This window comes from Schistocerca nitens, chromosome 7 (assembly GCF_023898315.1).
Source record: "Schistocerca nitens isolate TAMUIC-IGC-003100 chromosome 7, iqSchNite1.1, whole genome shotgun sequence".
NCBI classification, from domain to species: domain Eukaryota; kingdom Metazoa; phylum Arthropoda; class Insecta; order Orthoptera; family Acrididae; genus Schistocerca; species Schistocerca nitens.
This window is the reverse complement of record NC_064620.1, coordinates 179,471,708-179,543,796: the sequence shown is the minus strand read 5'-3', so window position 1 is coordinate 179,543,796 and position 72,089 is coordinate 179,471,708.

Sequence of the window (72,089 nt, the reverse complement as noted above, 5' to 3'; positions counted from 1 at the left end):
ATTGCTTTTGATTGGTTGACGCAAGGAGAACTGACAACAGCGTTTCGGTTCTGTGGGACCGTTTGGCATCGCTTTCGAAATTCTTACAGAATAATGTTAGGGCCCTCTTTCGAAAACAAGTCGGTTCGGTGCATTCACGTACCGAACCGATCGGAAAAATGGCGGAAAGATACAGAATAAGGCTCCAGAAGGTAGCTGCCAGAGCGACCAAGCGTCGTCTTGCAGAAAGAGGCAGAACGAGCTGGACATCTGGCCAGTGAGAGAAGTTATGCTGTGGCTAGTGGCATGAGGAAGAATTAGGCGGCTGGCAGCATACTGTGATGACGAGCAAGCAATGGGGCAGCCTTCAGGCTGTCGAGTTGGGATTACAACACGAGGAACGCAGCACCAATGGCACAGATGAGTGCCTACAGAAGTGTTCCACTCGCCTTTGCTCCTGAAGCCTGCAGATTCCTGTAGTTCGAGTGCATGGGCATTTTCTGTCCCCTTGTGCTGTATGTATGTGCTTAAGATTAATGAAACCTCTACTTAACTGACAGTCCTCTACTTTGTCGAATGTTACACTAAATTAGCTGAATGTTCCATCTGGCAGTTCTTAACATTAAAAGATTATGTATCACTTATTTTATCTTACAGTTCTTGAAGGTTATATTTGCTGTTGGAGCTAGTAGCAGATGGCTTCTACTTTTTTTAAAATGTATCGAAACCTGAATTTTTACCTTCGACCGCATTTTATTTTATTATTATTTTTCCTGTTGGAGCTAGTAGCAGATGGCTTCTGCTTTTTTAAAAATGTATCGAAACCTGAATTTTTACCATCGACCGCATTTTATTTTATTATTATTTTTCCTGTTGGAGCTAGTAGCAGATGGCTTCTACTTTTTTAAAAATGTATCGAAACCTGAATTTTTACCTTCGACCGCATTTTATTTTATTATTATTTTCCCTGTTGGAGCTAGTAGCAGATGGCTTCTACTTTTTTAAAAATGTATCGAAACCTGAATTTTTACCTTCGACTGCATTTTATTTTATTATTTTTCTAATACCAGACATTTTTTCTGTGTAAAGGAATTGCGGCTATACTTCAAATTTGCTTTTGTAATAAAGCTGTGTTGTCTAGGTGGAGACATTGCACCCCCACAACTCGCAGGCCTTCTACCCCACCACCCCAAACTATCCGTCTCACACTGAACAAGAACCAGAGAACATAAAATATTTGGTAACGAGTTTATATTAGTTTTTAAATAGGAGTCTTTAACTACCGTACACAATCACTATTTTTATTATGTTAGAAAGCATTTACTCGCGGAAGGAAAATAAAATAAATACAGAATCCGTAGGTAGCTTCGCGTTCTACATGTTACAAGGTCGACAGTTCCAGCAGACACCAAAATCTACACATTGCAAGCAAGCTTACTGAGGTACCGTGTCGCTCGCTAGCAAATTGTAGCTTCGGATCTCGTCTGGCGCGCTTCCTATTCTCGGAACTTGGCTAAATAAATGCCTTGCAGTGTGGAAGAGAATACACAGATGAAAAGTATCAAGACATCTGTTATTTATACAGGTGTGTCCAGCGTTGCCTTTATCACGAACTACGCTCAGTACCCTGTCATGGAGATACATGTACATCGTGGTGGAATGGTGGACCGCTCCTCTTCGAAAGCTGAAACCAAAGGAACTAGTCATGAAATGCTGACATGAAGTCTGTAGAAACTGATAATGGTGAATTGTAAAAGGAAATTTGTGTGATCTAGAGGAACCTAGTGATGTTGGGCCCTGGAATCTGGAGCGAAACCGACCTTCTAACTCATTCCAAAGGTGTTCCATTTGGTTCAGATCGGGACTCTTGAAAGGTTTTAGGAGTGTTATTGTGCACACACCATTACCCCACTTTATGACAGGCTGCATTGCCATGTTGATATGCCCCGCTATAAAAAAAATGATTCAAATGGCTCTGAGCACTATGGGACTTAACTTCTGAGGTCATCAGTCGCCTAGAACTTAGAACTACTTAAACCTAACTAACCTAAGGACATCACACACATCCATGCCCGAGGCCGATTTCGAACCTGCGACCGTAGCGGTCGCGATGTTTCAGACTGTAGCGCCTAGAACCGCTGGGCCACCCGGCCGGCTGCCCAGTTATAGCTCAGAACTGTTCCTGTATTGTACGCAGTACACAATACTGTCAAATGCACTGTCCTGCCTCTAGTGTTTCCTTCATTACAATAAGGGAACACAAACTAACGACAAAAAAAATACCACCATACAGTTACACCAACTACTCCGTATTTTATTGTTGGCATTCCCGATGATGAAAGGTAAGGTTCTCGAGCCATTCACAAACATTGAGGCTTCCATCAGATTGCCACAACATATTGCGTAATTCATTATTCAAAACACACGTTTCCACTCATCCACTTGCCCCGGTCTCGCGGTTCTAGGCGCGCAGTCCGGAACCGTGCGACTGCTACGGTCGCAGGTTCGAATCCTGCCTCGGGCATGGATGTGTGTGATGTCCTTAGGTTAGTTAGGTTTAAGTAGTTCTAAGTTCTAGGGGACTGATGACCACAGCAGTTGAGTCCCATAGTGCTCAGAGCCATTTGAACCACTTGCCCCGTGTGTCGAAACGTTCCGCAAAGTTTTGATATTTTTGGAGTTTGTGTCTGTCTGAAGGAATCGCTGGCTGTGTAGAATCTCTTTACCAAAGACATTTTTAGCGCAAATGTGGTCCGACAGGTGGCATGGCTCGAGCAGCGAAGGAGCCTTTGAGTTAGCAGAGCACAAGGAAGGTGACGAGCGGGGTCCTGTACTAGGAGCGAACCGTGTATGTGCCGAAACGACTTGGCAGCACGTGGAGCATAGATCGGCTTACTTGTAGTTGCGAGCCGTTGTTTGGTAAGGTGCTGCCCTTTTGCGTCCAAGAGCGCTTGAGTTGTACAATAGTGATGTTGCCCGAAGGAGATCGCCGGTTAAAGAAACAGTTGGAGGTCAGTACAGCCGTCACTACACTGTCGCTGCGCCCTAGTTTCATTTACTCACTAGTACTGGATAACTCCAGGAGGAGCTGAGTAACTTCATTATTGAGTACTAGTCCCTTTGTGTGTTTTAGTTGTACGTCATGCAAAATTGTAATAGAGTCTGCCCTTGTGGAGCTCCATTAGTTCCACTATTTCGTTGTTGATTTGTTTTCAGTATTCATGTTGAAAGGTTGTCATTGAGTTGGTCCTGTGGGGGACATTATACAAGTGTGGAACCAGCGGTAACTGATTTGTGTTTTAGGTCTTATCATACCAATTTCATGATGTGTGTAACGTATTGCCAGGAAGTGTGCACAAGACTGATGTTTGAAATAAAATTAGACTGCAAGATTACAGCTCCATATATCGACTGATGTAGTAGCAAATGAGCTCTAATGATGCAGATTTGTTCTTGAATTAATTAATTAACATTTGTAAATGAACAGTTCACATCTCTTAATTTGGAGTTCATCTCAAGGAGTTTTGTACCTAAACTTGTTTTGAAATTGTTTGGTACTCCTGTACAGTAAATGAACTAATTTAGGTTGCAGCCCGAGAAAAACTGGTGTGTACAAAACTCGTGATAAGGGGATCCTGCTATAATTTGTTGCTGTGAATTTCAAGTGTTTTTGCTACATTGGATTTATTTGAATACTGTTTTTAGGTTTGAATTTCTGTCTATTTGTTATTATAAATTTGTTTAAGAGCTACTACATACATTTTTAAGATAGCATTGGGAAATTTAAGTTTTTTTTTATCACAAGTAGTTATCGAGATTGAATTAAAAGATTTCATTGATGTTATGATTGCTTTGGGCTCAAATTTGACACTAATGTACCACTGGTATTTACCCTCGATATTGGATCAGTATAAATATTATCAAATAAGGGTAAGCATTTAAATTGCTACCCTTTAAAAGAAGAAGAAAAAATAGGCAGAGCAATATGTTCTTTTTAAATAACTGTGGCAAGAATTTCTTGTAAACAAATTTGTTGTAGTGGATGTCTGAGTTGTTGTTAGCCCGGCACCTTATGACTTCTTAATGGCTCTTACCACATTTTATCTATGGAATTACGTCGTATTACTTGTTGAATTTACACCGTAGCGACGCCTTGACGACGCTATATCAATTAATAAATCCACATCCTCGCAAATCTATGATGTGGCATCGGCTTGAGTGATGGACTTTATAATTGAAGATATCCTATTATCTGCGTTTGAACACTCATTCGCAAACCGGGTGTAAGAACTACAGTTATCAAGTTCGCCTAAGTATATCAGTCTGTCGCGAACACGCGAAGCATATTTGATTAATTGCTTCAGATCAAGGGAGTTGTTGCGGTAACGAGTGGTGCAGTCGCTGTGGATTCGAAGTAAAGAAGACCGACAGACTTCGAACACCAGTGCTTCAATTTTAAACAAGGGCTGCTTACACATTCCGGCGTGCTGCTCCACCGGCACGCTGATATGAGTCTAAGGCAGATAGTGTCTGAAAGTAATCAACCAAGCGAGGAGTTTGTTTTTAATAGTTACAGATCGGAGGCATCGCGATCGACGGCCGGGGCAACCATCACTATCGAGCCGACACAAATAAAACGCCACATTATTGGTTGTTCCTTCCGGTTTTCTTTTCACAATACTAACAGTCGATGTGGACAGCTTTTAATTTAAATAACTGCAATGGATTTGTTACTTAGGAGACATCCAATGACTAACCCACTTCCGAAGTGACTGATCTGTGCTAACAGTCTGCTGTTGCTGTTGTTCTAAGGCAGGGCTTAACAACTGGCCGGTTTTGAGCGCGAGTACTCGCGTCTGCTCAGGCACGTGCTCGCGAGCAGGTGCAAGGTCGCGGAATAGGGAGGGAGGGGAGGGAGGGGAAATGCGCGCGCACGTTTGAATAGGGCCGCAGTGTGCCTATTGAATTCGCGCCGACTGTGTAACGTTTGAAGTACTACGATCAGCTCTTAACAGTCACTTCGCTGGTTAAGAATCATGTGAAGTCGCCGTTGTGTAACCCCAACCATGCTTTCGCAGTTCAACCCCCATTGGGAGGAATTGTATCTGTTTACTGAAAAAGATGGTGTTGCAAAATGTTTAGTATGTCACAAAACGCTGAATTCTTTTACGAAATTTAATTTGCAGCGACATTATATGTCATACCACGCGAAAGACTACGGACGTGGAAAATGTGATTGACCAGATCGTGCACAGGAAGTTATTAAACTTAAAAGGAAGCTATCCGAAGAAGATCTGGACGACGAAGAAAAATCAACTGAGGCAGCTCTCGGAGTGGGTTACAAAATTGCTTTGCTTTTACCAAAATCCCTGCGCCCCTTAACTGATGGCGATTTAATAAAAGAATGTTTGGTAGTTGCAGCGGAATATTTGTGTCCATCTCAAGTTGAACAGTTTAGGATTGTGCCATTATCTAACATGACCATTATTCGTCGCATACAGGACATGGCAGACGACGTCCAGAGCCAGCTTGCAAATATCTGTAAAGATTTTATGGCGCATTCTCTAGCTCTGGACGAAAGTGTTGATATCACTGGAACAGCGCAGCTTGCCACATTTATTAGGGGTGTTAATAGAGATCTTCAGTTGAGGGAGGAGCTCCTCGATGTAGTAGCCATGAAGAACACTACAACCGGAGGTGATATTTTAAGTAGTGTTGAAGAAAGTGTTGAAAATATAGGATTATCGTGGAATTCTTTAGTTTCAGTGTCTACAGATGGTAGAGGCATACACTAAGCTAATAAAATTATGTGGCACGTGTACATTCTCCTCTATTTGTTTCATTTGTGGCAGTGATAATTCGTGAGTGATATCCCTGCAGGTGGCCGCGGATTTACATTGACTGGCGGCAGCTGTTGTGTGCCCCACGTGACTCTCCCCACTCTCCGCTCTGGTCCGGTAGTGGGGGTAGCGTGCTCGCGCTGCTCCGTGCTCGCGCCTTGCTGCTCACAGCTTGCTCCGCGAGCACGTATGTTGTGAAGCCCTGTTCTAAGGGCTGTTTTATAGAGAAGTCACCATTTGTTGTGACATCTAGTGGTCAGTTATGCATTACATACGGGTTTGCGGATACTTCAGCTGAAATAATTTTAGGCGGCGGCACGTTCACTCTTCCGCTGTTCGTCCAGACTGCTCGCTTTCTGGCCATCGTAGCCGCGGCCACGCCCCGCCCGATAGCAGACAGCCGCACGCGTGCTGGGAATCGCGCGCCCCTGCTAACACTTCCGCGGAAGCAAAAATCCTCCTCCGGCTGCCCCCGGGGGCGCAAGTTGCGGCGCAGTTGCGGCCGGGCCGGCGCTGTGCGACGTGCCGCTCATAAATTCCGCCCCCGCCGCCCCCAGCGGGAACTAAGCTGCCCCCGCAGCTCGCAGCTCGCCGATAAACAACAATAAGCGGCGCTACCGAGCGGGAGCCAGCCGGCCGGCCGGTCACGTATAGCGCAGTGTGGGGACACGACTGGTCCTCCCTTTTTGTGCGACGGTCGGCTAGCAACTGTCCAGAGCTGCGAACACGTCACGGAGAACCAGATGGTTCTCCCTTGTGACAAAACGACACTTTAACGACGTAGATGGCGGAATAATCAAAATTATCTACCTCAAATTACTATAGCAGACACTATTATTATTTTAAGAAGGGAGAAATGGAGCTATCCCATAGGCATGGCTATAAGGCAATAACATTGTTTAAAAAAGGAAACCGTAATAACTGAGAGAACTATACGGTTTGACACAATTAAGAAAATGTTCCGGGCTATTATGCCGTGGTCGAATGAATTTCACCTTACAATTAAACAACAAAAGCGAGGCATCATAAAAACGTTCGCGTATAGAGCAAGGAAAATCTGCGAACAAGAGCAGCTTGACGCAGACTTAAAACATCTCACCAAGGCATTGCTCAAGAATGGTTATTCGTTCACTGAGGTGAAAACAGCGTTAAGACAACAGAGTAGAAATCATATCGATGCTCAAGCGCCTGTGAAATCGAGAGTTATCCTGCGTTTCATTAAGGACGTTACTGAATGGTCAGGAAAATTTTTCTAAAAGCGGAAAATTGTGGTAATCTGAAAACCAGCCCGGAAGATACAAGATCACCAAAAATAGGTCAAGGATGCTCTCCAAGAGATGGGAAAAGCAGGAATTTATGGTATTCCGGGTAGTTGCGGTGAGGTGTACGTGGGTAATACAAAAAGAACCCTCAAGAAATGACTATAAGAGCACAATGGCAATTGCAGAAGAGGAGAGACCGACAGATCAGCTGTTGCGGAACATGCTTTCTAGCCAGGAGGCCACCACTCTCATTTTGATAGGACTGAAGTACTACCAGCTTCAAGCGGATACCATTAAAGACTATACACAGAGGCTATATAGATTCTAAAACACCCTAGGAATTTCAGTAGGAAGGAGGAGTGCCTGAAATTGAATGACATCTGGGTTCCGGTGCTGAAGAAGGTGTGTACCAGTCTTCCACCATGGGTTGATAGCAACAGCGGACGATGAAGTCGATACCGGTCAATTGCGCTGGTGTATTAAAAACATGTGACGTCACGCCACTGCGCGGAAGCATGCGGAAGCGGAATCTTGCTGTAGTCAACAGCGAGCCAGGATGTGAATCTTACATTCAAAGAAGCTACGACCTCCCTTGAAAATGTTCTTCCCAGATGGAGACGAAACGTTGGATTATGACGTGAAATCCATTCGACCGCGGCATAATAGTCCTGAAGACTTTATTAACTACAACAATTCTGGCCGTGAAAGTTTACAACTATACCGGGAATTTCACTTCTAGAATTTATACAAGGGACTTGTTAGATCACGTTCTACATAGGAACCCGAGTCCGGAAACGGTTCGTTTCCATGTTAGAAGGAAACAATAGTAATCAATTGCGAGATAGCTGTTCCTTACGCAGTTATTCGGTAATGGTAGGCTACCGACATTCATGAATGGTACGATGACGCAATGTCACGATATGTCCTCTGTTTCCATCTGCCTTGTTTTCATGCTTCCTGGTGATGGGTAAATGACGTGCTGTTAAATTACGGCGAAGCTCGCCGTAGTAGAAGAGAATCTCAACGTCCATACGACAAGTACTTTCCAAATCGTGTGACTTCATTTCATCCCACATTTCCCAGAGTAGAATAACAGTTGCGAGAACGTGGGAAATTCATAACGGACAGAACGAATTGTGATGCTCCAAGAAGGGGGCGCAGCATCGTATTGTAAGAGGAAATGCTTCAAGTTGACGAGAACTCACAGACCAATATTCCATGTGACTTGTATGCATCTCACTTGTCTCTCTACCGTGTTCTACATAAATAGCAACTCCACTCAAATCACCCTTAGAAGGTACACCCCATGCCTTTTGTCATGTGTCAATTTCTGCACATGATTTATACAGTGTTGTGTAGATTTTCCTCAGTTTCCAAGGTGAATTTTGTTCGCCAACTAAGCGTATTTCAGCAGGAAAGCTCGAAATAGCCGCATTGGGGATCAAGAAAATACGAAAACGTATACAAGATGGTTTCAGCACACCTTTAACAACAATTTTTGGGGTAATAGGGTAAAATTCGTACTGAGCCACTCTGCATTGTTACCCTCCTCCTTGGAGGTAGATGTGACAACAATGCACTGATGACGTCACAACTCACACTCGTCTCCCTTCCCCTCCATTCCCATACTTTCCCCTCCCTCCGCCTTCCTCCTCCCACTAAGTTCGCAGGTACCTTACATGCTGTCATGTAGTAGTGATGTAGAGGATATAAAGGGAACACAGTAGCCTGCAGACCTCAGTCAGTGGAGAAATGGTGATGCAGCATCATGAAGCATCAACAGCAGCAGCAACGAGGTCATCCAGCGCCTCCCAGCAGAAGAGTAAGCACTCATTTCACATCTTTGCTACTACTATCACGTCTAATGGTTCTTCCTCTTCTTTATCGAGTTCCATTTCTTTGTTCAACTCCATGTGTTTGTCTTTGGATGCTTACTACTTCCTCTTCTTTGTTCATCAGCCTCTCATATGTCCATACTGGCAGCAGCAGCAGCCGGCAGGTTATTGGGACCTCCATTGACCTCAGGCGTACCAGAGATGCAGCACTGTGGGATCCAGCGGCGCACTTCACCAGCATATTGAAGCAGCAGTGAGCTGCTGCTATTATTCATCCCATTCATTGATTTGTGTAATGAAGGTATTCAGCCAGCTCCTGATCCCCAGAAGAAGAGTGCTGAAGCTCCTACTCCACATGGTGCTGACAAACACTGATGTGTAACATACACAGTGCCGCGCGGGATTAGCCGAGCGGTCTCAGGCGCTGCAGTCACGGACTGTGCGGTTGGTCCCGACGGAGATTCGAGTCTTTTGTGTCTGTGTTTGTCCTTAGGATAATTTAGGTTAAGTACTGTGTAAGCTTAGGGACTGATGAGCTCAGCAGTTAAGTCCTATAAGATTTCACACACATCCGAACATCTGAACATACACAGCATCCCAAAATATTCCAGACTTACTGCTAGGACAGAGTGTAGATGTGATGGATGAGACGCTGCCAGTTCCTCCCAGTGCTATAACGCTATTCACTTCAAGCTATAATTTAACAGCTAGCGCTTCAAAAAATTTAAATATTGTTGTAGAAGTATCACTGGGCAATAACTGGTGTCCTGTGTTAGAGACCGAAAATGCACTGAGAAGTGTTAAGATGCAGTTTACACAGTTAGAATGGGATGAACTGTGTAATGCATAACACTACATCAATCAACAGATGACCACTGAGTATAATCCAGCCCATTATCGCCCCAGAAATTTGCTTTGCTGGCCTAATGCTATCCATAACATCACTGTACAACGGTGCTACGCTCATGTTGAGATCAGGTGGTTGGTCATTTATTTATAGCATTTCACCATTACAGACTTGTTTGGTCTCCATTGTATTGGGAAGACTTAACAGACGGTTTCTTATGTTCAAACTGTGTATAAAGCTTAGTGCCCATGTCGATAATTTGGAACACTGCATCAACACCATGCAAAAAGAAGAAGTTAAAGGAATACTCATCACTTTATGGGAAATACATGCTGAATTCTGTGCTTACAAGAAAGGTTCATTTACCAAATTCTGTACAAGTGTGAAAATGAAGAAAGAACCAATTGATTTTGTTGCTGTTGTGCATCTGGTATATGAATATAGAATTAAAAATCTATATATACACGGTGTACCATAATTAGTGGAGTAAACGCATACAGTTGAAAGTACACGATTCTACAGTAAACAGTCTCACTAAACATAGGGTCGAAAATGCATACCTTAAGAGGTACGAGCAATTTTTCATCTTAGATACTGTGAAACAAATTTCTTCTACTGCAAGTTCGTTGTTTTCCATATTTTGGGAACTGCTAGTATGGACCAAAACAAGAAAAAACTCCAGTAAACATTTGCTCTAAAATACATCCCTTAAGAGATATGAGCACTTGTTCATCTTTGCTACTTTGAAACACAACTCTTCTAATGATCAAGTTCTCGTAAATTTTAAGATATGCGTTTTAAAGCACATGTTTGCTGGACTTTCTTTTTCTTATTTTGGTCCATACTACCACTTCACAAAATATGGAATGCAAAGGACTTGCAGCAGAAGAGATTTTTTTCACAATATCGAAGATGAAAAATTGCTCGTAGCTCTTAAGGTATGCATTTTCGCCCCTATGTTTACTGAGACATTTTTGCTTCCTAGTATCGTGTACTTTCAACTCTATGCGTTTACACCATTATTTATGATACAACCTGTATATACATGGAAATGAAGTCCCATTCTACTTGACAGAGCGTAGGGGAACGATGCGGGAGACCCGCACCGCCGTACTAGGCAAGGTCCTAATGGAGGTGGTTTGCCGTTGCCTTTCTCCGACCGTAATGGGGATGAATGATGTTGATGAAGACGACATAACAACAACAGACATCTCTGGGCAGGTGAAAATTCCTGACCCCGCCGGGAATCGAACCTGGGACCCCGTGCTCGGGAAGCCAGAACGCTACCACCTGCATTATAATGTTACAGCTACCAGTATTTTCAGTGCGATAACTAGAATACTGCAACAGCAGCAAGCTGTGTGAACCTCGTCAGCGTCTTCAGTCATTGCTAAACTGAATGACAGACGACATGACCTGGTGTACTTATAGCCTGTAGCTTATTTGCGGACACATATTTCCTATAAAAGTCAATTGCACACCGACACCTGATGTAGTTTCATGGCAGGGTTGGTGTAGCATCCATAACACAAGGAATTTGTTGTGAGTGACTAGTCCTGTAACGGTGCAGAAGAAGACCAGAAGAAATAGAAGAAGAATTGGACACTCCTCGCAATAATAATAGCCGGCCGAAGTGGCCGCGCGGTTCTGGCGCTGCAGTCTGGAACCGCGAGACCGCTACGGTCGCAGGTTCGAATCCTGCCTCGGGCATGGATGTGTGTGATGTCCTTAGGTTAGTTAGGTTTAACTAGTTCTAAGTTCTAGGGGACTAATGACCTCAGCAGTTGAGTCCCATAGTGCTCAGAGCCATTTGAACCATTTTTGAACCTCGCAATAATAAACGGGTGATAATTCTAAGCCCATCCACCTGTGCCAAGACAAATGTTTTCAAGTCATTGCTAACACTCCCGGATGGAGTCTGATTTGAGTATGTATGCATGTTTGCAAAAACACTGTTCCAAGTACAAACTGCTGCAAAAGATACTGCAAGGCGTTGATGGTGTAACATACACAACATTTAGTCAAAGTAGTGAAATCCTCCCATCAGAAAAAGTAAAGCCTAACACCATATTCGATGATGTTGCTACGGAAAACCAGGACATAATTCTGTTTTATTTCTGTTTTGGACCCAATACGGGTGTTAATGCATTTTATTTGAGTCGTATTCCAGAATCCCAAAACAGTTAGTAAGAATAACGCAAACCTCATTACTCAAGTAGAGTAATTTGGATGTAAAGCACGTTTACTAAGCCCATGTAGAGGCCAATATGTCACTCAACGAATTTGCAAAAATTGTGGACATTGCTGGAATCACAGACAGTATGGGTTTTTTATTATTGATAGAACAAAACTGAATGATACTAAGCATAGACATCACTTCCAGGTATACATCAAGCAATGGACAAGTGAAGTCGTGCACATTATTTTCAATTCTATCAAGCTTTACTTTCTTTTTAAGTCGGGTAATCCGAGAATTTAATACACTGATTTTCTTAGAAGCTGTAGAAAACACATCTGTAGGTCATTAGCTCCACGCTCGAGAGGTCGAAACTTTCCATTCGTGTATAGACGAATTCCCTGTCTACGTGCCACCATTCTCTTGGATGGAGTGCCTGAGTTACATGTCCACTGCTTGATATATGCTGAAGTTCCAGCCTCTTTCAGAGCTATGTATATGTATTTTTTCCCTGTCGCGTAAAAATGCTGGATTGGTATAAAAAGAATTTTATTGTTGGTCGTATCTCAAAACACAAGACAGCATCTGAGAAGTCATACCTCCCAAATTGGTAGAGTGAGATATTTATTTTCTGAATTGCAGAGAAAAATCACAGAATTTACGTCTTAGAGGATAGCTGTGGCACTGAAATTTCAGGATACTTTACACCGAGCAAATGCAGAAGAGCTCAGAACCATACACGTTTCTCATAGTGTGTGTTGTAAGACGTCGAGTGAAAAGAGCACAAGTTAAAGGGCTTGGTTTTCCTGCAACACAAAACTGACGATTTGGTCTATAACTGGGTGCACAGAGCACAACCAGCACAGTAGCGTAACATGCATTATAAGAGAGGTGATGGTTTTCTCAATAAACCTCCAATTGATTTGTACATTCTGGAGTATAGCTATTGTGTGAATTTCAACCAAGTTATAAACGCCACACGTCGTGCACTGAAGAAGAAGAAGAAGAACAGAAAGATGAAGAAGGAGAAGAAGAAGATAACGATGATGAAGAAGCCAAGACAGCGGTGTTTAAAAAACTGTACCCTGACAGGGATGTATGCAGACAAAAGTGCACTGGATCTTAAAGGGCCAATTAAACCACCGCATGTTGCAGTGATACCTACGACATCAGAAGGAATTAGGTCGGGGAAAAGCCTGGCCTGAGGAAACGGCTGCTAACAAATAAAAAATCTGCAAACGGTATGGAGACTATTTTTATTTGATTTTTAGGAATTATCTCCTTCCTCGTACCTGCCATCGTAGGCCTCTCACTGATTGGTTCTCTGGCTGGTGATGCTGCAGCTATTTCCAGAACAATCACCAAAACGCACAAAACACCCAGAAACAGCTAGAGGAAGCACGAAGATGTAACCGCATGATGGAAGCAGCAGCCATCATAAAAGAACTAGGTTTCTTCACAAATAAAAAAAGGCCCTTTAGCTATCCTACCGGATAGGCCGCTTACAAATACAGATCTGCTTAAGTTTGTTAGGCAAAAATTCAGCATTCCGAGGTCCCGTGGTGTGTTTATGGTGGGCACATTACAGCAGACTACGTGGAAATGTGGAACTGTGAAATTAGAAGTTGCTGGGGGACCAGGAAACCAATGGGTGGCGTATGTTAAAAAATTCAACTAATGTCTACTATTTCGATTCATTTGGAGACTTGAAGCTACCAGAAGAGTTACAACGGTATTTCACCGACAGAAGATGTATGTATTACAACTTTCATCACTACCAAGACTTCAATACCTACTGATGTAGGCTTCTGCACACTATATTCCTCCTAACGTTTACGAAGAAGCATGTATATAATAAGGGGCAGTAAACGTCCACCTGTCAGTTGAGGTCGTATACTTTGACTTTAAAAGAACGATCGTCAGTATTATGTGAGAATTAATTCCAACTAATTGATTTAAGCAGTGGAGAATGGAGTATTGGACAGATTGGACAGCAAAATACAACAGCATTCCAAAGATCACAGAGGCTAACAATAAACTTCATCCGGAAATTAATGGTAGAGAAGAAATTGTGGAAGTAGACACTGGTGCTTACGATACTGGCGATTTAAACGACGTTTTAAAACGATCTGGAAAAGTGTTGTGATAAGTGCAGTCCCTCAACAGGTATAGGAAGGGGAGGCTGGCAAAGATTATAGGTGACAGTGTAGGGGGTGGTGGTGGTGGTGGGATCACTCGTGGAAAAATTCCTGTAATAGTTGGTGTTAGAGATGCACCATTTTTAGATTGAAGTGAGCTGGTAGGTATACCTGCTTAAAGGACGTCCCTCTAACTAAGGGATCAGCTTCGGAGAACGTCATGTTTCCAAGTAGAGAAGGAATTAGTACATTTCATCAATACATAAAAGTTATTAGAGATAAAGCTAGTGAGCTGCTTATAGATGTTGACTCTAAAATTATTGGAATATCGGAGCACCATTTAAATAATTTGACAATTCAGAGGCTTCCTTTACCAGGACACAGATTAGCTGGCTGTTTTTCAAGGCGTTCCTTGGGGAGTGGGGGAGTTGCCATGTACGTAAAAAACAATATTCCATTTGAGTCCATAGACGTATAACGACACTGCACTGAACAGATATTTGAACGTTGTGCAAGGGCAGTTGAATTTTTTGTTTATAGGTTCCCTAATTCTGACTTCAGAGCATTTCTGCTAAGGCTACAGAGGGTTCTTGATTCACTTTATAGGAGGTACCAGAAGTTAGTTATATGTGGTGACTTCAATATTAATTTTGTATGTGACGGTGCAAGAGAAAGAATCTTGGTAGATCTCATAAATCTAACAGTAGCACAGCTACAGACCATATTTTTATTCATTCTTCATTACTAGATGGTGAATGGCCTTTCACACCATGATGCACGAATTTTAACACTAAAAGACTTTTGTGCTCAAGCAAATGTCACATATAATTACAAACTATGTAGGAATGTTAACCCAATGGCAATAGAGAGTTTTTTAAACCTTGTCAAGGAACAAGAGGGGCAGGATGTTTACAGTGCCGATAAAATAGATGACAATTATAATGCTTTCCTTCGCATATTTCTCATGCCCTTTGAGAGCTGCTTTCCATTAGAACGTTCTAAACGGGATACCTGCAGTAAAACGCAGCCTGGGTGGCTGTCTAGTGGGATAAGGACATCATGTAGAACAAAGTGTGAACTATATCATAATGTAAGAAGTAGTCACACTCAAACTACAGTAGCCCATTACAAACTGTACTGTAAAGTGCTTGAAAACGTTATTAGGAAGGCAAAGAGTATGTGGTACCCAAATACAATAGCTAATTCACACAATAAAATTAAAATCATCTGGTCAGTTGTGAGGGAAGAGTCTGGTCAGCAGCACAAAGTTGACAACATAAAGTTAGTTTGCAGTGAAAATATTTCTGTTACTGATAAATCAGATATATGTACAGTATTCAACTATCATTTTCTGAGCGTTGTTGGTGAATTAAATAAAAACTTAGTCTCTACAGGGAATCAAACAATTCTCTTGGCAAATGCCTTTCCAAGTTTGATGTCTGAGATACTCCTCTGTGATACAGACAAGGTGGAGGTTGAGTCAATAATTAAATCACAGAAGACTAAGGACTCTCATGGATATGATGGATTGCCTAGCAGAATAAGTACTGGGCTGCACATGTTAGCCTTGTATTTAGCCATATTTGTAATTTTTCCTTTGGGAACGGACAGTGTGCTGAACGATTAAAGTGCTCAGTAGTAAAGCCGCTTTATAAAAAGGGAGAAGGGGATAATGTAAACAATTTTAGACCTGTTTCTATTCCATCAGTGTTTGCTGAAGTTACTGGAAATTTGAAAATTTGTGGTAAGTTCTCATGGGACCAAACTGCTCCAAACTGCTCAGGTCATCGGTCCCTAGACTTACACACTACTTAATGTAACTTAAACTAACTTAGGCTAAGGACAACACACACACACACTCATGCCTGAGGGAGGACTCGAACCTCCGACGGGGGCAGCCATGTGAACCGTGGTGAGGCGCCCCTGACCGCACGGCTACCCCGCATGGTTAAAGTTATAGAAAAGGCTGCATATGTAAGGATAATTAATCATTTTATATCACACAATTTGCTATCATAAGTACAGATCGGCTTTAGAAGTCGTTTAACAAGTGAAAAAGCTATATCCTCTTTTCTCTGTGAGGTACTGGACGGTTTAAGAAAATGTTTCTAACGCTAGGCGTATTTTTTGATTTAACTAAGGCGTTTGATTGTGTTGATCTCAAAATATTGGTCCAGGAGTCAGACCATTACAGAATACGGGGAGTAGCTCACAATTGGTTCATCTCTTACTTTAGCAACAGACAGCAAAAGGTCATTATTCACAGTGTTGAGAATGGCTGTGATCTTGGTTCTGAATGAGTACAGTCAAATGGAGGGTGCCCCAAGGATCAGTGCTGGGGCCTCTCCTGTTCCGTATTTATATAAATGATATGCCCTCTAGTATTATGGGTAACTCTATACTATTTCTGTTTGCTGAAGACACTAGCTTGGCAGTAAACGATGTTGTGTGCAACACTGGCTGGGTTTCAAATAGTGCAGTTCATGACAAGTTCATGACTTGTAGAAAATAAACTAACGCTAAATCACAGTAAGACTCAGTTTTTGCGGTTTCTAACAGACAATTTAACCTCACCTGACGTTTTAATTTCACATAATGGGCATATTATTAGTGAAACTGAACCGTTCAAATTTCCAGTAGATAGTAAACTATTGTGGAAAGCCCACATTCAGGACCTAGATCAAAGACTTAATGCTGCCATTTTTACTATTCGAAAGGTATCTGAAGTAAATTATAGTTCGATTTGAAAGTTAGTCTACTTTGCTTATTTTCATTCACTTATGTCGTATGGTATTTTATTTTGGGACTATCTCTTCCCATTCTAAGAGGATATTTTTGGCTCGGAAATGAGTGGTTCGGGCAATAAGTGGTGTAAGTTCACGAACCTCTTGTCGACCCCTTTACACTAGCCTGGGAATTTTGACAACGGCTTCTCAATATATATATTCTTTACTGTCATTTCTTGTTAACAATATCAGCTTATTCCCAAGAATAAGCAGTTTTCACTTAGTTAATACTCGGCAGAAATCAAACCTGCATTTGGATCACACTTCCTTAAATCTTGTGCAAAAAGATGTGCAGTATACTGGTGCATCGATTTTCAATAAGCAACCACCAGAATTCATAAATCTTAGCAGTAATCCACGCGCTTTCAAATCGAAACTGAAGAGTTTCCTCATGGGTCACTCCTTCTATTCCATCGAGGAATTCCTTGAAAAATTAGGCTGATTCTTGTTGTATTGTTGATTGCGTGTACTTAAACTTGTGGTTTGATTTTTTTGGGTTCATAAACATTTAATTTTTATCTGTTATTACTTTTACATTGTAATTTCATCTACTGATACGTTCCATGACCTTGGAGATTTGCTACTTAATTTGGTCCTACAGAAACTGACGTGCAAATAAAAATAAATAAAATCAAAACACTTAAATTTGAAATAAACACAGCGAATGCATCGACGGACTTTAACCAGAAAGTTTCTGTAGGATAGCTAGTTGTTTTCACGAAAGGAGAGGCTTTGGAAAAGGTTCCTAATAAATTTTACATATATGACCAGTCAGTGCATATAGTTCCTGTCAGTACTGTCCATGTAGAATGTAACATTACAGCTAACTATTATCTCAACAGTTGATTGATCATACAATTTAAGTATTCCCCTAATCAGTTGGAATAGCGTATAAGATCGTTAAGATCCCTACCAACAGTGTATACCACTAGTAACATCTCAGACGTTGGCCTATTTAGAGCTACATATTGTGGACCAGGGTAAACAACTTGTTGACTTTCACAGTGAAGAAATTATTGTACGACTACATCTAAAGAGGAATCAGCACTAAGGTCCCATGTACAAAGACACAGAAGCAACGGTGACCTCCAACCAGCCAGGACCTGTCGGAGGAGGAAGCAATGACGACGACCTTCAATTTGCTGAAATCTGTGAGGGCCAGAAGCGGTGATCGCCGCTAACCAGTCGGGATTCGTAGAGCAGCCACCATCTTCCTAGAGTCCTCGTATTATCAACGAAGACAGTATGCACAACGCACAGCGAGGTACTTCCAAACACAACAGCAAGTTCATCATTCTTGGGTTTGAGAACAATAGAAGAGGTAATATAGCAAATGATTCCATCAGATTTTACAACTGTAGGTTAACTGATGCCAGAGTCTACCTGAACTCCGAATTCTACCCGTATGATAATTTACAGCTGCAATGAAACGAAAATGTATGTGAGCTTCCGTGCTTCTTACTATGAGGAGGGAGGATGCCTGCCAAGCCCACAAAAATTCAAGGAGCTGGTGTCAATCTTCGTAATAGATGCTCAAAACAGAACGAGATAATTAAATCTGGAGCTATAGATGTACGATTTCAATTTGAATCTTTGACAAATTTCCCAGAGTGCACTGCAGCGTGTGCTCTAGTTCTACACGACTGTGTGATTAGCTGCTGCCCACTCACTGGAGTCGTGCAACGAACTGTATGAATGAACATATGATGCGCCATGCACATAGCATTCAACAATGGTATCTGAAGGTATAAACATTATCGCAGTTGCTCAGGTTTTCTTTAATGATGACAGTGAGCAGTTCATAATTAAAGAAGCTGCATTCATAGCGTAAGCAGAAGATGCCAGTTTACTTGTAATACAGGCATTCTCACCAAACGTTGCATCATCGAGGTCTTTCACGTATGTGATGTATGCTAAAACACATAGGAGAGAAACTGATTAACACGTTTCTACCACGGAGTTCACTGGGAGGAGCCTGATATACCCTATAAATATATGGTGACGTCACTTCGATTATTCCATCACAAGGATAATTACTCTACCAAGCAAGCATTTTGGGTTACACTCGTCTGGTATGAGACGTTCCAGGGGATCGGACTGGAGTCTCTGGTCGCCGCATATCTTTGGTGAGTTGGCTTCCGGTGCGCCACAAGGCGAAAGAACGAGGAAGAAGACGGCTGCTGGGAGTTAGCTCTGTAGCTCTGGACTGTGCGTGAGTAGCGACCTCGGTGTCGGAGAGCAAGGCCGCTTGGTCGGTGGGTCCCACGGAAGAGATCTGTTGGGGACGGAACATCGTGGGCTTGGAGACCCTAGTGCGGAGGGCTGGTGTTATCCCGATGACGGTCATCGTGTGGTCATTCAAGGACTGCGAATTGATTTCTTGCTTCTGCCCTTGTATTCTGACGAAGAATTATGGCAAGTTTAGGGTACAAGGTGAAGATAAGAATTCTAAAAAGTGCATGTTGGTGGCGGGTATATCAGACTTGTCAATGGTGTAAGCTTTGATTCGGTACTGCAGTCTCCAGTTACAGCGCTGCTTGGAAGGAGAGTACCGATATCGGCGTTGTCATCTATTTTTAGCTGCCTTCAAGTAAATGACTGTTTTGGATCGAAGGTGGATCCAAGTGAAGGACCGAATCATTGTTTGTGATATGAAACCTAAGTCGGCCTCCAGCGTGTTAAACTCTGTTATCTACAGTTATAACGAGTAATTTGACATTCTGGTAGTGTCTACGGGTGAACATCGGACGTACTGTTACGTGTTTGTAGTAATGGAAAGATTGACTGGGGAGCGTTTCAGTCGGCCGCTTATGAATCGTGTTAAATGCAGTTCACTTCTTATGGTATTTTACTGTCCTACTTGTCGTGGCGAAATCGCCGAGAGTGTTTTCATAATTTGGCTTGGGACGTGATTCTGTGGTTTGCTGTGGCCCTCCCAAGAGATTTAAATCCAAAATATTTTGTTACTGCCTTGATAAGGTTGCCTTGCAACAGTTGTTGATTTTTCTCTTATCGGTATAGTCGAAGTGTTCGGTAGTACCGCATCTACTCCCTCGCCCATTTTAAGATTTGCGAGCCGCATCCATATCGATGTATAATCCCATATGCAATTTTTGTAAGTTGGTTGAACCTTGTTAACGTTTTTTAAAATCTTTCCCGTGCCACATGTGATCCTGAAGAACAGCACGTTGCACTACGGTGCACGACCACGACCAAATCATAAGACATGTATTATATACTATTTTTTTAAGATATTATTTTTTAACGGGTGTAACCAATGAGCTTAAGAGTTGATTTTTGTACAATTTTGATTTATTTTGAAAGGAAAAGATTTACATTCTTCCTTAATTATTTCTCATAATTATTCGGGACAGTGCGCACCATCGAAGACCGTTGTCGAGAAAATCAGAGGCACACTCGACTTAGGTACCCCAACAAGATGGCGGTCGCAGAGCATTGGTTGTTAGAAAATCACGACATGGACTATCAACACAGAAGGGTCATGGCACAGACATCTAAATACTGGGACACCGTCATTACAGAGACTATCGAAATTCGTACCAGGGACGGACTCATAAACCGAGATTGCAGCTATAAAGTCCAAAGAGATCCTGGTCGTATGTGAAGTATGTTAGTGGCAAGAAACAATCAATGCCTTCTCTGCGTGATAGCAATGGAGATACTATCGAAGACAGTGCTGCCAAAGCAGAGTTACTAAACACAGCCCTCCTACAGGCCTTCACAGAAGAAGACAAAGTAAATATTCCGGAATTCGAAAGGGGAGTAACGTAGAAGTAAATATTCTCGGAGTAGAGAAGCAACTTAAATCACTTCACAAAAGCAAGTCTTCCGGTTCAGACTGTATACCAATTATGTTCCTTTCGGAGTATGCTGATGCATTAGCTCCATACCTAACAATCATATAAAACCGTTCGCTCGACGATAGATCCGTACCCAAAGACTGGAAGGTTGCACAGGTCACACCAGTATTCAAGAAAGGTAGTATGAGTAATCCATTAAATTACAGGCCCATATCGTTAACGCCGATATGTAGCAGGATTTTAGAACATATATTGTGTTCGAACATTATGAATTACCTCGAAGAAAACGGTCTATTGACACACAGTCAACATGGGTTTAGAAAACATCGTTCTTGTGAAAGACAATTAGTTTTTTATTCGCGTGAAGTGTTGAGTGCTATTGACAAGGGATTTCAGATCGATTCCGTATTTCTGGATTTCCGGAAGGCTTTTGACACTGTACCACACAAGCGGCTCGTAGTGAAATTGCGTGCTTATGGAATATCGTCTCAGTTATGTGACAGGATTTGTGATTTCCTGTCAGAGAGGTCACAGTTCGTAGTAACTGACGGAAAGTCATCGAGTAAAAAGAAAGTGATTTCTGGCTTTCCCCAAGGTAGCGTTATAGGCCCTTTCCTGTTCCTTACCTATATAAACGGTTTGGAAGACAATCTGAGCAGCCGTCTTCGGTTGCTTGCAGATGACGCTGTCGTTTATCGACTAATAAAGTCATCAGAAGATCAAAAGAAACTGAAAAACGATTTAGAAAAGATATATGAGTGGTGCGAAAACTGGCAGTTGACCCTAAATAATGAAAAGTGTGAGGTCATCCACATGAGTGCTAAAAGGAACTCGTTAAACTTCGGTTACACGATAAATCAGTCTAATCTAAAAGCCGTAAATTCAACTTAATACCTAGGTATAACGATTACGAACAAATTAAATTGGAAGGAACGCACAGAAAATGTTGTGGGGAAGGCTAACCAAAGACTGTGTTTCATTGACAGGGCACTTAGAAAAAGTAACTGACCTACTAAGGAGACTGCCTACACTACGCTTGTCCGTCCCCTTTTAGAATACTGCTGCGCGGTGTGGGATTCTTAGCAGATAGGACTGACGGATTACATCGAAAAAGTTCAAAGAAAGGCTGCACGTTCTGTATTATCACGGAATATGGGAGAGAGTGACACAGAAATGATACAGGATTAGGGCTGGACATCATTTAAAAAAAGGCGTTATGGTTGCGACGGAATCTTGTCACTAAATTCCAATCACCAACTTTCTCCTCCGAATGCGAAAATACTTTGTTGAGAACGACCTACATAGGGAGGAACGATCACCACGATAAAATAAGGGAAATCAGAGCTCGTACGGAAAGATATAGGTGTTCATTCTTTCCGCGCGCTATACGAGATTGGAATAATAGAGAATTGTGAAGGTGGTTCGATGACCCCTCTGCCAGGCACTTAAATGGGATTTGTAGAGTATCCATGTAGATGCAGATGTACTTCTTCGAAATTTTTTTTCGCGTTATGCGATTACGCTCAGCCCGTTTACAAAGTATTTTTAGATGTGTAGACCAGTTTACAGGATTAGTTCAGTTATTATTTGGGCAATGTCCTCGCAATTTCGAGTGATTTTGTCGGCTAGGTCACCTATCAGTATCAACGTATACACACTCCATCGAAACAAGTTGGTCTGGGGGAGGGGCGAAAGTGTCGAGATGAATGTGGCGGAGTCTGGAGGCATCTGTAGGACAGCCGGCCGGAGTTGCCGAGCGGTCCTAGGCGCTACAGTCTGGAACCGCGCTGCTGCTACAGTCGCAGGTTCGAATCCTTCCTCGGGCATGGATGTGTGTGATGTCTTTAGTTTAGTTAAGTTTAAGTAGTTCTAAGTTCTAGGGGACTGATGACCTCAGAAGTTAAGTCCCATAGTGCTCAGAGCCATTTGATTTTTGAGCTGTAGGACAAACCAGCAGCAGGATAACACTCATAAGTAAATAAAGTAGATAATTAAAAGACACAACCTTACATCCTTTCTCCCCAGCACCTCAGCACAGAGTGAGTAATTTCCCAGCCAATCACAAGTGGGGGATAGGAAGTGGTTTGTGGGAGGGGGGGGGGTGAGGGAATGAAGGGGAAGTGGAGGAGGGGGATGGAGTGGAGGTGGTGATGTCATCAGTGCGACATTGCCACATCTACCCCCAGGGAGAGGAGATGGGTGCCACAATCTTGAATAAATTTCGCAACAATGCAATATGGCCCAGGACGAACTTTAGCCACTACTTCTGGGCAAGAATCTGTGATTGTCATGTGACTAGATCACACATCCTTTCTCCCCATCTAATGGGTGGCAGGTACTTGATATTCCTGCAAGTGCTGGCAAAGATTTTGGAAGATGTGCCATTGGTCATTCAGCCTTAATTGTGGACCCAGCAGGATAGCATGTCAATACATGTTGCAGTTCACGTCCAAAGCCATTTGAATGTAGTCTACAGAGGTAGATAGATCGGTCGAGGTGGACCACATGCTTGGCCATCAAGATCTCGAGATTTAACATGAAGAGTCTTCTTTACGAGTTGGAGAAAGATCTGGTTGCATGGATCATGGCTGCAGCAGAAGTGATTAGCCATAAAATACCAATGCTGGACACAGTTTATGTAAACTTACTGTGCATGTACATTGTATGCACCGAATCACGTGATCGTCATATCGAACAGCTATTGTTATATCACAGTAAATCGGAGTGAAATCTGTACATCTTGTTTTCTTCTAACATGGAAAGAAACAGTTTCTGGACAGGGTTCCTATGTAAAACTTGATATACCAAGTGCCCTCTACAATCTCTAGGAGTGTATAACTTGAGTTGTGAAACACTCTATGGAGAAATCAGCTTACTGACAAGTATATTTGTTGCATTCACGGGCTGGGCAAAAATATGCAAACATCAAAAACGTAACACATTACTATTTCTAAGAAAGTGTAGGAAAACCGTTGGCCTTCAAAACAGCTTCCATTCATTTTGGAGTGGATAAATACAGTGCATGGTACGACGTTGGCGATGGATGAAGATCATACACTCTTCTCGCCAAAGTACACCACAAAGTATTATGCAAATTGTTGTAGGTGGAGAGGTGAAAAAGGAAAGGAAGTAAAATGAACTGTAATAACAGCTGCATCGGAACTTTGTGCGGAATCGACGATGACGAGTCAAAAAGTGTGCGGAACTGGGACTCAAACCCCAGATGTCCTATTTACTAGGCGGTTGCGTTAAACACTGTACTATCTGGACACAGTGTTTATCGTGAAAGCAAGGACAGTCTCCGTACACTCCCTAGCCAATGACATTCCCACCCAGAGCCACCTATCCGCGATCCCCGTCCATGTCTTCCATACTTGCTAATTTTAAATTCATGCAAGAAGTCGAACGTGGTTGTGTATCCACACTGAAGGTTGCGGATTAGTCGCCCATCCAGACGAATCAATTATATGAATGCGTGGCATCTACTCTTTCGGACATACTCTGCTCTGATTGAAAAAAAAAGAAGAGGGGTCAGGTGGGTTGCTGCATAAGTGCAATGGAGATAGTTCCCCCATCTTTGATTTTTTTATTGGATAGTGTGTTACGAATAGACTGCAGAACAAGTAGCTGACCCATCAGGCAACAGCAGGGCATTCGTGAAATAAGCGTCAAAGAAGGTGCCTAGAGACACCAAAAGGTCCATTAGTATGGTAACATACTTTCAGCAGATAGCTGCCTGAACAAGCAATCGAGAATAGGGTATAATATTAGACAGACCACGACGATTAGCGGACTAAACTAAGAATTTAAAGAACAGTACAATTTTGGCACTGGCGAGATCCAAGAAAAAGTATATTAATATAAGCAAACCTTCTGGGTTGAAGTCCTGGTTCTGTTAATAATATAATAGTCAGAGACTAGTACAAGACGGCCTCAGAGATCCAATCAGGCTTCAAGGACCAAGTAAGATATCCCGCTTAGAAGATCCAAGGGTGCCAAACAGAAAATTTCGCAGCTCTCCGGCAGCGCACCCGGTATACTAATAGATCTGGCCAGGTCAATATCTAAATATCATTAAAAGTAATGTAAAGATGTTAGGCATCATCTGGCGAGAAGAAACGCCATTACGAGAGAAAGTTCCTACGGCGAAAATACCTCTGTTAACGGAGGTTTATTGAAACCAAAGAGTAAAAAAAAAAAAACATGGGAGAAACTTCACCACGGTAAAAATAGCTCCGTTACCGGAGGTATCTTAAAGCCAAACAGTAAAGAACTGTCACCACAATCGTGACACCCGGGGAACAAAACTAAATTACTTTTCAGGAAAGCAACATGCGGCGCTCAGCAAACACCGAAAGGGGCAGGCTCAAACAGTTTGAGCCGGCCGCTGTGGACGAGCGGTTCTAGGCGCTTCAGTCCGGAACCGCGCTGCTGCTACGGTCGAAGGTTCTAACCCTGTCTCGGGCATGGATGTGTGTGATGTCCTTAGATTAGTTAGGCTTAAGTAGTTCTAAGTCTAGAGGAATGATGACCTCAGATGATAAATCCCATAGTGCTTAGAGCCATTTGAACCATCAAACAGTTTCTACACTGGTGTCCAAAATTAAAACAACAAAACGCTACTTCCTCGTCTTGTGTCTAATCCACGATATAATAATACTGTCAACCAGATGATAATACTAATTGTCCACTTGATGTCCTTACGGTCGTGTTCTGCACGGAAGGTGGCATTCCTATCAACGGATAACCGTGGCAACAATGACGTCAGGACACCTATGAAACGAGTTAGTGTTTGCATGCTAGCCCCACACCCACAATCGCTGTGAACACAGTCACAGATGGTACAATACGGCACAGAGAAGATGCCTAACAAGCTCTCTGCTGTGGAGAGCCATAGAAAGGAAGGAAGCAGGACAGTCGCAAATTGATTTGGCCCGAGGCTTAATGTGTATCGTTTTGTTGTTTCTCCGATGTGGCGTTAGTTTATAGAGATGGAAACTGCATCCCGATGACCAGGGCCGGCCACGTGTGCCTTCTGAAGAGAGGACCTTTATTTGGCTGTAAGGGGACGACATTACGCCTTAGTACTGCACGTCAAGTGACATGTGAGCTCGCTGCATCCACTGGTCGTGTTGTATCGAGACAAACGGTGTATAGAATGATTCGGGAGAGTGGCCTTTGTCGGACACATGTTATATGTCTAGCTCTGACACGTCTTTCCGGAAGGGAACGTCTAGAGTGGAGTCATCAACATGCCATGCCAACTGGGCGGTCGAACATGGAGCCAATGTTGATTACTCAGATGAGTCCCGATTTAGTCTGAAGAGTGATTCTCGATGGAATCGCTTCTAGAGGGAACGTGAACCCAAACATCGCTGAAAGAGACCAATCAAGAGAGTGATCCCTAATGGTGTGAGTAGGGATTATATGTATCCCACGAACCCCTCTTGCTTAAACTGTACAGGTGAATCGGTGAAGTTTAACTGCTGTCGGGTATCGTGACGAGATCTTGGGACCTCATCAGCGGTTACTGCGAGGTGCTACGGGCCCAGACGCGGTATTGATGGACGATAATGCACGGTGTCACAGAACACGGGTGGTTGATGTTTTCTGGGAAACGGAAGATACTGCACGCATGGCGTAGCCTGCTCGCTTTCCCGATTTGAATCCCACAGAGCACGTCTGGGATGCGCTAGGGAGTCTGCTTGCATCACGTAAGCGTCCACCAACCACTCTCCTAGACTGCGAACAGCTCTGCAAAAGGAATGGACGTTAATGCCTCAATATGGAACTTATGACAGTAGCCACAGCTACCACCGTCGTTGCCAGGCCTGTACTGCTGCCCGAGGCGGTCACACCCCATACTGAGCAAATTAACGTTGTCGGAGTGTATGTGCAACTCCGATAAGTTGGAAAAAGTGAAGAACATTTTTGTCTACCGTTATGCATTGTGCAGTTGTTTTCGTTTTGTATTAATTACATTGTAGCTGCTTTACTATCACCTGTTCATATTGTTTTGTGGCAATACAGGGTGATTCAAAAAGAATACCACAACTTGAGGAATTGAAAACTCTGCAACGGCAAAAGGCAGAGCTAAGCACTATCTGTCGGCGAATTAAGGGAGCTATAAAGTTTCATTTAGTTGTACATTTGTTCGCTTGAGGCGCTGTTGACTAGGCGTCAGCGTCAGTTGATGCTAAGATGGCGACCTCTCAACAGAAAGCTTTTTGTGTTATTGAGTACGGCAGAAGTGAATCGACGACAGTTGTTCAGCGTGCATTTTGAACGAAGTATGGTGTTAAACCTCCTGATAGGTGGTGTATTAAACGTTGGTACAAACAGTTTACAGAGAATGGGTGTTTGTGCAAAGGGAAAAGTTCTGGACGGCCGAGAACGAGTGATGAAAATGTAGCACGCATCCAGCAAGCATTTGTTCGCAGCCCAGGAAAATCGACTCGCAGAGCTAGCAGAGAGCTCCAAATTCCACAATCAACTGTATGGAGAGTCCTATGAAAAAGGTTAGTTATGAAACCTTATCGTCTGAAATTGGTTCAATCACTGTCTGCAGCTGATAAGATTAAAAGAATCGATTTCTGTGATTTTATCCTTGCTCAAATGGAAACAGATGAATCTTTCGTTTCAAAGATTGTGTTTAGTGATGAAGCAACTTTCCACACTAACGGGAAAGTCAACCGTCACAATGTCTGTATATGGGGCACTGAGAATCCGCGGGAAACAACTCAGTATGAACGTGACTCGCCTAAGGTGAACGTTTTCTGTGCCATTTCAGCCAATAAAGTTTTTGGTCCCTTTTTCTTCGAAGGTGCTACTGTAACTGGACTACAGTATCTGGAGATGTTAGAGAATTGGCTGTTCCCTCAGCTCGAACAAGAAGCACAACAATTCATATTTCAGCAGGATGGAGCGCCACCACATTGGCACTTATCTGTCCGTAACTACCTGAACGTCAACTACCCGAGGCGATGGATCGGCCGCCAGGCAGCCCGTGACAGAGCACTTCATCACTGGCCTCCAAGAAGCCCTGATCTTACCCCCTGCGATTTTTTCTTATGGGGGTATGTTAAGGATATGGTGTTTCGGCCACCTCTCCCAGCCACCATTGATGATTTGAAACGAGAAATAACAGCAGCTATCCAAACTGTTACGCCTGATATGCTACAGAGAGTGTGGAACGAGTTGGAGTATCGGGTTGATATTGCTCGTGTGTCTGGAGGGGGCCATATTGAACATCCCTGAACTTGTTTTTGAGTGAAAAAAAACCTTTTTAAATACTCTTTGTAATGATGTGTAACAGAAGGTTATATTATGTTTCTTTCATTAAATACACATTTTTAAAGTTGTGGTATTCTTTTTGAATCACCCTGTATAAAGGCAATCTTGCAAAATTTGCTTTTGTTACTGTAATTTTGGACACAGTGGATAAGCGACACAGACCACGCCAACGCTCGATCCATACTTCCAGAAAAGCACAAATTCATAACTCATGACATAATCACAAAGGGCAGAGCAGTAACAACATATCCCAATAAGGCCGCAAAGTAGACCACGCAACACTGCTTGACTGCAGCCCTTTCAGCGCACCGAGGTCAGCTAATCATAATCAAACTCGTTCCCGTTGAATTAGTTCCCCAGAGCGAATTGGTCAAGACACCGACTACGAGCCTGTGTCAACACACGATTCCTCCAATCGACTTCTTTCCTCCAGTTCCTCGGTGACCGTTCATTCCGCACTCGCCAACCTCGCAAACATTTCAAACCGGATGATGCGGCGCAAGAGCTTCGCCCAGTGAGCGGAGGGAAAAACTAACTAGAGGTTCGATCTGCAGGCAATCGATACGAGCCGACACAGAGCAGACTACTATACTGCAACGGCAGCTAATATAAGGTTTTGGAAGGCTAGCATCTGTAACCTTAGCGTGTTTCAGCTAAAAATATCCCAAGTTATACCAACGTCAATTTTTCCAGGATGTATATTGCAGGATCGCGCAATTCCTTGTAAGTGGCCAGAGTAGTTCATTCTAAATTCCCAAATGCATTGTAGTGAACACAAAGTTCGTTTTTCATATCGTGTTAATCTTAAAAGTACATATCTGAAAGAAGAAACTTTTCTTTGATACTAAGCTTCCTTCACACTTACACATCACTAGGATGTCATTTTGAATATCCACTGAGCCGTGTTTTTTCCTGTTTCAATCAATGATTGCCCTAGGCTCAGAATGCCTAGATAACGCTAAATGGCAAGCCCTTAGTACAAATTTTCACACCCCTGTCATCCACGAAGTCTGTCCTCGTTTAAATTATTTATGGACAGAAGAAACTGCTGGTCTAATTCACAAACATGTAACAAACGGGAGGTTTAGGAAACAGTTTTCAGTAAATTTTACACAGTTTGCTTTGCGAGACACCTACCGATTTAGACTCGGCCTCCGTTTCGTTACTGATATATATTTCCCAGTTCTTCTCCTCAGTCTCCTTTAAATTAGATTTCTTCATTTTGCTGCTCCCACCGTTATGATAAATGAGCTATAGTGAATGTACCTACAAAAATAAATACCATTCTAGTCACGATGGATCAACAGCGCAATCTGTTGTCAGGTGAAGCAGCCTGAACGAGTCCCTCGAAGCTTGTCGAGCTTGAAGGAAACCTAACTGATGTGTTTTAGCCACTGTGCTTCAGTATACATGTACTCTTGTGTCTCGTTGCGGCAGGTTGAACTTCTTTAATGGTTGCGGCGGAGATGGGCAGGAAGGCTGGGAGGAATATTCGTACACCTCTGGTATCCACCTATCGACGGGAGAACGTTTCTTGTTTTCAGTCTGTCACCATGTCTCTGAAGATCGTTTCAAGCTTGGATAGTGCACGAAATCCGACTTTACGACAGTAAGATCTGCTGGCGCAGGAAGCTGCCCACCGAATTTAGTGTTCACAGTTGCAACGCCATGCCAACATTTAGCCGTTGTCGCGGTACACAAGACATTGAATATCTGCTTCGAAGTGTTTTCCCGCGGTCAGCAACATTAGATTAGGACCAGTACCTATTAACATTGGAAATTGACGAGAACTGCGGGTTGCATTTCTGAGGTAACCAGAATTGTCTCTGCCCTTCAGTAGACAAGCATTTCCACAGTACCGATTTTGTCTCTAGGAATCCGTTATCAACGACTGCACAAACACTCTCAATCAAAGAGGCACGCGAACAATTTGGGCAAGAGATCACCTGGAATGGAATCTGAGGAGAGGATTCTCTTTTCTGACGAGAGCATTGTGCCTGAAGATTGTCATAGTAGACATATTCATGTGCCAATGACCGTCTCAGGCAAGCACTCCTACGGGTTCAGCTGAAAGACCATTCAGTTACGTACTGGGGTGGTACCATATGAGGATGACGTCTCTCATCGCTGTGGAGAGTAATCTGGTGACAGTGCCGTGTCTGGACAGCATCTACTGTCCAGGAGTACAAACAGTATGTAGACAATGTGTCCAAGACGATAACACAAAAGTACGTAGCGTTCACAGCGAGGTTTCAATCTATCCCATCTCGTACTGTGCCCCTATACCGCTAGGTGTGAGCCTCATACGCGCACAATCTCTCCCGTTCTGACTTCGTGAATTCACTATACAAGATAAACGGAAAGGAAACGTACACAATTAGCTTTGTTCCAGTGTCAACTTAGTTATCACTTTAAAGAAATGTAAGACAATAACCTTTTTCTGTTAGTAACACTAGCTAGTAACACCCCCATGGACCTTGCCGTTGGTGGGGAGGCTTGCGTGCCTCAGCGATACAGATGGCCGTACCGTAGGTGCAACCACAACGGAGGGGTATCTGTTGAGAGGCCAGACAAACGTGTGGTTCCTGAAGAGGGGCAGCAGCCTTTTCAGTAGTTGCAGGGGCAACAGTCTGGCAGGAGCCAACCCACGGATTTTGGGAGGAAGCCGAAAGGCACGCACTTAAGCTCACGCAGGCTGGCGTGAGGTCTGGAACAGGAAAAGGAATTTAGACTTCAGAAAAAAGGTGGTACTTGGTGGAATACTTAACTTTAATCCATCAACGTTGAACGTAGCTCTTGTCTGTACATTCTTCACAATATCAATAGCAACTGATAATGGCGCCTTGCTAGGTCGTAGCAAATGATGTAGCTGAAGGCTATGCTAACTATCGTCTCGGCAAATGAGAACGTATTTTGTCAGTGAACCATCGCTAGCAAAGTCGGTTGTACAACTGGGGCGAGTGCTAGGAAGTCTCTCTAGACCTGCCGTGTGGCGGCGCTCGGTCTGCAATCACTGATAGTGGCGACACGCGGGTCCTACGTATACTAACGGACCGCGGCCAATTTAAAGGCTACCACCTAGCAAGTGTGGTGCCTGGCGGTGACACCACATGGATGATTGACTGATCTGGCCATGTAACACTAACCAAAACGGCCTTGCTGTGCTGGTACTGCGAACGGCTGAAAGCAAGGGGAAACTACAGCCGTAATTTTTCCCGAGGACATGCAGCTTTACTGTATGGTTAAATGGTGATGGCGTCCTCTTGGGTAAAATATTCCGGAGGTAAAATAGTCCCCCATTCGGATCTCCGGGCGGGGACTACTCAAGACGACGTCGTTATCAGGAGAAAGAAAACTGGCGTTCTACGGATCGGAGCGTGGAATGTCAGATCCCTTAATCTGGCAGGTAGGTTAGAAAATTTAAAAAGGGAAATGGCTAGGTTAAAGTTTGATATAGTGGGAATTAATGAAGTTCGATTGCAGGAGGAACAAGACTTTTGGTCAGGTGAATAAAGGGTTATAAATACAAATTCAAATAGGGGTAATGCAGGAGTAGGTTTAATAATGAATAAAAAAATAGGAGTGCGGGTAAGCTACTACAAACAGCATAGTGAACGCATTATTGTGGCCAAGTTAGATACGAAGCCCATGCCTACTACAGTAGTACAAGTTTATATGCCAACTAGCTCTGCATTTGATGAAGAATTTTATGAAATGTATGATGAGATAAAAGAAATTATTCACGTAGTGAAGGGAGACGAAAATTTAATAGTCATAGGTGACTGGAATTCGTCAGTAGGAAAAGGGAGAGAAGGAAAGATAAGAGGTGAACATGGATTGGGGGTGAGAAATCAAAGAGGAAGCCGTCTGGTAGAATTTTGCACATAGCATAACTTAATCATAGCTAACACTTGGTTCAAGAATCATAAAAGAAGGTTGTATACATGGAAGAATCCTGGAGATACTAGAAGGTATCAGATAGATTATATAATGGTAAGACAGAGATTTAGGAACCAGGTTTTAAACTGTAAGATATTTCCAGGGGCAGATGTGGACTCTGACCACAATCAATTGGTTATGAACTGTAGATTAAAACTGAAGAAACTGCAAAAAGGTGTGAATTTAAGGAGATTGGACATCGATAAATTGACTAAACCAGAGGTTGTACAGAGTTTCAGGGACAGCATAAGGGAACAATTGACATGAATGGGGGAAAGAAATACAGTAGAAGAAGAATGGGTAGCTCTGAGGGAAGAAGTATTTAAGGCAGCAAAGGATCAAGTAAGTAAAAAGACGAGGGCTAGTAGAAATCCTTGGCTAACAGAAGAAATATTGAATTTAATTGATGAAAGGAGAAAATATAAAAACGCAGTAAATGAAGCAGGCAAAAAGGCAAACAAACTTCTCAAAAATGAGATCGACAGGAAGTGCAAAATGGCTAAGCAGGGATGGCTAGAGGACAAATGTCAGGATGTAGAGGCTTATCTCACTAGGGGTAAGATAGATCCGCCCTACAGGAAAATTAAAGATACCTTTGGAGAAAAGAGAGACACTTGCATGAATATCAAGAGCTCAGATGGAAACCCAGTTCTAAGCAAAGAAGGGAAAGCAGAAAGGTGGAAGGAGTATATTGAGGGTCTATACAATGGTTATGTACTTGAGGACAATATTATGGAAATGGAAGAGGATGTAGATGAATATGAAATGGGAGATACGATAGTGCGTGAAGAGTTTGACAGAGCACTGAAAGACGTGAGTCGGAACAAGGCCCCGGGAATAGACAACATTCCATTGGCACTACTGACGGCCTTGGGAGAGACAGTCCTGACAAAACTCTACCATCTGGTGAGCAAGATGTATGAGACAGGCGAAATACCATCAGACTTCAAGAAGAATATAATAATTCCAATCCCAAAGAAAGCATGTGTTGACAGATGTGAAAATTACCAAACTATCAGGTTAATAAGTCACAGCTGCAAAATACTAACACGGATTCTTTACAGACGAATGGAAAAACCGGTCGAAGCCGACCTCGGGGAAGATCAGTTTGGATTCCGTAGAAATGTTGGAACACGTGAGGCAATACTAACCCTACGACTTATCTTACAAAATAGATTAAGGAAAGGCAAACCTACGTTTCTAGCATTTGTAGACTTAGAGAAAGCTTTTGACAATGTTGAGTGGAATACTCTCTTTCAAATTCTAAAGGTTGCAGGGGTAAAATACAGGGAGCGAAAGGTTATTTACAATATGTACAGAAACCAGATGGCAGTTATAAGAGTCGAGGGGCATGAAAGAGAAGCCGTATTTGGGAAGGGAGTGAGACAGGGTTGTAGCCTCTCCCCGATGTTATTCAATCTGTATATTGAGCAAGCAGTGAAGGAAACAAAAGAAAAATTCGGAGTAGGTATTAAAATCCATGGAGAAGGAATAAAAACTTTGAGGTTCGCTGATGACTTTGTAGTTCTGTCAGTGACAGCAAAGGACTTGGAAGAGCAGTTGAACGGAATGGACAGTGTCTTGAAAGGAGGATATAAGATGAACATCAACAAAAGCAAAACGAGGATAATGGAATGTAGTCGAATTAAGTCGGGTGATGCTGAGGGGATTAGATTAGGAAATGAGACACTTAAAGTGGTAAAGGAGTTTTGCTATTTGGGGAGCAAAATAAATTATGATGGTCGAAGTAGAGAGGATATAAATTGTAGACTGGCAATGGCAAGGAAAGGTTTTCTGAAGAAGAGAAATTTGTTAACATAGAGTACAGATTTAAGTGTAAGGAAGTCGTTCGTTGAAAGCATTTGTATGGAGTGTAGCCATGTATGGAAGTGAAACATGGACGATAAATAGTTTGGACAAGAAGAGAATAGAAGCTTTCGAAATGAGGTGCTACAGAAGAATGTTGAAGATTAGATGGGCAGATCTCATAACTAATGAGGAGGTATTGAGTACAGTTGCGGAGAAGAGGAGTTTGTGGCACAACTTGACAAGAAGAAGGGACCGGTTGGTAGGACATGTTCTGAGGCATCAAGGGATCACCAATGTAGCATTGGAGGGCAGCGTGGAGGGTAAAAATCGTAGGGGGAGACCAAGAGATGAATACACTAAACAGATACAGAAGGATGTAGGTTGCAGTAAGTACTGGGAGATGAAGAAGCTTGCACAGGATAGAGTAGCATGGAGAGCTGCATCAAACCAGTCTCAGGACTGAAGGCCACAACAACAACAACACTTAAGTCGACCAGCATGACAAATCTCCCCCGAGTGGATGTGCCTAACACTTTATAATGCTATAACAAATGACTTGTGGAATATATGGCAAGATGTGGTGCTTCTTCTACGTCGAAAACAGCATAACTCTTCAACTATTGGACAAAATCAGATTCTGTGTTACAGAAATGCACCTCAGCTTGAAGTACTTCTCGAGCACTCACTGCTACATATATTGTGAAATTAAATAATAACTAGGAGCATCAGTGGGAAATGAATAAGACATTGGCAATAACATTGATGGTATCAATCATATGCTTCCGTTTCAAGTTAGCTTTAAAATAGTATCCTTCTTTGTGGAAATTCAGCTCATCGACCTTGAGTTTAAAATTAAGTTCAGTTAAGAATAAAACTTTTTTTAAAATAATATTTTCCAATACTCTTTGCAAATAGGTATTCTTAACTTCTGAAGGTTGGTTGTCAAATCTAAATCTCGCAATCGCCTTCTTAAAATATTTTAATTTCACTAAAATACGTACTGGTAAAAATCTTTAATGAATCCTATATCCATAAATAAATTGTACTGCACACTTTAAGTCAGTCACATTATTGACTGAAAACTCTGTATACTCAAAGACATCTTAATGAGGTGTTAAAATCGTAGTATGAATGTTTCACTAGCATAGCATAGCTAGAGGGAGACCAAGAGATGAATACACTAAGCAGATTCAGAAGGATGTAGGTTGCAGTAGGTACTGGGAGCTGAAGAAGCTTGCACAGGATAGAGTAGCATGGAGAGCTGCATCAAACCAGTCTCAGGACTGAAGACCACAACAACAACAACAGCTATGAAATGTTTCGCCGATACTTCGGCCGTGCTTACTGATTACACACTCATTTAGTAGCATTTGCTCCATACTCAATTCCAGTACTTTGCATCACTTATGATATAATCAATATAATTAATGTCTTAGTTATTTTCAGTGAGAAGAATTTAAATATTGTTATAATTTGTTTATTTTATTCAGCCAATAAAAACCTATTAACACAAACTAGGTATCATGTACCTCATTTATTTACGTACAAATACTATCGATAGCACAAAATGCCTTAACCAGTTAACTTCCCAGCCAAATTACAATTACTTAAGTAATTAATGGGTTGGTACAACAAATAATTAATCATAAAATTTTGACAAATGTCTTATACATATTTCCTTGTTCAAAGAAACTCTGGAAAGGAACAATATATATGTCTCAAGACGAAATATAATAGCGAAAGAAGAACAGTAAGAATTTAACACGTCCTAACGGGTGTAATTACAACGGATATAACAACTGTGGTCTTTGGCCTCTACTCATTTCAGAGCAGAAACGTTCGTATTCCGTCTAACAAGCTTGCTATGTGACATAAGTTATTCTTTGATGGCGATGGCAGACCCATCTAGTGGCAGCTCTTGGATTGATGACGATGTACCCTAGTGGTCGGTAGCAGTCACTTTCAACTTGGTGTACCAGGTAACTTCCTTTTCGTAATACAACCTCACTGTTGTAAAAGACAGAAAAAAATACGTGTCTATATTTATTCTTATCACTTACAACGCAGGTTATTAAAGTTATTTAATACTATTGTAATAAATTCACTTGTCTTATAGCTGAAAATGTATTCACCAGTGTACCCAAATACCAATGGCGCGACAATGTAACGAAGCAAGTAATGCATGATAAATTTACAATAATCCTGACAGTAAGACCATAAAATGACGAGATCTAGCCAACTAGATGAAAATGCAGGTTTGCCATAGTGTTGTGACACTTCTTCGTTACACAACTCCATGAACTCTTTCCTCCACAAGGCAGGGATTAGGCGAATGGAGCGATGTCCGTAACCTGTAGCGTGCAATGGGATGTTAATGCTTGGGACCAGTTCATACTTGCAGTGCGTCGTTACATTAATCTTCCTCACTGAACACATGACACCTGAAGATTCGCATCGAAGCCTGGAGCAGAAATCCGAGGAGAATCGAAGTATCGCGCACTAAGCGAGATTGTGCAACAAGGAATCGAATACACCCCAGACTATCGAGGCTGTGCACTTTTAAATTGGCTTCCCATGTTTCAATTATGGTTTGCATTTATTTCAAATTCAGTTTTTCGCGTTCATGCAGCTTATTCTTTCATTCCATGCCGCCTTTATTTATCCCATACAAATTCAAGGAATGGGTTTCAGAACATTATTTTGGCAGTTTCGTTAGAAAGTGTATAGATGGGTACATGGGAAATAGGCAGCCCACGCTACTGAAGGACGTGCATACTGCGTGAACTGAAATCCTGGCAATGTGAGCCTCTCTTGCACTGGAAATGTAATCGGTCGATACCTTGGTCCATGTTTTGATCCAACTGAACAAAATTAAATATGTAAAAAATGATTTTAGTATATGTCGATGAAAAATCAAACTAAACGGATTTCCATTATTTGCTTTTACGAGGGGCATTGCACAAGTAATGCAGCACTTTTTTCCTCGGCCACATTCGGTTGAAAAAATGTGGAATTTGTTGCGGAACGCTGTGGAACATTCCCACTTCAGATCATATAAGTTAATGAAGCTCCAATCGATGGCGGCGCTCTACGTAGTCTTCAAAATGGCGTCTGTAATGGAGTGCGATCCAAGCATATGAATTTGCGAAAAGGAACAAACTAGGTAACAATTTCAACCCCGTCGGGCATATACCTGGAAGAGACAGATTTTGAGGGTTTTCTGAAGAGCAGTCCCAATATTTCTGTAAGGAAGCCAGAACTAATCAGCGTGAGCCGGATTGGAAGCTTCAGTAAGGCAGAATATACATATTCTTTGTTCTTCTGGCTGAAAGATCCAGTAACGTAAATGAAAATCAGGATGCAATATCTTTCAGCAAAAGAAATGGCTCTGAAAACTATGGGACTTAACATCTGAGGTCATCAGTCCCCTAGACTTAGAACTACTAACCTAAGGACATCACACACATCCATGCCCGAGGCAGGATTCGAACCTGCGACCGTAGCAGCAGCGCAGTTCCGGACTGAAGCGCCTAGAAACGCTCGGTCGCATCGGCCGGCAGCAAAAGAAAGTCTTTTGCAAAAAATCACCAATTCCCCGTACTAGCAACGCCCTGAAGTGCAGACAAGGACATAAATGGCAGCAGTCACTAATCCTGAGTCCCTCATGAAAAGAATTCTGAAGAAGAACGGGCAAATAAGGCGATAAAGAAAAAGAAAGAGATATCAAAGACTTTACAGAAGGGGAAACCAATCCTCCCGATGAAAATTATAGGACCGAGAAGGAATCTAGCTCCTGCATGTGATGTCTGGAGGGCATTGAGACCTGTGCGATGATAATTTTGACAACGACTTTGAAATTGGCAGGGAAAAGTGCTAGTTTGTGCAGATTATGGAAAGAATGACGAAATATGGTATAGGTGTACAATCTGTGGTCTATGGCACATTCTGGTTGTTCAGGGTAGGATGGACCAGACTACTATAAGAGTGATTTTTGTGTAGAAGATTGCAAACTACGTAGGAAGCATTTACGTATTCAAATTTCGCCATGCTATTATTTTTTTGAATTTCATATTTCTTACATCCCATAATATGGAGTTTAAATATGGTTGCGCTGCATTCCACTTGATTTGAGAGTTGGTGTGGAGTGCGTACTGTAAGACCTTCGGTACACACACCATCAGATTATTTGACTTGTCGCTCTAACGAAGTAGGCGAGTGTCAGCAAGATATCTCGTGGTCTTATCGTGGCGTGTTTATCTTCTGCCGTTAGGTCAGACGATAGAAATGCCACTTGCACACTTAGAGTAGCAGATTCAGTACTTGATTAATTTTCATACACATTTATTAAAATAATAAAAAGCATAGACATTACGTAACTTGATTCTGGATGCTGTTTACAATTGACAATCTGAAGTTCCATTGGTCTTGGTACGTTAATCTTATTCACACATCTCTCTGATACTTGACAAAGTGTCTATTCATTTGTCTTCGTGGCTATGTACAGGAATATGGTAATCTTCTTAGGTGCAGACTGAAACTTGACTATAGACTGGTACAGACTAATGCAGACTGGTACAGACTAATGCAGACTGGTACAGACTGGTGCAGACAAATGCAGACTGACTAATCGGAGGTCTGTACACTCGTTATAATACCTCGCGCGTTCAGGTATCACTGCGCGAGTGTGATCCGCGAGGAGCAAAGGTTCTACGTTAGCAGCAATCTCATTGACTGCGTTACATATTAATACGCGGATCGGCGGAGGCAGAATTTGGTACGTCTCTAAGGCAGCGCCATCTCGTAGTGCGGAGACGGACGAGCGCTGCGGCTGCGCTGTTGTGCTTAGTGGGGCGCGCTCTAGTGGGAAAGTTTTGTGCGCGCTGACTACGCGGAACTATAGTTCAAATGGCTCTGAGCACTATGAGACTTAACATCTATGGTCATCAGTCCCCTAGAACTTAGAACTACTTAAACCTAACTAACCTAAGGACATCTCACAACACCCAGTCATCACGAGGCAAAGAAAATCCCTGACCCCGCCGCGAATCGAACCCGGGAACCCGGGCGTGGGAAACGAGAACGCTACCGCACGACCACGAGCTGCGGACACGCGGAACTATGTACACAACAGTTGGTTTCCTTCATTATAAAGCTATGTTTGTGTTTTTCCATTGTTTGTGACAATGTAACATGTATTGCTTAAACCCAACTCCATAAAAGATTTCTGTGACCATCTGTGGGTACTGCCAGTCAAAACTGTATTTTCATGTGATTCACTTAGTACAAGAGAGCGTCCAAACAAAATTGTTCCCAAATTTACATACTTCAGTGAAATTACTTCAATGAAATTTATATACTTCAATAAAAATTAAGTCTAATAAATAAGCACCCAAGTTTTTGACGTTCTAATTTTGATTCCTACAATTTATAGATGTCGCTACCCCTGACTACTTTGTACAGTTGTGCACTTGTGAAGCCACAGTCTCCAGTAGTTGCAATTTGTCATAAAGAATTACGTTGATTAGACATTAACCCCATATTAAGTCCTCACCTCCGTGCTCCGCAAATCCGCATCATATCAAAGCGAAGTTAAGACATTGAAGGTTAACAACTTTTGAGTGCAAATGCACGGTAGGTGCAAGTTCTTCACGAAGTCACAACAGCCTCTCACGTGCGACTGCATCTACCAAGCTGTTCGCTCCTTTGTTCGACACACTAGAGAAGTTGTAGCCATTTTTTGAACAATTAAAGTTAGTAACAAAGGCAAGTTTACTTCTGAAAATTGTTTGCTCTATAGTATCTTGGACGTGACATATATCACGCTTTGATGCAATAAATTAGTTGCAAGTGACAGTTACTTGTAGAACGCTGTTTGTGTAAAATGCGCTTCATTAGGTATTTTTGTACCTTTATCGGCACATGCGAGAGATGAAATCAAGCAAGGTGAAAGCTGGTATTTCAGTTGATCTGTTATACCAGAATACATCAGTGACCAATGGCACTCATTATTTACGGATATATGTGTTCTTTGATTTATTATGCTTCTAATTATTCGTATGAACATCCAACCACAACAGTTTTAATGCATGTGGAAAATATAACGAACTGCTAATACTCTGAAACTTTTATTTTATTATCAATGGATCGCCGACCTTTTATTCTCCACGAAATGCAAATGGAGATTTAAAATCTCTTGTACCACTGCAGAGAAGAACTGTGACATTATGAAAATACCACATGATAAACAAAATGATCTAACATAATTCAAATCCAGAATAGCAGAGCCACTCTGCAAGGAGGGAAAAGACTTGCGAATAAGACGACCATACAGGTAGAAGCACTAAGCAAGAAACAGCAGGGTCAAATAAGACTTAATGTAAAACTTCCTGGCAGATTAAAACTGTGTGCCCGACCGAGACTCGAACTCGGAACCTTTGCCTTTCGCGGGCAAGTGCTCTACCACCTGAGCTAACGAAGCACGGCTCACACACGGTCCTCACAGCTTTACTTCTGCCAGTATCTCGTCTCCTACCTTCGAAACTTGCCCGCGAAAGGCAAAGGTCCCGAGTTCGAGTCTCGGTCGGGCACACGATTTTAATCTGCCAGGAAGTTTCATATCAGCGCACACTCCGCTGCAGAGTGAAAGTCTCATTCTGAAGACTTAATATAGGTTAATTCTTAGAAGAAAACATCAACCAGCCACTATTAATATTGCTATTTAATAGTGGCTGGTTGCTGTTTTCTTCTTTGTAAGAATTAACCTACATAAATTGGACACAGCCACGGTATCGCCATGTCAGTTTTAGACAAAATAGCATCAAATAAGACTTATTGCAGATAGATCCAAATGTTAAATAAAATTATTTTACTAAATGAAGTACTGTTACTGTACAGTTTCTCAAATGTATATTGCTGAAAATATGCGACATATCAAAATTATACCTAACAAATACAACATATTGTAGTTTTGATCTTACGTGCTTTCTTAACATTTGATTATCGATTACAAAAATATTGTTATTTTTTTGTCTTCGTACCATATTGTGTTGTTGAAAAGTACGATGCAAAGACACTGCGCCGACTACAGCCGTTATTTTTTTCTTTCACATAACCATTGAGGCTAACGACGACATTATATGGGGCAGACAAATGAAAACGGTGAAGATGGATGAAATGAAGTAAACCGTTTATTATTTCAAAAGTAAACTCCATAACTGTTAATACATATATTCCACTGTGAGAGAAGACGCTGACTGCCTTCATAGAAAGATGTTTGCGTTTGACTACGGAACCGTGATTGTAACCACCCAGGCGTGTGGACGGGCCCGCGTGTTGGCAACGTTGTTTGCACTACGCTGCAGAAGTGCATCCATTAAGAAAGACATATGTGGCCGTTAATGTACTTCGAAAAAGTAGGTGCACACCTTCGTAGCCAACTGCAAACATCTTTGTATGAGAGAATTGATCGTCGGGTCTCACTGTGGAACAAAACTTTAATGTATCAAGCAGGGCACTACTAATGCTGTATCCGAATATTACGTGTTTGTTTTTCCCAATCATCAGAATTAAAATAAGTTTTTCTACATTTAGAGGTAGCTGCCATTCATCACAACAACTCGAAATTTTGTCTAAGTCATCTTCTGTCATCCTACAGTCACTCAACTTCGACAGCTTCCCGTACACCACAGCATCATCACCAAAATCTGCAGACAGCTTCCCACCTTGCCCGTGAGACCGTTTATGTATATAGAAAATAACAGCTGTCCTGTCACACTTCCATGGTGAAATCCTGACTATACTCTTGTCTCTGATGAACACTCGCCGTCGGGGAGAGCACACAGTGTTTTATAATTTAAGAAGTCATTTCTGTGAAATTATTCCTTATGCTAGTATCTTCTTTAACAGCCTGCACTGAGAGGAGAAAGTACAAACTGGATCAGACTAGGGAAAGGAGTAAGACAAGGATGCTGTTTATCACCTACTCTTTTCAACCTGTACTTGGAAAATATGATTGACCAATGCTCATTAGATGACAAAGGAGTAGAAATTGGTGGAAGAAGAGTAGGGTGCTTGAGATTTGCTGATGACATGGCCCTTCTAGCCACAGGGGAAAAAGAATTACAGGATTTGGTGGACACCATTGCAACTAACGGAAAAACATATGGAAGGAAAATTAACATAAATAAAACAAAAGTATTGGCAATAGGAGGAAATAAAGAAATAAAAATTGTGCTGAATGGAGAAACACTAGAACAGGTGCAAAATTTTAAGTATCTTGGAAGCAGGATAGACACCGACTGGAAGTGCACCACAGAAATTAAAACAAGGATAGCAATGGCAAAAGAGGCGTTTTATAAGAAAAGGAGAATCTTCTGCAGCGGTCTGGACAGAGAACTCAGAAAGAGACTCATAAAAGGTCTTGTATGGAGTGTTCTTCTATATGGCGCTGAAACATGGACTATGAGGAAAAAAGACAGAGAAAGGCTGGAGGCTTTTGAGATCTTGACATGGCGGAAGCTGGAAAGAATGTTGGATGGACAGAGTAAAAAATGAAGAGGTACTGAAAAGAGTGGGAGAGAAAAGACAGTTACTAGATGTAATAAAGAGAAGAAAAAGAAATTGGATTGGGCATATATTAAGAAAGAATGACGGACTGATAAAAACAATTTTAGAAGGTTATGTAGAAGGGAAAAGGAAGCGAGGAAGGAAGAGATTCCAGATACTGGATGACATGATGGACGGTACAACATACAGCAGCCTTAAGAAGGAAGCAATGGATCGCAGAAAATGGAGAGGCAAAGGACCTGCTAATATAGCAGATAACTGATGATGATGATGATGATGAATGGGGCATCGGGCATCGTGTCAAACGCTTTGCCGGCCGGAGTGTCCGAGCGGTTCTAGGCGCTACAGTCTGGAACCACGCGACCGCTACGGTCACAGGTTCGAATCCTGCCTCGGGCATGGATGTGTGTGATGTCCTTAGGTTAGTTAGGTTTAAGTAGTTCTAAGTTCTAGGGGACTGATGACCTCAGAAGTTAAGTCCCATAGTGCTCGGACCCATTTGAACCATTTTTTCAAACGCTTTTCGGTAATCTAGCAATATGTTATCTGCCTGTTGCTCTTCACTGATAATTCGCAGTATACCATGTGAGAAAAGAGCAAGCTGAATTTCGCACGAGCGATGCTTTCGAAAAGCATGCTGATTCGTGGACATAAGCTTCTCGGTCACAATAAAATTCATTATGTCCGAACTGTGAATATATTTAAGGATTCTGCAGCAAACCCATTTTATGGATATTGGCTTGTACTTTTGTGGATCCGTTCTTTCGTCCTTCTTGTACACAGGAGTCACCTGCCCTTTTCTCGTCTCTTGGGACTTCGCGCTGGGCTATAAATTTACAATGGTTTTAGAAATTCTGATGGGATGTTATCTATTAAGTCTTCCAAAGCTCTTTTAAATTCTGATTCTGGTAACGGATCTCTTATCGATTCTATAATTATCGTCTCCTATTTCTATTTCTCTACATCGAACAAATCTTCCCCCTGACAGAGGTGTTCGATGTAGTATTTTCAGCTATCCGCTCTCACCTCTGAATTTAACAATAGAATTTCCATTGTACTGTTAATGTTACCACCCTTGCTATTAATTTCACAGAAAGTAGTTTTGACTTTTATACATACTGACTCAGACCTTCCGACAACCATTTATTTTTCGATTTTTTCACATTTTCATGCAGCTATTTCGTCTTAGCTCTTCCCTGCACTTCCTATTTATATCATTCGTCAGCATTTTGTACATCCGCACTCCCGAATTTCTCTGAACGTTTTGTACTTCCTTTTTCATCGATCAACTGAACTATTTCTTCAGTTACCCATGGTTTCTTCCCCTCCTTTGTACCTATGTGTTTCTTTCCAACTTCTGTGATTTCCCTTTCCCGAAATGTCCTTTCCTCTTCAAGCGAACTGCCTACTACCCTATTCAATATCGCAATATCTATAGCCTCAGAGAACTTCAAGTTATCTCTTCTTTCCCTAATACTTGCGTATCGTAATTCTTTGAGCACTAAGTCCTCGTGACTAGTCTCTTAGCTTCAGCCTACTCTTCATCACACCTAAATTGTGATCTTAGTCTGTATCTGCTCCTGAATATACCTTACAATCAAGCATCTAATTTCAGAATCTCTGTCTGACCATGACGTAATCTAACGGGAATCTTCCCATATCTCCCGGTCTCTTCCATGTATAGCCGGCCGCGGTGGTCTCGCGGTTCTAGGCGCGCCGTCCGGAACCGTGCGACTGCTATGGTCGCAGGTTCGAATCCTGCCTCGGGCATGGATGTGTGTTATGTCCTTAGGTTAGTTGGGTTTAAGTAGTTCTAAGTTCTAGGGGACTGATAACCACAGCAGTTGAGTCCCATAGTGCTCAGAGCCATTTGAACCATTTTTTTCTTCCACGTATACCTCCTCCTCTTGCGATTCTTGAACAGAGTATTTTCTATTACAACTTGAAACTTATAACAGAATGCAATTAGTCTTTCTCCTATCTAATAACCAGTACAAACTCTTATTCTACCGTAACCCTTTCATCTATTCCTTACTCTACAACCGCTTTTCAGTCCCCCATGACTATTAGATTTTCATCCGCCTTTACGTATTCACTTATTAGATCAATATCCTCATATACTTTCTCTATCTCTTTAAGGTTAGCTTGCGAAGTCGGCATGTACACCAGAACTATCATTGTCGGTGTTGGTTTGCTGATAAGAACAATTGGATCACTAATCTGTTCGCTGTAACACATCTTATCTTACCAGGAATCCTTGTCTTCTTCCATTTCACTTCTGTGGACCCCATTGTCTCTAGTCTGAGACTTGGCATTTCCCTTTTCAGAGCCAGCCGCGGTGGCCGAGCGGTTCTAGGCGCTTTAGTCCGAAACCGCGCGACTGCTATGGTCGCAGGTTCGAATCCTGCCTCGGGCATGGATGTGTGTGATTTCCTTAGGTTGGTTAGGTTTAAGTAGTTCTAAGTTCTAGGGGACTGATGACCTCAGAAGTTAAGTCCCATAGTGCTCAGAGCCATTTGAACCATTTGAACCCTTTTCAGATTTTCTAGCTTCCCTGACAAACTTTTTCAATAACAGGCCACATGTACTGTGGTTACACATTATGTATCTTTAATGCAGTGCTTTCCAGTGTCCTCAGTATCCTCATACTGTTGTTCAATGCTGATTATTCTGCCTTTTGGGGGCACGTACCCACTCCAAGGGAAAGAGTTTGCGCTGAATCTCTGTCCGCTCATCTGCCCTATTTGACAAGGCCGTTGGCAGAATGAGGGTGACTTCTTATGCCGGAAGTCTTCGGCCGCCAATGCTCATGATTTTTATTTAAAATTTAAACGGTTGCTGGGTTCGAACCCGGGACCTAGAACTGTTTGATTATTGATCAAAGACGCTACTTTTTTTATCTGAATTTGTCCGTTGCACTTATTGTTCGGCACGGACGTCCCACGAGACCCTTTTTTTTTTTTTTTTTTTTTTTTTGCAGAGGGCAGCTAACTCTCTGAGCCCACCCGCTGTGCTACCGTGCCGGCTCCTACAGACCACATATGCGTCTTAATTACGAGTTTTGCTTCTTCATTTTGCGATTTCATTGTCGTAGCATTGTGTCCCGGTCCAAGAACACCTATCTTATGTGTACGCACTTTTTCCACTTATTTCACCTTGTTCAATCATGCAGTTTCATTGATAACACACTCTAAGGAAAAAAGGTAAGTACGCACTTCGACGCAGTTATTCGAAACAGACGAAAATCGTTAGATGTGACGTACACAAACAAACAGATTATTACAATTTCAGAAAAACTGGATCATTTATTGATAAGTAAAAGCTTAACGTATTGAACGTGTCAATAAAGCGTTGGTCCACGTCTGTCCCCTATTCAGGACGTTATTCGGCTTGCCACTGATTAATAATAATAATAATGGCGTGTGACGAGCGTTTCCCGTCGGGTAGACCACTCGCCTGGTGCAAGTCTTTTGATTTGAAGCCACTTCGGCGACTTGCGCGTCGATGGGGATGAAATTATGATGATTAGGACAACACAACACCCAGTCCATGAGCGGAGAAAATCTCCGACCCAGCCGGGAATCGAACCCGGCCCTTAGAATTGACAGTCTGTCGCGCTGACCACTCAGCTACCGGGGGCGAACTGACCAATTGGTTCGTTAAATTGTCAAAATCCCAAGATGGTTGGAGGGCTCTGCCTATAATGCTTCAAACACCTCAATTGGGGAGAGATCCGGTGACCTTGCTAACCAAGATAGTGTTAGACAATGATCAAGACAATCAGTAGAAACTCTCATCATGTGAGGACGGACATTATCTTACCGAAATGTAAGCTCGGGATCTCTTGCCACGGAGGGCAACAAAACGATGCGCAGAATGGCGTCGACGAATTGCTGTGTTGTAGGGGTGCCACGGATGATAACCAAACGGGCCCTGCAGTGAAATTAAATGGAACCCCCGACAGTCACGGCCGGCTGGTGGCCGCATAACGGGCGACAGTCAGGTTGGTGTCCCACTGCTATCTGAGGCGTCTCCACGTCTCCAGACGTCTTCGCTGGTCGTCGGGGTCAATTCGAAGCGAGACTTATCACTGAAGACATTTAACTCTAGTCAAAGGCATTACAGGCCGAAGACGTGTCTGGGGAGGTCCTGGACAGCGGTGGGATTGCAGCCTGAGTGTCGCCTGCAGTGCGACCCGACAACCAGAAATGATGGTCTCGGATGCCATTTGTTTTCATATGACGACCCTTTTGGCTGTTATCCGCACTGCACAGCGGTACGTCGACGATATTTTACGCCCAGTTTTGTTGCCCTACATGACAAGTAACACCGGCCTTACATTTCATCAACATAATGTCTGCCCGCACAAGGCGAGAGTTTCTATTGCTTGCCTTTCATTGCCAAACCCTACCATGGCTACCAAGGGCGCCGGGTCTCTCCCCAACTGAGAACATTTTGAGCATTATGGGCAGGGCCCTTCAACCAACTCGGGATTCTGACGACCTAACGTGCGGACGGAATTGGTACAATATCACACAGGCGGACATCCATAAACTCTGTTAATCAATTCCAAGCCGAATATCTGGTTCCATAACCGCCAGATGTGGACCAACGCATTATTCACTTGCTCAGTTTGTGTAGCTCTTTGTCTTGAATAAATCATCCCATTTTTCTGAAATTGTAATCATTTGGTTGTCTGTACATGTACCGGGTGATCAAACAGTCAGTATAAATTTGAAAACTTAATAAACCACGTAATAATGTAGATAGAGACGTAAAAATTGACACATATGCTTGGAATGACATGGGGTTTTATTAGAACAAAAAAAAAACAAGTGCACAAAATGTCCGACAGATGGCGCTGGGCAGCAAAACTGCTACCGTGACGGGTGAGAGGTACGCCGATATGTTACAGAATCGCATCATCCCCAGCCTGGCTGATAAACACCTGCTGGAACGTACGATGCAGGATGGCGCTCCACCCCATATTGCTAGCGCATCGTTTGTTGATGATCGTGTGCTCAGCCGCCACTTTCGTCATGCTTGGCCTCCCAGGTCCCCAGACCTCAGTCCGTGCGATTATTGGCTTTGGCGTTACCTGAAGTCGCAAGTTTATCGTGATCGAGCGATATCTCTAGGGATGCTAAAAGACAAAATCTGACGCCAGTGCCTCATCATAACTCCGGACATGCTTTACAGTGCTGTCACAACATTATTCCTCGACTACAGCTATTGTTGGACATATTGGTGGACATATTGAGCATTTCCTGTAAAGAACATCATCTTTTCTTGGTATTACTTTGTTATGCTAATTATTGCTATTCTGATCAGATGAAGCGCCATATGTCGGACATTTTTTGAACGTTTGTATTATATTGGTTCTAATAAAACCCCATGTCATTCCAAGCATGTGTGTCAATTTGTACCTCTCTATCTACATTATTCCGTGATTTATTCAGTTTTTAAATTTATACTGACTTTTTGATCACCTGGTACATACAACTACCGATTTCCGTTTCATTCGGAGAATCCTTTCTCGGTGTGTCTCCCTTCCCTTCCCTTCCCTTCCCTTCCCCTCCCCTCCTCCCTCCCCTCTCCTTCCCCCCCCTTTCCCTTCCCTTCCCTTCCCTTATCTTAGAACGCTTACTTTTGTGTCTTCACCATGATATTTAATCCATTCTGTAGTCGACTTTTACTTCAATTGGCGTTGCATGCCAATTCCACGTTCTGTGAGGTGCTGGTTGAGCCATACGTTCTATCCCTGGTAACCTACGGAGAGGGGAATCTCTGCATGAGACCATAGAAGTTGAAGAAAAATCATTGTCCCACAATAGGACCTTCTTATTGAAGGAAAATTACTTGGTGTGGCACAATTAAGCATGAAAATTCTGGTATCACACCACACATGGACATTTTAACAGTGGGTTTGATCTGTCTAAAAAAGGAAATTGGTGGTTGCTGTAACAATTTGATTTATTACAATAAAGCATCAGACATATGAAGTACTCACTGAGATACATATGTGAGCACTGAAATGGTCAATGGATTTTAATTATGAAATCTAAACTTGGCACAGGAGCGTGAATGCAATAAAATCGTAATCATGAAACTAAATCACAGATACAGTCAATGATAGCAGGAATGGTTAATGGATTAAACAAAGAACCCGGTAAATTAGTAAAACTACCAGTAGAAACGCTAAACTGTATGACGGCAGGAACTAGCTGGTTGAGAACATTAGAAGTGTGTAACTAAACCCTGATGAAAGTTAACTATAAACTTATATGGATATCGTGTCTGTTCTTTCGGACATGGCCGGAAGAACAGCACCATATCCATATAAGGAGATAGTTTTGGCAATACCGGCTAGGACCTTCTTCTGCACAGATGCACACATACGGTGAGAATATGGGTCTCGCGGAAGACGTGCGAGAGAAAGTCCCTGCAGTCGCACTGTCTTCTGTGCCCTCGGTGGCTCAGATGGAGAGAACGTCTGCCATGTAAGCAGGAGATCTCGGATTCGAGTCCCGGTCGGGCCACACATTATTACCTCTCCCCATTGATATATATCAACGACCGTCAGCAGCTGAAGGAATTAATATAATTCTAACTTGATTCGAAAGTTAACTATCCTTCCGCCACCCTCTGCATCGCCGGCACCTTTTTACCTTACAGAGCGTGAATATGGAAGGCTGCGCCGTCACTGGCTACCAGTTCTGAGTCCGTCTCATCCTCTCTACTCAGTACTAAACTGGAGACATCCTTCTTTATGAAAGTAAGTCTCGTCTCATCAGTCGCCTGCAAGCAGCCCTTGTCTCGTCAAACGTCTGCCAGTAACTGTTGTCTCACTTAATTATCTGCAACGGCTGTTTCTGCCAGTGTAGGAATCGCGCTGGCCAAATTGCAACAGAACTTCCGAGTAATGACCAATTATAATTTTGTAAATAAGTTGAACAAGCACCTACTTTCACTGATTTTTTGGTGGTTAACCAACGATGCCCTGGTGTCGGAAAGAAGGCAGGAAGCCTCTCCCACTCCGTGATAAGTTTCTAACCCCGGGTTATCAAACGGCTTACACATAGACACAATTGGGAAAGCGCACGCTATACTGAAATAATTGATGTGAGCCAGTGAGAGTGCCTATTGCCAGGATTTTAAACTGACGTTTTTTTATGGCAAGACCGCAGATAAACGGCATGACCCACGCTTCTTCCTTTCTGGAATCTCCATCTGGCTTCACGAAGCTTAGGCCGCCCGGTGTGCGCGAATTCTGCATTGTCTTCCTGCTCTGAAGAACATCTTTCATCCCTGGACCAATTATTACCTCTAATGGTTTTAAGTAGGTTTATATATTTTCCGAGCCAGCTAGAAAGATCTCACCAAGGCTACGGAAAATCACAGGACCCTCAACTTAACAAAAAGAATGGGAGAGAAGAAGTACTTAGCTGGGCAGTCACTGGCAGTATTCAACATAGTCTGTAGTTGTGATATAATGTTAAAGAATAGACTACATTGGCCATGGGGATGGACACACAGTATCACAAATTATATGAAACGCCAGTCCAGTTGCTTTTTTTAGGACTTTATGAAGCTTACATGACCGATTTCGGTCCTTATGTTAGGCCATTACAAGCGTATATGAAACTGCCAAACGTCAATACGTATAGATATTATTGTTTCTTGCATGCATTATTGTTTCTTATAATAGGAGTTAAGAGACGATGATTATACATGGACAGTACAAGTGCAGAGAAAATACACAACTTATGTTAAGGATTGCAGCGGAGCAATGTCAAATGATAAAAACAAGAAAAGTCAAGCAGATATAAAAAAGGTTTGTGCCCAATGAAGTCATGAAGAGAATGGGGATGTCGTAATCATAAAAACTGTACAATTCCATACTTTACAACTGTTAACATGGTTTAGCCTAAAATAAGTTATTTGAAGAACTTCAAAAGTACATTGCATGCTTTTCATGCCAGATACTAAACGTAAACGCTAAAACAAAGTCAAGTTTATTTTTAAAAAAATTGCGCAAAATGACATCAGGAGAAAACGGGCATGTTGTAATTATAAAAATGTACAACCCGGAAACTGTTCGCATGATTTACCTTAAAGGAGTTGTACTCTGGCGTATTTAAGAATTATAACTGTGTTTTAAAAAGACGTGGAATTAATGAAAGTGTAAAATAATTGCAATGGGTGAGGTGTCCAAGTCGAACGTAAAGATACGACCTCCAACGAGTAAAATTAGAAGCACCGGGAACTGTTGAGGGCTCTCGCATTACTTGGACGAACCGTCGATTGCTTACAAAGGTATGTTCACAAACAATACTGTGAACTTACGGGAAAGAAAGTTGTCAACAACTGGGTCGCAGATGTTCAAAAAATTGGTGCTTCTCAATGTCCATTGTTCGTTAATTGTCTTGTCCTGAGCGTAAATTTCTGTCTATGCATAAATGTTCGTAAACTAGCCCTTCGTCATTCTTTGAGTGTTTAAAGTGTTTGATACAGTGTACCTTGTGACAATCTTGTATACTGTGAGGTACGAATGTGGATTCACTACCTATGTTTTTTTCTTTTCCACTCAGACATGTAAAAACTAATAATGATAAAATAATCTACGTGACAGTTTTGGGATAGGCTGCCATGCTGCATTTCATCATCATAGTGTTGTAGTTTGAGTGGCGAGCAGTGTATTTCTCTTTTCTTTCTATTAAGAAGAGTTTGCAGGCAACAAATCGAAATTTTCGAAAAAAGGCGTACAATAATATCCACTCTTTCCTGATAGAAATAGTATATAAATTATCTCTGTATAGGTGGATTTCTCGAACATTATCCCATAGAGAAGACTGTGATTTCACCAGTCGACAGAAAATACTCGCTGGATATTTGCAAAAGAGGACAGACCCGTGCCACAGAAAAATTAAACTATTCGCACCACAATATTGTCAAATGGAAAGCTCCTGAGGGGTGGACTGACTGATAAAGCAATAGATCAGCTTCAGCAGTGTTATGGAACGGTCGTCATAAATAATAGAAGTGATTTAGGTAGTACAAAGAAAGCAATTTTGGCGTCAGACTTCCAAAAACTCTCAACTGACAGAAAACCGATACTTCCACTTTGATCACATGGACCTGAATCACGGTGCAAATTCCGGGGGGCTGAAGTTTCAGGAGTATGTTTTGAACACAAGAACTCTATTCCTGAAGCTGGTTTGGAAGCCACCAATCCAATTTCTACGGACCTAGCTCACCCAAAGCTCCTCTAAAAGCGTATACATGGATGAACTCAGAAACCCAATGAGTCTTTCAATAACATCTGGACACGAGTGGCAAAAATGTGTTTGTAGGATTGAGTACACTGAAATAGGGAGTCAGTGATGCTGCATTAATATTCAATGATGGAAATATGAGGAGAATAATAGTTCTAGTCCATCTCAACATCAACCCAGGCTGTCATTCTTTAAATCGGTTGAAATTAAAAGAGAAGCTGAGTCTTGCCAAGTAAGCGGGTGTTGACCACGAAAGAAAAAAATGGGTCTGAGCACTATGGGACTTAACATCTGTGGTCATCAGTCCCCTAGAACTTAGAACTACTTAAACCTAACTCACCTAAGGACATCACACACATCTATGCCCGAGGCAGGATTCGAACCTGCGACCGTAGCGGACACGCGGTTCCAGACTGAAGCGCCTAGAACCGCACGGCCACAACGGTCGGCACCACAAAAGATGCAAGATCATCCAGAGGGAAGGTGTTTTCAGAGACGAAACTTTTGCAAGGATGATAAGGCTGACTATGCTATTGCGTGCTCTTGAAAATTGCCGGCCGGAGTGGCCAAGCGGTTCTAGGCACTTCAGTGTGGAACCGCGCGACCGCTACGGTCGCAGGTTCGACCCTTGCCTCGGGCATGGATGTGTGTCGTCCTTAGGTTAGTTAGGTTTAAGTAGTTCTAAGTTCTAGGGGACTGATGACCTCAGATGTTAAGTCCCATGCTGCTCAGAGCCATTTGAACCATTTTTTTGAACATTAATTTAAAAATGTGAGTTCGTTCTTATCACTTTCAACATCAATCGTGATTTTCTCAAAATAACTTATTTATGCTTTTTGTGTACATACACTGACGGACAAAATAGCGACACCAAAAAATAATCAGTTTAGAGCAATGAAATTTGGGGAATACATTTGTCTAGCTAACATATATAAGTCATTAATACTTCAAAAACACAGGTTAACGTAAGTGAGAGATAAGCTTTACTAACGTGAAACGCTGTAACGTTAACAAGCGATGTAATCACTAGAATTTTGCATACAAATGTGCATGCATTTTGTTGTATAGGTGCTGGATGTTAGTTTATGGGATGGATTTCCATGCCTTTTGCACTTTGTTGGCGAATACAGGGACGATTAGTGCTAGTTGTGAATGACACTTAAGTTGTTGTTTAAGGATGTCCCATATGTGCTGATTGGAGACAGATCTGATGATCGAGCAAGCCAAGTCAACGTGTCGACACTATATAGCATGTTCGGTTACAACAGCGGTGTGTGAGCGTAAGTTAACATGTTGGAGAAAAAAACCTGGAATGCTGTTCCTGAATGGTAGCACAACAGGTTGAATCATGCGGTTAATGTACAAATCTGCAGCCAGGGTGCATGGGTTAACCACGATGATGCTCCCGCCGTCATACGAGGTCGCACCCTCGAACATAACTTCAGGCCTATGTGTAGTGTGTTTAGCTCGCAGACAAGTCGGTGGCAGGCCATCATATGGCGTACTTCTAACCAACACACCGCCATCAGTGGCATTAAGGAAGAACGAACTCTCATCGGAAAACACAACAGACCCCACCTTGCTCTCCAATGAGCTCTCGCTTGACACCACTGAAGTTGCAAATTGCGGTGGTTTGAGGTCAGCGGAATGCACGCTGCAGGGTGTCTGGCTGAGTGCTGTCCTTGAAGTAACCGGTTTGTAACAGTTGGTTGTGTATTTTAAACATAGCTGCGCAACAACAACGGTTCCACGTAATAAGATTAAAAAACAGCCGACCAGTTGCAAAGGATAAAGTAATCTTTACCTAGGTTTCGATAGATTTAAATCTATATTCTTCAGAAGACGGCCTGAGGACAATGAACATCGTAATTTATATTAAAGGTATGAAACATAAGTCAATGTGTGTGTGTGTGTGTGTGGTGGTGCTGAAGTCTGATCAACTTCGTTGATTTTTACTTCTGTAGGGAATGGAAGGGGTAAAAATTTTCTCCTTATTTATTTATTCTTCTTTCAGCTTTAGTTTGGGCACACAGAAGGGTCCTTTAACTCGCTGCTTTTGGTGTGTGTTTGAAAACATGTGTGTAGAAGTGCTAAAGGACGATATGTCCTTAAATTATGGAGAATTACGTTGGGATATCATTTACGGAGGCTCAAATACTATCGCCTTCGGTACTTTATATTTATGGTTGCGTAAGGGTTCTACCACACCTACTGTGGTGAGTTGTGGTGTACTGTCACGTATCATGTCCAACTTCCGAAATAAGGTTCGTGCCTTCTCCTTGACCTTGTCTGAGAGGTAAGATTCGCTTAAGGCTCGATGAATGTCATGATTTCGGATCCACCATTGGGCTCCTGTGATCCATCGTAGGCATCTGCTTTGTACAACCTGTAGCTTCTTGTAGTTAGTGGCACACGTAGTACCCCAAGAGGTCGATCCATACAAAATAGATGGTTCGACTGTGGCATGGTACAACTGGAGTTTCGTGCGTTGGCTGAGGTATGAGCTCTTCAGAAATGGGAGGAGAGCTCCCAGCATTTTGAGGCCAGACGTCTTCTTCTCCATAATGTGATGACTATACAACAGTTTGGCGTCCAGATGCACTCCCAGTTATTTTACAGTTGTTGCCCAGGGGAGTGGCTGGTCTGATATCCGTAGGCGTTCATTGACGATGGGTCTCCGACGTGTGAAGACAATAACTTTGGTTTTCTCTGCATTGACCATTATTTTGTTCATGTGGGTCCAGTGGGCCACTAAATCTAGTTGGCGCTGCATCCGTGTGACGAGGTGGTCCATTCTGGTGCCTGCAGTCAGGAGGGCTGTGTCGTCGGCATAGAAACTGGCAGTAACATGTGGCACCGTCGGGAGGTCGTTAATATATAAATTAAACAGCAGTGGAGATATGACCGATCCTTGTGGAAGTCCTTCAAGGACAGGCCGTGTTGTTGAATTCTTGTCGTCAATGCGAACATATAATCTGCGATCCTGAAGAAAATTATCGAGAAGTTTTAAGTAGCAGTCCGGTAGGGGAGTGGTACGTCGGAGCTTGACGATCAAGTTGCGTCGCCATACTTTATCGTAAGCCTTCTCTATATCGAGAAATACTCCAATAGTATGTCGTTTCTTGTTGAAATTGTCTTGGATGGATTCCGTGATGCGCAGTAGTTGTAACTCAGCCGATAGCTTCGCCTGGAAGCCAAACTGCTCCGGTCGGATGATGTTGTGTGCCACAAGGATGTCCAGCATGCGTTTCAGTAGGACACGTTCCAGTACCTTTCCCAGCGTCGGCAGTAAACTTATGGGTCTGTAGCTGTCAGGGTGTGAGAGATCCTTGCCCGGTTTTGGTATTGGCACTATTCTGGCAATCTTCCATGCCTCTGGGAAGTATCCAGTCCTGAGGCAGCTGTTCACTATCCGGGTGAGAAGCACAACAGGCTTTCTCGGGAGGTGTTTCAATTCCGTATTGCTGATTCTATCTGCTCCAGGTGAGGTGTGTTTGCTATACTTGATAATCCTCCGAATTTCCTCCGGCGTTGTCAGCCGGGGCATAGCGTTAGTCGGGGCGTCCCGAATAGCTTCCCATTCCGCCGCTGTGTCCTCCTCTGCACGGTGGAGTGCATCATCTCCATCCTCCGTGGTGGGCGTAGTCATCTGTTGTTGGTATGTGTCCGCATACAGCTCCGCCTGCGCCAGTGAGTCGTACAAGAGGCCATGGGGTCCGCGAATTGCCCTTTTGGGGGGCTGTTGCTGTCTGAGACTTTTAACTATTCGCCATTCATCTTTGGTGCGTAATAGAAAGTTGTCCATTTTGAGTTCCCACGTATGTTGCTTCCAGTTCTGAACCTTCCGCTGGAGTTCTCGGGTTAGTCTGTGAGTCTCCCGTCTATCATCCGGATGGCGGTAACGGACCCATCGTTTCCGAAATCGATTGCGCCTTGTCTTAAGTTCCTGCAGTGGTGGTGGAAACTCGTCATAATTGACTTCTGGTTGCAGGTGCTCCGTGAGTGCTCGTTGTTTCGCATTGTTAATCTTCTTCGTGAGTACTGCGACTGCCACATCAATCGCTTCTCTGGTAGTAACAACCTGGGTTGGTCGCACATTGTTGTTGAGGTACGCTTGGAACTGCTGCCAGTCGTAAGTTCTTGTCGTCGGCAGTGGGAGTTGCAAAGTAGCCCTCTCTATGAGTCCTAACACCGGTCTGTGGTCCGACGAAAGATCATCCAGCGTCCGCAGTTGGAGATTCGGGTTGATGTTCTTGATTATGGCGATGTCTAGAACATCAGGGTCTTGTGTCTGGACGTAAGGTATCCTCGTCGGTTCCCGTGGTCCATGGACGGAAACATGTAAATTCTCAGCCAGTGCAAACAACATATGTCCTTTTGGGTTAGTCTTACGGGAATTCCAGGCAACATGTTTACTATTAAGATCCCCTCCAAGGAGGATCTTGTCGTAACCCTCTGTAACGGCGTAAAGATCTTCTGGGTGGAGAGACTTCTTTGGGCTAAGGTAAGCCGCAATACAGGTAATGTTTCCGAGCGTCGTGTGGATTGTTACTGCCGTGGCCTCTAAAGTCTGGAGTTGGGGTAAACGTTCTTGGTGGTGACGAATACATTTTTTGATCAGAACTGCGGTCCCTCCACCCCGTTGGTCCCGTCTGTCCGTCCGGTAGATGTGCATGTTCCTCAAGCGGAGGTCGGTTGACTCGCGGAGATGTGTTTCGGAGACAAACGCTACGTCTATCTTGTGGCGATGTAAGAAGTCCGTGAATTCTATTTTCTTCAGTTTCAGGCCGTTGGCATTCCAAATGCAGAAGTTAAGATTCCTCGTGTGATGCCGTCTATCCATTTAGGGTGTTTGAAAAGCTGTCAGTACGCTTTCTACAAGCGAGAGGATAGACGTCAGCTTCTGCTGGATGGCGGTGAGTAGTTGAAGAATATCTGTTAACGCTGGTGTAAAGGTGGTCGACCAGGCAGATGATGTCTCCCCTGGTGTTGGCGTCGGTGGATGGGCATGTATTGCTTCGGAGTACGAGCGCTGTTGTTTTGTCTGTCGTAGAGTCACTCTGGGTGCCGGTTGTGGTCGAGAGGCGATTGTTTCCACAGGGAGAGGTGCCGCTTGTTGTTGGGTGGCCAGAATCGCTGCCATGGCCGAGTTATTAACAATTATAGGCCGTTGTGGGGTCGACTTCTTTGGTGTCCTTCTAGTATATTTCCGTAGGAGTTCTTGAAATTTGGGGCAGCCACGGAAGGTCGCTGGATGTTCTTGATCACAATTGGCGCACTTCGGGGGCGCCGTCCTAGGATGGGTACAATTCGATGATTTATGGGATCCACCGCAGCGGACGCAGCGTGCTGGCATGCTGCAGTAGTTCGCTGTATGCTCGAAACGTTGGCAATGTCGGCACTGGACTGGTCCTTCTTTACTATTATAGGTTTCTATTATCACTCGTGTGTAGAGCAGGTATTTGACATCATAGATCTTGTCACTGTCTTTTCCGGATGGGAGGGTGACTCGGTACACAGGTTGCGGTATCAATTGTTTCGTCTTCTCGTCGCGTTCCTTAAATTGGTAGACTTGTAGCACTTTGAAGCCTTTTTCCTTGAGGGCAAAGGAAAGTTGTTCTTCGGTAACTTCCGCCGGAAGGCGTTTGACAACTACTTTCAGTTCCCTGTCGTCTGGTGCTTGATGCGTAAAATAGGAGAAGCTGTGGTTCGTGAAGAATTTTATTGCACGCCTTTGGTCTTCGAAGGACTCAAAGTGGTATTTGATGCGGTCCTTTTGATATATAGCTTTAAGGTTGCCCTCTAGAAGTCCGTTGAGCGTTTCATTGAGGTGAACGTAATCCTTTGTGTAATAAATCGTGACTGGGGGCACTTTGCGAAGCACATTCTTGTCTCTGTCCACAGCTTCTGCGGCATTAGAAGTTTGTGCCTGCGGCTTGTTGGTGGTTGATGGAGGCGCAGCTTGAGGTGCCAGTGGGGCGAATCGGTTCGTTGTGGGGATGGTCTCCGTTCGTCTCTTAGCCGGGTTGGCTAAGTCCTTGGCTAATGCGTTGCTTCTGCGCCGTTTGTTGTATACGAGTGTAAAGTCCCCCTCTGCGTGTGGGGAATCGTTGTCGTTGTCTGCTGGAAAGGCCGCTGCCATCTCCGCGTCGTCGACCGTTTGGTGGGAGTGCTGTGATTCGACATCTGAGTCCACAGATGGAGATGCCAGACAGGTGTCGTTATCCTGCTCTTGCGTGTCCCGTGAATAGCGGATAAGGCGTTGTATGTCCTTCAGCGTTTCTTTGTCCTCCTCCCGACATATATCGAGTCTTCTGGCGTAGTCCTGGCGGTCGTCTTCATTGCTGCGTCCGTCGTGATGTGATGTATGGCCGACGTCCGAATACGGTTTCGTCGTGTGGTGTGTAGTCTTCTGCGGTCGAATAGCGCCTGTCGATCGTCGTTCTATCCTGTCATGAACCGGTGCCGTAGCCTGGGTCGTCAACCTGGGATCCGTCCAGTGTGGAGCGGCCGCTGGAACGTCCGGCGGGCCAGGCCCAACCGACCGACCAGCGGCCGACTCCGGCGCGTCCGAGGCGGCTGCCCCGGCCGCGCGCGCATCGTCCTCGCTCGTCGGCATCGCGAACTCGCCTCTCGATGGGATGATGCATAAGTCAAGAATAGAGTTTAACATATATAAGGAGAATCTTGTATTACAAAATATGAGAAGGCTTCCTGATACTTACAGTATTACATTAACATGGAGTGATAAGTCATTGTCGTATTTACAAACATCTGCATAACTCCATTAGTCCAAATAAAATATAGCCCTGAGAATAGGGTTTGTCAGACAAAATTAAGTACATGGAAGTTGGAGAGCGCATAAGCGACTGAGTAAAATCGGCCAGCGTAGTAACACTGCAGCCAGGGCAGGTGGCGCTCAGGTCGCGAAATGTGTGCCGATTGGCGTACTGAAGCAACATGTAGAATATCAATATTAATTGCGTCCTTAGATAGAGTGACAATAAAAATTAAAGGAAAGCATATAACATTCCCGTTATGACATTATGGGAGCCTTAAGAACAATAAAGTAGATACATACATCAAAAAAGCAGGTGGCGCTTACTAATATGGTAATATAACTTTCGTATTCTGGCTGTATATGCCACTGCATGTGACTCACTGCGTAATACGACAATGACTTATCACTCCATGTTAATGTAATACTGTAAGTATCAGGAAGCCTTCTCATATTTTGTAATACAAGATTCTCCTTATATATGTTAAACTCTATTCTTGACTTATGTTTCACACCTTTAATATAAATTACGATGTTCATTGTCCTCAGGCCGTCTTCTGGAGAAGATAGATTTAAATCTATCGAAACCTAGGTAAAGATTACTTTATCCTTTGCAACTGGTCGGCTGTTTTTTAATCATATTAGTTGGTTGTGTCACTGTGGTACCAAGTGCTGGTCAAAAAATGTTCAAATGTGTGTGAAATCCTATGGGAATCAACTGCTAAGGTCATCAGTCCCTAAGTTTACACACTACTTATCTTAAATTATCCTAAGGACAAACACACACACCCATGCCCGAGGGAGGACTCGAACCTCCGCCGGGACCAGCCGCACAGTCCATGACTGCAGCGCCTCAGATAGCTCGGCTAATCCTGCACGGCAAGTGCTGGTCAAATTGCTGCTGTGCATGCAGTACGATGCACCAGAGCCATAAGCCAAACACGGTGGTCTGCCCTCTCGGTAATGTCACATGTCAGTGCGGAGCTCTTTACTCTTGCGACCGTACATTCTTGTGACTACAGCTGCGAACAATCATGCACAGCGGCTACATTCCTGCCAGGCCTTTCCGCAGTATCGCGGAAGGGACATCCACCTCCTCGTGGTCCGATTACACGACCTGGTTCGAACTCAGTGAGGTTTTAATAATGGTGTCTTTGTCGAGTTAACGGAATCGTTAACTAACAACTCATCAGCGTCCAGCCTAAAAGTTAACTAACGCTCACGACCGCCAAAACGTGTGGGTAAAACAAACCAGACTAAAATTCTTACATAGGCGCTACTAGCGCCACTCTTACGCAACTAGTGCGAAATTTGAATACGGGTCCTTATGCAGATGTAAAAACTACCAACCAGTTATCGTTCACGGCTACAAGTCCTTGGTGTTAAGGTTTCTTGTTCCGACATTGTATGTCAAAAACTACTTGCGATATTTACATGAAACTTTGTGACCTATTTTGTTGTAACATAATACAGCTACTGAAGCATTATCGTGGTAGTGATTTGAATAAGCATGGATCTATAGGCCAACATGTAAAAATATCAAAAATAGAGTAACTTAAAAAATATCTTATCTGTTAAATAACGTGGAAAAGTTACCTGCAAAAGTTTTCGATTGTTATCTTTAATGGTTCCTCTTTTTTGTAGCTGGTTCCTCTTTTTTCTACCCAGGAAGCATACTGTCATCTAACTTCTCATCTGGAAAAGATGTGGAGAATAGATTACGTGCTGCCCATGTAGCATTTGGACGTCTTACAAAGCGTGTCTTCCTGAATAAAGACCTAACACTGTACACCAAACTGCTGGTGTACAAACCTGTAGTCATTTCCACCCTGCTACATGGCTGCGAAACCTGGACATTATATTGCTGTGATCTGAAGAAGCTAGAACGCTTCAACCAACAGAAGCTAAGACATATAATGAACCCGAAATGGGATGACTTCATATCCAACACGGCTGTTCTTGAGAGAGCAAAAATGTATACCATGGAAGCTCTTATCATTGGGCATCAACTCAGATGGGTCGGACACGTCCAGCGGATGAAAAATGACAGACTTCCACGCCAAATGCTGTACAGCGAAGTGAGCACAGGTAAAAGGCCACGAGGTGCCTCTCTCAAACGTTATAAGGATCAGTACAAGAAAAATCTGAGGATTGGATTGCTAAGCCATCAACGACACTTCCACGCCTGAACCGAGACATAGGAAATCTCAGGAGAGAAATAAAAATTCGGATACGAGTATCAGCCGATGACGACGACGACGATATGTAATGTAAGGATGGATGGAAGCAGAAGAAAAGCGCCCTCGTTAGCTGTAAAATTATGACTTCATGAAGGTGGTGAGATGCACAAAAGAATGCCACTATGAGAGAAAGCTAGAGGTCGTGATGTTTACTCGTACTCCGGTTGTTGTTGGCCCCTAACGACGAGTGTGGTTGTATTCTCCAACACAGGCTGAGGTGGGTGACGGAGGCGTCTGCTGAAAGTCACTCGCTATCCGCCGCCCCCCCCCCCCCCCACCAGATGCTGGTTAGAGCCGCTGGCTGGCGAGGCGGGGTGAGGGTGGAGTGGCGGCAGCAGCTAAGCGAGCAGCGCTCCCTGATGTCTTTCATCAGCCGCGCCCAAGTTTGTCAATGCGGCGGCCTGCAGACCGTAATGAGGAGCCGTGTTCCGCCCCTGGTGCTCCCTCTCGCAAAAGTCGTTCGCTCAGCGGCCAGATCCCTGCCACTCAGCCAGCAGGCGACCGCAGGCGCTCGGCTGCGAGTATCAGCGGCGAAGATCACACAGCCCTAAGCGGCTCCGCAAGTGTCCCAGCCGGAGACGGCCGATGTCCTTAGAGGAAGCCCGTTTTCTAGTAGTCTTTTATTTTCTCGGTAGACAGGGCCAATTTATTAAACCTGTTGTAATTTATAAACGTATGTGGCCTTTGTACGAGGGGCATTCGATAAATAATGCAACACATGTTTTCCTCGGATAAATTCTGGTTGAAAAATTGCAAAATTTGTTTGCACAGTGTATTTAGGGGTAAGCGTGCCCAGCAGTGAGTATTATTATTTATTTTCTGCCTGATTAGTACCGGGCGCACTTGCCCATTATCAGCAGCATCTGCAGTACAGAATACAAGATAGTTTTCAAAATTGATTTATCTCTAGCGTATAGTGTTATGTCTAACTACTATGAGCTTTGTTTCATATACGAGGGGCATTCAATAACTAATGCAACTGGGAAATCGTGGAATATCCCCCATCCAACCATTAAAGTTTCGCGAATTTCCTACAGGTGGCCGTGCTATACGTATCCTTCCAAAACGGCGTCTTTAACGGAGGTGCATTCCAACCAGAGAGCTGCCATTGAGTTACTTTTTGCGGAAAACCAGAGCATCACAGATATATGTAGGCGCTTGCGGAATACCTACGGTTTCCTGACAGTGAACAAAAGCACGGTGAGTCGTCGGGCGAGACGTCTGTCACCATCGCAACGAGGTCGCGCAAACCCGTCCGATGTCCCGCGTGCTGGCCGGCCGCCCATAGGTATGACTCCTGCAGTGTTGAAACGTCTGGACACACTCATTCGAAGTGATCGACTGATCACCATCAAGCACTTCGTTCCATAACTGGACATATTCCCACTTTAGTGCCTTAGTTTCATGAAGTTTCGATAGGTGGTGGTACTACACGTTGCCTCCAAAATGTCGTCTGTAATAGAGATGGGCAAACTCGTTCATCCTTGGGAACTAGTTCACTGCTGATCGTTCTCTTTTGGGAACCGTTCATTTTTACTCGTTCACCGTTCATTTGTGCTTGGTATATGGTTCTTACGAAAAACTGAACACTAGTAGTTTAGGTGACTGAAGGATGGAGGGCACCAAGAGGGGCCACTTGCCTCCCCCCTGGAGTATAGAGGTTTTATTCATTACAGAATTCTTACACACTTTTAGAAGTAATTTCCGTGATTCTGCAGAACCTCTCGTTTAGCCAACTGTAACGTTGTGTGGCTGATCGCAGGGAAATAATATAGGGTGGCGCACGGAAAACCGGCCCCGAGTACAGACTGCTCACCAGTTACAATAGACCACAAGTGTCTTGTATAAAATTCTTCGTTTCGACTTCCACTACATAGCTACGCTACGTTGTAAACAATAATCGTTTACACCCTACATATACTTCACGTTCTGAGTTCGTAGGCGAAGTAGAGACTTTATGGAAGCATAAAATAAAATGTGGTTTTCTCATCATACTTGCCTCACACGCTTAGTAAAAATTAGGTTTTTATGTTGCATTATTAAAGTTAATGCAGCAATAATAAAAATAATTAAGTGAGCAGTAGTATAGTTTTTGGTTAGGAAGCTCCTTCTGAACAAATGTTTTTGAGATAATAAGTAAATACGATTTTATGGCAATCTATGTCTTTTCAAATGGAGAGGCGCCGCTTTTCCTACTGAGCCAAAACGACCCACAACCCATTTTTTTTTTTAAAGAAACCTAACTAGCAGGTAATGCAAATTGGAAACAACCAAACTTAAAAATAATTAGATCCTTCTATATGAAAGATACACGAAAATCGTTTTATATGAATCTTCTTACAGTAAAAATTAAGCAAATTATTGAATGTTACTTGCTAAATCAAGTCGATGAAACCAAAAAATATATGAATAACAAAAAAACTTGCCTTGTTATAAATATGTCTTCTGCTGATCATTGATATAATGAAATGAGCTGGTATGAACTTTTGTTACCTGAAAAGACGTACCTACTAGATACTACGTAATTTTTATGTAATTTTCGTAACTATAAAATACTTTTTAATTACCGGTCGTGGACGCTGAATAGCCAGAACCAAGTGCAGGAACAGTTTGGAACACATGTAAAATCGGCGAGCGCAGTGAACGAAACGAACATCTGGATACTGAACTAACTAGGAGCAGTCGGCAGTGGAACTGAGACAGGTGGTCATGCGAAGAATGACGAGTGCGGCCGAGGGAAACCGAGCCTAAGACGAGCACGCGACCGAGGCTGGAACGAGAACTGCCGAAGTGACCGCCGCGACCGAAGTGAACTATGAACCGATCGTTCATCGTTCCCGGGAACTATAAGTAGACCGCCACGACCGAAGTGAACTATGAACCGATCGTTCCTAGTTCCCGGGAACTATAAGCAGACCGCCGCGACCGAAGTGAACTATGAACCGATCGTTCCTTGAAATTCGTTTTCGTTCCTTTCGTTCATCTCGGTGAACGGTTCCTTTGCACCCGTTCGTTCGCGAACTACCCATCTCTAGTCTGTAACATATGTGTGTTCCAGCAGCTGCTGCCATCGACTTTCCTTCAGCGGAAAACCAGAGCGTCTCAGATATTTATAGGTGCTTGCAGAAGGTATACACAGAACTGACAGTGAACAAAAGCACGCTGACTCATTGGGCGAGGCGTCCGTCATCAACGCAACAAGATCGCGCAAACCTTTCCAATCTCCCGCGTGCCGGTCCGCTGCACACAGCTGTGACTCCTGCAACGTTGCAACCTGCGGACACTCTCATTCGAAGTGATCCATAGATCACAATCTAACACTTCGCTGCTCATATGGACGTCTCTGTTGGTAGCGCTACCCATTCGGCCAACAGTTGGGTTCCCCGTCACCAACCAGAAGACAGTAAAAAGGAACAAGAGACCATATGTGCGGAACTGCTTGCGCGTTATGACGCTAATCGTGGCATGTTTTTGTCAAACATCGATACAGATTATGAAACATGGGTTTCTTATTTCGAACCGGAAACAAAACGACAATCCATGGACTGGCGCCACACTACCTCTCTTCCGGAGAAAAATTTCACAACCGCACCCTAACACGGTAAAATCATGGCGACGGGGTCATACCGTCTGTTGTCCTCTCTCATGGCGCATCGGTCAATTCTGAAGTGCGGGTCGTTGTGGCCGAGCGGTTCTAGGCGCTTCAGTCCAGAACCGCGCTGCTGCTCCGGTCGCTGGTTCGCATCCTGCCTCGGGTATGGATGTGTTTGATGTCCTTAGGTTACTTAGGTATAAGTAGTTCTAAGTTTAGGGGACTGATGCCCTCAGATGTTAAGTCCCATAGTGCTTCGAGCCATTCTGAACCAACTCTGAAGTCTATTGTATTACCCTCAGGGAATTGAAGAAACGAATTCGGCGCGTTTGTCGCTACAAAAAAGCGAATGAACTACTCCTTCTCCATGACAACACAAGTCTGCCGATCCGAGAAAAACTCAGAAAACTTCATTGAACGGTTCTTGCTGATCCACATTACCGGCAGGATCTCACACCTACCGACTTCCATCTGGGTGGCCCAATGAACAACCCTTTCCGTTGGAAGCAGTGCGTGGATGATGGGGAAATTATTGATGTAACAAGACGTTGGCACCGACGTCCACGAGTACAACGGTACCATGTTTGCATAAAGGCACAAGACCGTCGCATTGAACGGAGATTATCTTGAAATATTGGACTTTGAAGCCAAAAGAGTGGGGAACAAAATGGTGTACTGGAATCCTAAATAAAACAAACCTAGAAAAGAATGTGTTGTATTACGTGTTCAACTTCCATCATGTAGAGCCGTGTCCAGGAATTTCACTGAAAACGTAACAGCTGCAAGATTGTGGTCAATTTAAGAGTTGCTCCTTCAACATACTTCAGTTTATGATAACTAAATAGCTAATCACCCGTTTCTGGGAAAGAGCCCTGATAATAAAGGTGAAATTCAACTATTAAATAATACAAATATTTTGTTATCACAACGTGTTTACTGCGAGATATCCTAACGAACTGCAAGAAATAAATATGAAATGAAATATAAATAAGATGTAACTTCGGTAACGAGATGTTGGCTTTATTCGCGTACAGGAGAGGAATCAACTGTCACGTTATACACTCCTATGAACTTTGTGTGAGTATGCCTTAACACATTACCCCTGACAATTATGAACGATACTGATCGGGAATAATAGCCGTTGATACAGATCGCACATGCAAGACTTGGCTGTGTGTGGTGAAGCCCTAATGCGACAGAGCTGCAAATACATTACCACCTGCAAGACTGGCTGCATGCCAACATCTCGGAGCATGGGGATGATGATGCTGGTGCTCACAGTGGTGGTACTTGCCTGTGTATGAAGACCCAACTGAATTAGCACTTGTGCGAAACAAGAAACAATACCGACTGTTGTCACCAAGTGGTAATAGCCAGGCTCTGCCTGGACTACCGTGACAGTAATACACACTGGCCATTAAAATTGCAACACCAAGAAGAAATGCAGATGATAAACGGGTATTCATTGGACAAATATATTATTCTCGAACTGAGATGTGATTACATTTTCACGCAATTTGGGTGCGTAGATCCTGAGAAATCAGTACCCAGAACAAACACCACTGGCCGTAATAACGGCCTTGATACGCCTGGCCATTGAGTCAAACAGAGCTTGGATGGCGTGTACAGGTACAGCGGCCCATGCAGCTTCAACATGATACCACAGTTCATCAAGAGTAGTGACTGGCATATTGTGACGAGCACTTGCTCGGCCACCATCGACCAGACGTTTTCAATTGGTGAGAGATCTGGAGAATCTTCTGGCCAGGGGAGCAGTCGAACATTTTCTGTATCCATAAAGGTCCGTACAGGACCTGCAACATGCGATCGTGCATTATCCTGCTGAAATGTAGGGTTTCGGAGGGATCGACTGAAGGGTGGAGCCATGGGTCGTAACACATCTGAAATGTAACGTCCATTGTTCAAAGTGCCGTCAATGCGAACAAGAGGTGACCGAGACGTGTATCCAATGGCACCTCATACCATCACGCCGGGTGATACGCCAGTATGTCGATGACGAATACACGCTTCCAATGTGCGTTCACCGCGATGTCGCCACACACGGATGCGACCATCATGATGCTGTAAACAGAACCTGGATTCATCCGAAAAAATTACGTTTTGCCATTCGTGCAGCGCGGTTCGTCGTTGAGTACACCATCTCAGACGCTCCAGTCTGTGATGCAGCGTCAAGGGTAACCGCAGCTATGGTCTCCGAGCTGATAGTCCATGCTGCTGCAAACGTCGTCGAACTATTCGTGCAGGTGGTTGTTGTCTTGCAAACGTCCCAATCTGTTGACTCAGGGATCGAAACGTGGCTGCACGATCCGTTACAGCCATGCGGATAAGATGCCTGTCATCTCGACTGCTAGTGATACGAGGCCGTTGGGGTCCAGCACGGCGTTTCGTATAACCCTCTTGAACCCACCGATTCCATATTCTGCTAACAGTCATTGGCTCTCGCCCAACGCGAGCAGCAATGTCGCGATACGATAAACAGCAATCGCGATAGGCTACAATCCGACCTTTAACAAAGTCGGAAACGTGATGGGACGCATTTCTCCTCCTTACACGAGGCATCTCAACAACGTTTCACCAGGCTATGCCGGTCAACTGCTGTTTGTGTATGTGTAATCGGTTGGAAACTTTCCTCATGTCAGCATGTTGTAGGTGTCGCCACCGGCGCGAACCTTGTGTGAATGCACTGAAAAGCTTATCATTTGCATAACACAGCATCTTCTCCCCGTCGGTTAAATTTCGCGTCTGTAGCACGTCATCTTCGTGGTGTAGCAATTTTAATGGACAGTAGTGTACTTCTGACTCTTGCGATCCCTTTCACTCTGGCTGCACAGAACTCAAGAACTCCAACTTTCGCTCTGGTGGTCCAGAAGCAAACACGACCGATCTCTCCAGCCGTGCAGAAGTGAATTCCCTTAACTCCTCATTCCACCTTCACAGTGAAAGATAAGTACTTTGTCCCCACCATGCAAGAAAATCACCAATCATGCGAGGACACAGAAACATCTGCCAAACATACCCCTAGGTTCTGACGCTCCTTTCCCCTCCAAACCGTTACAACAAATTTTCATACTACCACGGGTCATCCGCCAAATTCGGTGTGTTCTCGTTTGCGTCACCACGGTATACCATTCAGATCTACGTGTGGGAAAGTATAGGCCTGTATCTGCCTCTGGCAGTTGTATGGCAGTGGTCTACGTGGGCGCCGTTCTGTCGACCCATACTTTAAAGTTCTCCATACCGACAAAGGCAATACAGCCGTCCGGCGCCGCCTGGTAGGAGAGTGGTTGGCCACAGTGTAAGAGGTTTATTGCTCCTGCGATATGCAAAGATATAAGACAATCTCTGACCAGAGAGCAGTGTTGACTGCAGTAGGAACTGTGTAGCTGTAGCAGTAAGTTGTTGCTAGTCGGGAGTCTGCTCTGGTCTGGTATGGTGTATCGTGTTGGCTGGGCCGGTCGCGGTGCAGCGATGTCGGAGCCTAAGTATTAATGTAAGTCCCATGTAAATGTTTTAAAAATCTCGTAATAATAATCTTTCTCATAAAAAGTAACTTTTAACAACCATTCATTTCAATTTAAAGAATTTACTAATTTCTCCCATCCATGATCAACGCGATTATTGCAATAGAAAAATCAGTTGCTTCCTTTCATAAATGACAGATAGGTCGGCCAGCATTGCACAGAGCTGTGCCGGAAAAATTTATTGTGAGATCAGATATATCCGGCGACTTCACTGAGGTGAGAATTTTTCCTTTTTTTTATTCAGAATGATTTTTCAGAGCCATGACGCAGCACTGCTGTCGTCCAAAATTTACCAGGTTAAATTCACAGTGAATTATTGAAATGTCATAAGTGAGTGACAATTTAATTGAGAGGTTAGTTACATTGTTTTATTACCAGGTTACTGAATTTTTTTTTTATTGGGACGTTACACTGAATGTGAACGAAATAATTGTAATTTTTACTGTTGAGAGGTTTAGGAATTTTTCTGTTTTGAGGTTACGCTAAATGTGAATGAATTTTGAGCTTAGATTAAATCAGAAAGAATTTTGTGTGGAGGATAATGAGAAAAGAATTTTGCAGGGAGGTTACACTAGACCAGAATCATACTCATATCATTTAAAACATTTTGTTTTGTGGGGAGGTTACACTTGGCGACCCTGCCAGGATCGTATTTCTTTGTGAATCTCTGAGAAGTAGTCATACATCTGCTCTTATTTACTTAAATGTAGTTTGCATCTGGCGCAACGCATTTACTAATTTGTCACTCTTTCTTTCACATATCATCGGCAATTTATTGCTCTTTGTTGTAATTGTTTGTTCCACTTTTGCTTTGACTTTGTTTCATTTTGTGCCTAATTTTGATTAGTGAAAATGCCGCGAAAAACTGTTAACAGTACATCGCGATGTGCAATGAGTGACATAGCCGACTCTAGTAATTTGACCGATAATTCTTGCGACACTCAGTGTAGTAGTGATAATCCTCTAACTATGGATATCAGTGCCCGCCGATCACTAGTAATGATTTTAATTCTAATGATGAGCAAACAAATGCAATTATGTCCACAGTAAATGTAACAATTGATGACGCGGCACGTTCCGTTACAATGAACGCTGTCCAGTTTGACACGCCTGATTTGCAAAATTTACGTAACGAACAGATAATTGTTTCTAACGAAGAAGAACAATGTACTCAAAGTACGTCAGATTTATTTGATTCCGGTGTAGTGATCAACAGTGCACATTCAATTGACAAACCTTTTCAAGAAATAAAGAATGACCAAATGGTTAAACAAAACGTAACAAATGGAGATACATCATCGAACAGCACAGAGAATAGAGTAGGAAATATTGGCATGGATCAAGTTATGGCATTATTGCTCCAAATTAATCAATCAAACAAACAACTTAATGAAACTTTCAAGCAGTCGAAGAAATAACAAGATAACAATTACAAACAACTTAATGAAAAACAAGACAACAATTTCAATCAGCTTAGTGAACAGATTACAGCCGTTGCCACGCAATGTCATGATACTAAAGAACAATTACGTGAAGAAATTAAGGCTTGTGTTGGGAACAGTAGTGAAGAAATTAATCTGCGGTTCAAGAATTAAGTAATACACATGCAGCTACAACTAAATTACTTAGAGACGAAATTACTGCAGTCGCTAAACAATGCTCTGAAAACGCAACACAGATACGCGACGAGTTTAAATTAATGTCAGCAGAACTTTCACGCAGACTGGATGCGAAAGTAGACGCGAAATTGACCAACATAACAGCCAAATTGACGAACGTTTTAATCACCACCTACAAAACAGTTAAACACATTACCGTAAATTTATGCAGGATCAGAATAAAGTAAAGCAACAAGTCATGGAAACAATTACTGTACAGAGACAGGAAGATAAACGTAAATTGTTTACGAAAGCAAAAAAAAAAATACGTAGACAACAATATTGCTACAGTATCAGACGAAATCAAACAGTTGAACACCGAATTGCATGATGAAATTTCCGATCTTAAAACAAAAACAGATACACACACATTAGACTTTCAGACAATGACCAACAGACTTGAAAAGTTGGAACTAATACAGGATCCCGATGCCATCAAAGCAGACGTTAAGAAACTGAACAAAACCAGACGTAAAATACAAAAACAAATTAATGCTTGTGATACTAAAAACGATGATCAGGTAAAAGCACTGACTGAAAAATATGATGAATTGGCCAGTCGTATTGACGTTATCGAAAGTAATAATGACACCAAATCAGACGATACTTCACCAGTTTCGTTTAATCAAACACCCGAATTAAAAAATTTACAGCAGACGATCAGTGAGATAGGTTCGTCCAATAATACATTACGTAGAAAATTGTCATCTTTACAGCACGAAGTGACGGAGATGAAAAATATTTCAGCCTTTAACACATCACAGCATACGCTACTTTCCGAACATTCGTCAGACTCACATAGCCAGTATAATTTAGCTAATTTACAGAGAGTACGTGAGTTAGAATCCGAACAGTCATAAATAGATTACCATACAATCCTGAACCTGTTCAGACATTCAAAGACGAAAATTTTGATTACAAGCACTTTCTATCCGTGAGGAAATTTAAAGTATTTAAAAATGACAGAACACAGATTCACCCCTTGGATTGGATACAACAATTTAGCTTTGCTTTTCCACCAACTTGGCCCGTCACACACAAACTTGAATTTATTTGCAGTTTTTTGGAAGGCGAACCGGCAACTCGTATGAAACCGATCGCAAGACAATGCTATTCGGTAGAAGAATTTCAGAATGCTTTTCTGTCAGCGTATTGGTCGAAGACGACACAGCGCGGAATCAAGGATCAACTAATTAGTTTACCGAATTATGAGAACTCAAATTTTCCCACTGTCACGCAATTTTTTGAACACATGGTTCAACAAAACCAGTACTCAGGTGAACCATACAGTGAATCTGCACTTATTCAATTATGTATTTCTAAATTACCACGCTCATTAAGAGTGCCACTTTTAACGGGTCAGCAGAAGGAAAATATTTCGGCATTCAGAGATCTGTTACAGCTTTTGGAAGTTCAGCAATCAGATTATTCCTTCATAAACAAAAATTTTTCACATCATAACCTAGGCCAACCAACATACAGTAATTACGATCAGCCACGCTATTTCAATAGGAAAGGTAATAGACGCTCCAGGAATGACAACCACCAGAACTTTAATAACAAGAAAAATTTTAATTATCAGTATCGTCAAAATTATCAGCAACCGCATTTTGGTAACAATAGAGGTTTTTCCCCACAACAGCAACAAAACCAGCCGGTTAGCATACCTAACCAACAATGTAATGTGCAAGGTCAACCAAGCTTTAATGTTTCGCCGCCTACACGTATAGCGTCAGCTCCACCAAATAGTATCGCACAGCTACAAGGAAATCACTACGTACAGAAAACACATCATTTTAACTCCTATCGCAACACGCCGTATAGAAATGACTATCATGACAGACGTAAAAGTAATGAGCAGAATTTTCAGCGTACGTTTAATAACAGTCGGTCTTACCAGCAGCAAAATCATCCGCAACAACAGATTATCATAAATGAACCAGACAGTCGCTATCATCCCGAACCTAATGCGTCAGGACGAAATAACAGAACAGTACAAATAGTCGAAATGCCACAGCATCTTCCCGCAAATAATAGCACGTCAGATAGAATTTGACTAGATACAGTACAGGTTGCATCTTCCAGCAACACAAGCATTACTTTTGACACACAGACTCTTGTTCACGAAAATGTTATTACTTTGGACGTAATCCGAGACACTCTTTTGCAGGAAAAACCAGTTATTCAAAAAACCATTTAACACCCTGTCATTGAAGTGAAGATTGGATCATCCAAATTTTCAGCAGTAATCGATTCTGTATCACCTATGTCAGTTATAAATGAGGAAATTTTCAACGAATGTAACAAAGAGAATACCTATCCTACATTACCATTAGGCAAAACTAAAGTAAAAGGTGCAGTATCTGGTAAAGGAGTAGATGTTAAAATTACAGACACACTTATCATTTTGTATTGCAGGTTTCACTCAAATTTTTGGATTGTTCCCTTATTGACAACAGACGTTATTTTAGGTACGAATTTTCTAGTACAACACGACGCAATTATTGACTTTCAGAATTCCTATTTAATGTTAAAGGATGAAAACGTACAACTGGCTTTAGAATTTCAGCACTCTTTATCTGCAGAAAAACAAACAATTAATCGGACGGAGGTCATTTCTGCATCACGTAACATAGACTGTCATTTGACATTGTTCACAGAAACGTACGTACACAACTATAATTCTCCAGACGAAGGCGATTATGAGGCATACA